Source organism: Adiantum capillus-veneris, chromosome 18, assembly GCF_014529385.1.
Source record: "Adiantum capillus-veneris isolate H3 chromosome 18, ASM1452938v2, whole genome shotgun sequence".
Lineage (NCBI taxonomy): Eukaryota > Viridiplantae > Streptophyta > Polypodiopsida > Polypodiales > Pteridaceae > Adiantum > Adiantum capillus-veneris.
Genome location: NC_140948.1, coordinates 156,330,937 through 156,403,025, shown reverse-complemented (window position 1 = coordinate 156,403,025; position 72,089 = coordinate 156,330,937). Strand labels below are relative to the sequence as shown.

Here is a 72,089-nt window from a genome sequence, read left to right as displayed (position 1 = left end):
ACAAGCTCATGCATCGATTGTGTTATCTATGATGCACACAATTACTCCTCACATTCGTTCAGCAAAATTTGCAAAATAGGCTTGGGATATTCTGGCTGGTCTTTATGCAAGTCGAAATGAGACTAAAATTGCATTGTTGCATAAAGAGTTGGAATCAAATATTATGCATGAGGAAGATGACATGGACACTTTCCTTGCTGGTGTCAAGGATATCAATGACCAACTTATTTTTGCTGGTGAAGTCATTTCAGATAGTTCCCTTGTGCAGACTATTCTTGATGCCTTGCCAGATTCTTACCAGACTTTTGCTAGTACTTGGAGACTTATGACCCAAGGAAATCCTGAACTTGTCAAGTTTGATGCATTATGCACATTGATGTTTCAAGAGTCACTTTCTAGAAAAAACAGGACAAGACAGCGTGCAATTGAACAAAATCTTATTGGCTAATCAAAGAAAAGGTGGTAACAATAATGCAACCACTTCTCATGGTTCTTTTGCGAGTGGAAAATCACTTGTTCCTAATGCTTCTGCTAGCAGAAATTCATCTGGAGATTCTAGTGATAAGGGAAAAAAGAAGATGTGTTGCCATTATTGTAAAGCTAATGATCACTTGATCAAGTAGTTTCCTAGAGGGTAGCTCCACTATAAATGCTGGTTCCACTACAAATGCAGCTATTGTTGAGTCTTCTGCGAAAGGAGACTGTGATGTTGATGTTGATGCAAAATGGGCTTTTAGTGTAGACTGTACCTATAATCCTAATGTCCATGATGCATGCATGTCATTTGCAACAGATTCACATGTCTGTTATTTTGACAGTGGTGCTACAAAGCGTATTACCTCACATCGTGAATTTTCACCTCTCTCGAGTCTGTCCCTCATGGGAATTCAGTCACTTGTGCCAAGTCTTATCCAGTTCAAGGAGTTGAAAAGATTGTGCTTACTACTGCAAATGTCAGTTCTTTTACACTTGTTGATGCACTTTATGTACCTGGATCAAGAAGAATCTTTTTTCTTTATCTGCACTTTCTAGACTTGGACTTGTAGTCAAGTTTGTGCATGACAAATGTACAATATATGATCTCAATTTTGGTGATGAAATTGTTGCATTTGACATATTATGCAGTTGTGGATTTAAAGGCTATTTCAGATGCAAAACTTTGGCATGCACATTTTGGACATTGTATGAATTTTGCCAGTTTGCAGCATTTGCACAAATCTGATATGGTTGCTTCTTTTCCGCCTCTTGAAGCACCTGTCAAACACGTTTGCAAAGACTGTATTTTGGGTAAGATGCAGCGTTCTAAGTTCCCAAAGGATGGTTCAATTAGGGCCACATGCAGGTTGCAGCTTGTGCATAGTGATGTTTGTGGGCCCATGCAAACTCCGTCCTTGGGAAATTACCTTTACTTCGTGACTTTCATTGGTGATTACTCTAGGCATGCATGGGTATTTCTGCTTAAAGCAAAGTCCTAAGTATTTATGTGCTTGAAACATTTTTTTGCTATGTCTGAAAATGTCTCGAAATGTACTTTGGACACCCTCCATTCCGATTGAGGGGAGGAGTATATGCATCATGAATTTAATGCATTTATGGCTGGTCGTGGGATAAAACACCAAAGTACAATGCCTTATACACCTCAACAAAATGGTCTTGATGAGAGGAAAAACATGTCACTTACAAAAATGGCACGATGTAGGGTCAAAAGTCAAGCTTTGCGGCATTCTTTTTGGCTTGAGGCCATCATGTGTGCCACTTATGTACTAAACAGGTGTCCTATGAAAGCATTGCAGTCTATTACTCCATATGAAGCATGGAATGATAGAAAGCCTTCTATTGAGCACATGCGTGTTTTTGGTTGTTTGGCATATGCTTTGGTGCCACAAACACAATGCAAAAAATTGGATGATAAGGCTGTCAAATGTATTTTTGTTGGTTATAATGTTGAAACAAAAGGTTACAAGTCATATCATCCGCAAACAAAACGTATCTTGGTATCATGGGATGTTGTGTTTATGAAAGATTATATTGAGCCCTTGATGTCATGTACTAGAGACAGTAATGTCAGCTCACAAGACATTTATGACACTTTGTTGCGTCTTTTCAGTGTTGGAATCTCAAATGTAAATTCCAATGAGGCAAATGTACACTCTTTGGGGGTTTCTGAAAATGTTACATACGAGCCTATTACTGATGCAGATGTACATGATGTACTTGATGAGGAAAGGGTTGAGAATGAGCAGGCTAGAGGTATGCCTAAATAGCCGTTGCATACTTTACATGACAGTAAATTGGATGCACCTTTGTCTAGTCGTACTCATTGAGGTTCTCGCCATGCATCTTATGCAACAGATTTTTATGCTTTGGCTGTGTTTTTTTTAGCTACGTGTGAAGCTAAAATTCGTAATTTTAAAAGGCGATAGATGCCTAAGCCTGAGCGTGATCTTGACCAACGGAGCTTCAGGTGACCAAATATTGTGCTGTAAAGCACACCGCGACCCTCTGAGTGATACGCTCATTTTGAGCTATCACACACTTTAATCAAAAAAATCAATCATTAAAAAACATTAAAAACATAAAAAACACGAGTGAAAACGGACGCTTAAAAAAGTAAGCGGTTAACCTTCGAGGTTATTCGCCGACGCTTGTAGGGTGTCAAAAGCACATGCATCTATGCTCTGGTCGTGTGCTAGAGACGAAGCAACTAGAGAGAATTTTGACTTGCGTGAGTTCTCAATATCCACCTACTTTAGGTTCCGGGCCCTCGGCGGGGACCCAAGGTAGTACAAACCAAGACCCGAACATAGCGGCTAGTGACTCTTCCTCTGAATACGAAGTCATGGAGGGTTTCCCAATGCCTAATCTTGATAGCTCAAGCCAAGACATGCATGCCATGGGCCCCCGGTCCGGGCTGAGCGTGCTTAGCCGCTTGAAGGAAACCTTTAGTAGAGCCACTCGCTCCGAACATGGAGCTAATGATGTAAATGAGGGGGGTGGGGAAGTAAATTCTCCATTCGTGACCTTTGTAGATCCTATGCCCTTAGAGAATGTGCATGTGAATACTTCATTCACTGCACCTCCTGACTCTTCAAAGTTATTTCCCTCCGAGGTCATATTACCCGATGGTAGAAGCCTTGCCGAAGTGCAAGAGGTTGAGCGATATATCCTTGTAGCAAGGGAAAAGGAAATTGAGAGCTTACGCAAGGCGGAGCAATGAAGAGAGTTAAAAGCGAAAGCCCCTATGTAAATATCCTTGCTAAGAGAGCAATCGAGTGCTCCTGACTTAGCAACCGCTAAGGGCCAACCCCTACAAAGCAACATTGCATCTAGCTCAAAGGACACCCCTAGCACTTCAATCCTAGATGGAGTGTTCTTAAATGAGAACTGGGAGTACTAACTACAAAAGGAAACTCTGACCGACCTATACACAGGTCACACCTACCACGTGGGTTGGTTAGATGTCCTACAATCCACAATGGGTGCTACTAGTGTGGAGGATCAACAACAAAGAGTTTTTGAGGTCATCCATAGGGTCATTGAGTTAGAGAGATAGAACAAGGGGATCAACATTCCTTCAACGGGTCTCATGAGATTCTTAGATACAGGAAAGGCTAAACAACCGACCTTATCGCAAATGGAGTCTCCCTCGGTAAGTCCGATGGATCCTCCATATGTTGTTTCTCCAGGGGTCTCAGTGAAATCTGAGCCCACAAGTGATAGCTTCACCTTTCCAAGTCTAGCTCATCTTTCCCTTGATGACACCACAGTTACCATGCCTACCCCAATGATGGGCATTGTGAGAAACACGCCATGGACCTCATTTGTTAGTAAAGCACCACTACATGGTAGCTCAATGCCTGCAACAGTACCTACAAGTGTGTACCAATCGTATGCACCTATGGGTCATCGCACTCATGTAGTCCCTACCCCTCCCATTGTCTCAACTACCTATGCTCCACAACCACAACACCCAAGCTCTTATTTCCATGGGACTATACCGGCTAGCATTAGCATGTCACATCCGACGTTTGCTATGCCTAGGGCCACCCATATGAACTATGGACCACCACATGGCACAACATCGTACCCAATGTGGAACCCAAGGGCTTCCTATGCGCCAAACCCAATGCCAATACCTACTCCACATGTAGCCTCTGGAGCGCCTTCACCCACGGTGCCTGCTCACTTAGGTGACTTGACAACATTTGCTCAAGATATTGGTCGATCTATTGCTGAGAATATGCGTAACACACCTGATAGATAGCCTAAAAGTAAGGCAGTACAAATAGCCAAGCTCACACAAAAATTTAGTGGAGACGGGGATGTGATAAAGCATATCGAAGTGTTTGAACAAATATACGATTCTCTAGGAGAACACAATGACCTGCATAAGAGTAATGCTTTAAGCCTAACCTTAAGTGGAAAGGCAGGGGATTGGTATAGAACCCTAAGGGTGGAAGAAAAAACGATTTACCCTACTCTTAGGAGACTGTTCTTGAAAGAATACATATGAGAGGGAGTACTTTGGGGTGTAGCCTCTCAGCTCCAGAAAGCCCAATGAGAGGAAGGAGAGTCGGTGAGAGACTTTATTAGTCGCTTGAAGCATTTGAATTCTCATTGTAATCCAAATGAGCGCTTCAACAATAACCAATTGCTTGATAGATTCATTAGGGGATTACGACATGAGGATATCTACAATGGCCTAGTCATTAGAGGTATCACCACTTGGGAAGCAGTCACCACCAATGCGATCCAATTGGAGGATAATTTAATGATTCAAGGAGAAAGAGTGTTTGTTGAGTCTAAATCTATTAGCTTGCAAGCATCGGGGCATCAACCAATGATCCTAAAACCTATTGCTAAGGAGCCAAAGATATCTGAGATGACTTTATCAGATCTCACCAAGGCTATTCAAGAGAGTCTTAGAGACAATCGTTCTCCGCAAAACAATCATATGTATCCAAGAAGGGAGCAAAAATGGTGCTCAGTATGCTATGGACCGCATAGTACCAGTGAATGCCCTACTTTTAGAGTAAAACTCAATGGGAACTGCAATGCCTATGGGATGTATGGTCATCAAGCTAAGGATTGCATAGTATTTAAGCCCGGGATGGCCAATAGACCAACCTTAGCATGGACAGACACACCTTGAGTGCCTGCATTGATGCCGGCCCCACCCCTTGAACAAACAGCACAACACATGGTCCCTAGGGCTGAAAATGTTGTTCAAACAACACCCTTACCACCTCCAGTTCTAGGACCACAACCACCACATCCGAGAATCACTTCTGTGAATCAAGTGGGTTGTGAGTCATCTATTTCTTGTTTAGAAGGCTGTGAGGAAGATATGGATCCTAATATTGCCTATGGGATGGATGTGCTTGAAGAAAGTCCACAATACTACATGGAGGACTATTGGGGACAAGTCAAACCTGTATATCAAGTAGCTGCTCTTGCTGCAAGAGGCCAAAATATCAATTACACTGCTAAGAGACCACCTCTTCAATGCTATGAGTGTGGAGGTCCACATCATGTAGCCGAGTGTCCTATTAGGCTACAAAAGAACTCCACACTAATGCAAACCAATCAAGCGAGCATGTCTACAATGCCGATACTCATGTGTAATCGATGTGGCAAATAATCCAAATGCACCGAAGATCATGCCATTAAACTTGATTGAAGTTATTGAGGAGCCATCACAAAGTACACCTGTGCTACCAATAAACGTACTCACACAATCGATGCCCCAAAAACAAAATTATATTCTTGAGGAAAAAGACATAGCATCAATTTCCCAATCTCAAAAAAAGAAGAAAACATGAATGAAGAGATCACAAAAAGCAGCGAAGTCAGACCCCAGTTCAAAGACCAACATAGGGACTGGTGACGACCCCGTATATATGAACGACACTGAAGAGGATTTTGATTTAGGTGAAACCATGGAGACCAAAACGACCACTAAGATAGAAATCAACAAGGAAGATCTTCATGAGCCACAATGGCCAGGATCCCAGAAGAAGATAGGAACTTATCCAAACCCTATAGAGGAGATTGAGCAAGTCAAGCAATTAAGGAGTTTGGTAGAAGGTACCCAAAGGAATCTAGAACCACCACCTGGGCAGATCCAGATTACAGACCCCCTGTTCCCTATGCAACAACAACCTCACCAAGTACATAGACCCTTAGCCATACCTAGTGTCATACAAGAAGAAAGCGACTTAAAGTCATGGGAAAGTGGGCGTACTCACTTCTTGATGGAAAGAATGTTTACAGAGGGACTACTTGATCCTATCAAAGAAATGGAGATTCCATCTTCCCCACGTCAAGGGACTGAAGTCCAAAAGGTGCCGTTAAACATTGCCAAATTGATGGATTTCATGTCTTCAGAAGTTAGAACCGCCATTATGTCCAAACTATATAAAGACCCTGAGCTAGTCTCAGCTCTTCGAGCCTTCCTCAATGGAGAACTAAAGTTTGGGCTACCACAATTTGCACAGATAGATGGAGCTGGGGAGATGCCAATAGAGGAGGAACATTTAGATCCAGAACCCAACCTAGATGAGAACCTTGTTATACAAATACCTGTTAACAAGTTGGGACAATACTTTGAGGGTGATGAATCCAATGCGACCATACCAATCACTACTAAGGGATTAATTGTGAAGGGAATCCTTGATGGTGGCACTGGGGTTAGCATTGTGACTAAAAATTGCTGGGAAACTATGGAAAGACCTCACCTTGCGACCACAACCATAGTAGTGAAGATGGCCAATGGGTCTATCGTTAAACCTATTGGGATGCTAAAGGATCTCAAGATCAGGGTCTTTGGACATAAAATAAGGATTACCTTCATTGTTATGGATTTCTCCAAACACACTATGGCATCGGAGATGATCTTAGGACGTCCTTTCATGAGGGAGGCAAAAATGGTGCATGACTGGTCTGAAAACCATGTCTACTTGCAGTTCCAAGATTCTGTCATTCGAGTGGATCTTGTGATGGGTCGAGCACATACTTTTGGAGACAGGTTTATAATTGATCATAGATGTGACACCATAGTTCACTCGGCCCCATTCCAGTATTGTTACACGTGTAAAGCTGACACTGATGTTGGGGAAGATTCTCCTTATATGGACGTACTACCTGGGATTGTTGGAACGAGGCTATGGGGGATGCAGCCTAAGGGAAGCCATGGCGTGGAGGAAGCACAACAGAAGGCGAGAGAGAGAGAGAGAGAGAGAGAGAGAGAGAGAGAGAGAGAGAGAGAGAGAGAGAGAGAGAGAGAGAGTCGACACGCTGAGACAAGAAAAATACACACCATTCTCTTTTGTGAATCCTTACATATATAGGAGTCTAGATTGATTTTGACCATCCCTTATACATGCAATGTCCAGTAGCCTTTGCATGCTTTAAGAGTATGTTCCCATTTGGGCTTGACACCCAACAATCCCCCCCTCAAGCCCAAACTAGACAGACCGTCTCATGATACCTTGAGTTTTTGGTGTACTCGTCAACCGTGAGTTTTAGGTTTTCTCACAACCAAGGATTTTTGGTTTATCCATAACCTGGTGCTAGGTCAATAACCCCCCCTTGAACAGATAGGGTGTAGGTCAAATATGAAGCTACCAAAAATATTGGAGCTTTTGGTTCACTGCCAAACCTTGGGTTTCAGGTGTACCCAGTAACCTCATGAGAAGCGGTAAAAAAAATAGGCTGACAACTGATAAAATGGGAGGTCTTACCATTTATGGATGGCAGTGTCTATATCCCGTACAAATGTTTTGATATGATGAAAGCTGACAAGCATGACAATAATTGATGATTTATGGGCTAAAGAAAGGCTTTGACTGAAAGTTTATGATGGTTTTGACAATAGACAAAAGCTGACAAAAACTATGACACTAAACTGGCAAAAACAGTTGATGAAAAAACTTGTACTGTAGTCTCGAAGTAGGTCTTGATGTTCAGCATCTGTTGATGTATCTCTTGGTTTTTGAAGCAAATCTTCTTTGAAAGAGTCGGAAGTTACCTTAGTGATAGAGCTTGATGTGCATGCATTATCTTGTCCATGCCGGAAAACATGTTGACAAGTCCTTGGGTAGGTCGCACATGCATACCGCCAATGGTATTTTGAAATGCTTGATGTAGCCAAGCAATTTTTGTGTGTTCTTACATCCATTTTGATATGCTTTTTCAAGTCTAAGACCTTTGAGCATCCCAAGATGATATGGCAGAACTTCCACCAAGCTATTGATTGCGTTTTAAGATGCTGCCTTTTGATATGCTGCGAACACTCCTTGACAATTCAGCACTTCCTGCAAATCGGGTATCGAGCACTGAAAGTGTGAATATGGTGTGACTGTTCACTTTCTTAGAAGGTTAATTTAGCTGGCCACTATTTCTAAATAGTGTGAACACAAAGGGAAAAACGAGCTCTGATCTGCAGAGATGGCGCAAGATGACAGCGAGGAGGGTATTGGGGTCGCAGCAGAATGTATATGCCGAATTTGCAGGCACTCAAGAATCGAGATCTCTCCAGCAAGCTAGGGCGAATCTACTGCTACCAATTATGGGCAAAAGCATGCAGGTCGACTGTGTCTTTTTCCTCCGTGTAAGCGGCTGTACCCGCGAGGGTTTTGTCGAGAGCCGAGGCCCAGTAGGGCTCTGATACCAGTTGTTGGAATGAGGCTATGGGGGATGCAGCCTAAGGGAATCCATGGCGTGGAGGAAGCACAGCAGAAGGCGAGAGAGAGAGAGAGAGAGAGAGAGAGAGAGAGAGAGAGAGAGAGAGAGAGAGAGAGAGAGAGAGAGAGAGAGAGAGAGAGAGAGAGAGAGAGAGAGTCGACACGTCGAGACAAGAAAAATACACACCATTCTCTTTTGTGAATCCTTACATATATAGGAGTCTAGATTGATTTTGACCATCCCTTATACATGCAATGTGCAGTAGCCTTTGCATGCTTTAAGAGTATGTTCCCATTTGGGCTTGACACCCAACAGGGATGACTGAGTCGAACAATGTGGATTGGGTCCACCTAGCAGCAACCATAGATACTTGGGGAAATAGGGGGACGACCTAGGTAACACCTGAGGGGGATGAAATTCCACCACTCGTACCCTTAAATATGCTGGAAGCAATGCATATAGCTTCTGATGACCTACAAGATGAAAGTTTGACTGGCATTGGAACCAGTAGCGCCTCACAAGACTATAGCCCACACGATTTGGGGTCAGAATCATCAGTTGAAATTGACTCTGAGGACGAAGAATCTGAGTTAAATCTTAGTGCAAATGTGGGGACAAACCATTCAGGGCCCAGTGGTAACCTAGATGATAATCTATCCAAGTGAGCAGAAGACACAAGTAGTGATCCATCTAGTGACTCTTCACTAGAGATCGACCGTAATCGATAATTAAACAAGAAGAGTAAGAGATATAAGAGGCGATGATATCGAGCAAATGTGCGTTCTAGAATAAATGAAAAGAAATCTACCGCAGAATGGCTGATAACTGGGGTGAATACCTTCAAAGCGTTATGTGTAGTCCACAACCCATTGACATCGCACAATTAGAGGCTACAGAGAAGCCAAAGTTGAGCCGTACCGTAAGGAGACAACAAAATCGAGAGTTAGCTCAACAACAAAAGGAATTGAAAGTGAAATCACAGTCCACAGAACAACAGGACTCCACAGACTTACACCCTGCACCTGAACATTTCAAATCCTATACCACAGAGGAATGTAAGGTTGTGTATGCAAAGGCTCAAAGAAAACCTATCGATGGGAGCAATGGAGTCTATGATGGTCCAACGATAGTTAAGGAGATAGAGTTAGCAGACCCAAGAGAAGAGTCTAAACCTGTTTTCATTGCCCAATATCTGACCAAGACTGAGGAGTGTGTACTTGAAGAACTTCTCAAGCAATTCAGGGATATATTTTCATGGACATATCATGATATGAAAGGTGTTCCACCTTCCGTGGTGCAACACACAATCCCCATGATTAGCATGGCTAAACCCGTTCAGCAATGACCCTACCCAATGAATCCTAAATATGCAAAAATCATTCAAGAAGAGATTGAAAAGCTTGTGGAATGCGGATTCATATACCCTATTGAGCACTTAGAATGGGTGTCTCCAATAGTGATTGTGCCAAAGAAGAATGGGAAACTCAAAGTGTGCGTGGCAATGCCGCCACTAGGAGGGACCATTACCCCTTGCCATATTTAGAACATGTGCTTGAAAGAGTTGCAGGGAAGGAAGCTTATAGCTTTTTAGATGGGTACTTTGGCTACAATCAAATCACAATTGCGTTGGAGGACCAAGCTAAAACAGCCTTTATAACCGAATTTGGAGTGTTCGCATTTCGTGTTATGGCTTTTGTCTTAACCAATGCCCCTGTTACCTTTCAAAGATTAATAAACACTGCTTTAGAATATTTGAGGGAGTTTTGTGAAGCTTTCTTAGATGAACTTTGTGTTTATTCCTCTTGGAAAGAACATCTATCATGCTTACGAAAAGTGTTTGAGAAGTATAGATTGTATCGCATCTCCTTAAACCCTTTCAAATGCCAATTCTGGATTAAACATGGAGTCATTTTAGGGCATATAGTGTCAAAAAATGGGATTTCCACAGATGAGGGCAAAATTAAAGCCATTGATGAATTGCCACCACCTACAAACTATAAAGGAGTTCAAAGGTTCATGGGCTATGTTCGTTATTACCGACGGTTTATTTTAAACTTTGCCGAGATAGGTCGTCCTTTGTACAAGCTTCTTATTGAGTTCCAATGGACTGCGGAGTGTGACCATGCTTATGAGTCATTGAAAAAGACCTTGACTAGTGCTCCTATTCTACGACTGCCCGATTGGAATGTAATTTTTCATGTGCATATTGATGCATCTAACTTTGCTATTGGGTGTGTTCTAGCTCAACCAGGAGAACATAAACTGGACTACCCCATTAGCTTTGCAAGTCGTCAATTGAATGATGCTGAAAGAAACTCCACCACTACAGAGCGAGAAGGTTTAGGTATGATTTATGCAGTGAAGAAATTTTTCTACTACCTTCTGGCCGACAAGTTTGTGTTCTATGTTGATCATCAAGACTTGTTGTATCTAGTAAATAAACCTTGTTCCACGGGAAGAATTACACGATGGTTGTTAGTTCTCCTTGAGTTTGACTTTACCATTGTGGTGAGACCTAGTAAAAGACATGTCATGGCAGATCATTTGTCTCGCATACCCAATGGTGAAGCCCCTACTGGAGTCGATGATGAGTTGCCCGATACTTCTCTATTCTTAGTCGAAACCATACCTGAATGGAGTGAGAATATTGTAAACTTTCTAGTTAATGGTTTTCCCCCCAAAGAGCTTCGTAAAGACATAGCTCGAAAACTGTTAAAAGAATGTGAACCTTACTCTCTCATTGCAGGAACTCTCTATAGACTAGGGAAGGATGATATTCTTAGACGTTGTGCCCGTGAGGATGAGTATTTATACATACTACAAGAAGCCCACATGGGTATAGCCGCGGCGGACATTTCTCAGGGGAACTAACAACTAGAAAGGTGTTGCAATCAGGCTATTGGTGGCCAACCTTATTTAAGGATGCATCACTTTTTACACAAGGATGTGATGAATGCCAACATTACAAGATCACACAACGAAAGGATAGGATGCCCTTACACCCTGTTAAAGTGACTCAACCATTTGAAAAATGGGGTTTGGACTTTGTAGGTCCAATTAGTCCAGCAGCTCGTAGCATTCAATCCGATATATTATCGTTGCCACTGACTATGTGACAAAGTGGGTGGAAGCCAGGGCAACATGTAAGGCTGATGCGAGGTCAACTGCCAAGTTTATCTTTGAGAACATTATTACAATATTTGGTTGTCCCTTTGAGATTGTGAGTGACAATGGTACTCATTTTATAAATGGAATAATAAAAGAACTCACTACCAACTTTATGATAGCTCACCATAAGTCCACACCTTATTATCCACAAGCAAATGGCTAAGCTGAGAGCACCAACAAGACCTTAATCTCTATCTTGACCAAAACGGTGTAAACTCATCGCACAGATTGGGATTTAAAGCTTACATCAGCTCTATGGGCTTATCGTACTGCATACAAAGTTGCCATTAACTGCACACCATTCAAGATGGTATATGGCCAAGAAGCAGTTATGCCATGGGAGTTTGTCGTTCCTAGTCTTCGAGTAGCTTCTCAAGAAGGTTGGGATGGTAACCCCTTAGTTGAGCAATTATATATCCTTGAAAGGCTAGATGAAGAGAGGCAATTAGCTGTGCAAAATGCACTTGTGGAGAAAGATAGGAGGAAGAAATGTTTTGACCGTCATCTAAAGAACAAAGATATCAATGTTGGTGATAAAGTCCTTATGTATGGAGTGCGTATGGAAAAGAAAAAGTTGAAATATGAGGGAAAAGGACCATATAGAGTATGTGAGATCACCCCACAAGGAACCATTCATGTGGAGACTCTTGATGGAGTTGAAACCGTTGGATTCCTCAATGGGAGAAAATTTAAAAGATACTATGATCCTTTAAGCCAAGAGGAGCTACGTGCCATCCATACAAAAAAGGCAGCCAAGGCACAAATAGAATTGAAGAAGATACAAGCTCAAGCTGAGGCAAAGGAGCGACAACAACGCATAAGACAAAAACAAGAGGCTAACCTTGGAGTCACACATGCATTCCATGTTGACACTAATGAGGATTGGTTGGACTCTGACACACCTCTACGATACCCTATTGAGCTAAACAGCACCTATGGAAAAGTGCTATATAACGCCTTATTGGACACGGGTGCTAAATATAATCTGTTATCATATGGGGTGTGTTGTCAGTTAGGGAAGCCACCTCTATCTGAGAGTATTATCCAAGTCAAGGGTGTCAACAAGAAAAAAACTTTGGTTTTTGGAATCTGGCACACTTCTGCCAGTTATGACAATGGGGTTGTAGCTCAAGACTTTTTGGTCATTCCTGTTGGAACTATGGAGGGTAATATAAACCTAGGACGCACGTGGATGATAGCCACCAAATGCACTATTGATTGGGGGACACGGGGTGTCACAACACAGAAACCAACTCTTAGCCCTACCACTCAAGCCATAGTCCCTGAGATATTGCCTTTTAAGGAATTAAAACCCAAAACATTGCATGTCCAAGAGGTTGAACCATATGTCCCCATAGCCCAAGTCTCTAGAGCTTCAACTGATGTAGCTGAAATAAAGCTTGAGACACACAAGACCCATCCCAATATAACAAAGAAAACATACAAGTGGGTCCCTAAAGCTTCTTTAGCGACCATAGCCAGTGCTAAAAGACAGGAGCCTGGTAAGAGACGTCCCATTTGCCCCAAGAAATGTAAAGAAACGTTGTGTTGGATTCCTAAAAAACTATTGGAAGCCCAAGGCTACTATAAAGAAAATGATCAAATCTGGGTGCCAAAATGTAAATTGTGCTCTTACTTGTCACCGGGCCCATGTGAGTTCAATCCTGTCGCTCCAAAGCAAATTCAAGATCGTGGAAAGGAAAAAATCACGGAATGCCACACACTTGCTCCAGAGCTAGTTTGAGTACCAAAGAAAGAACGATTTGTTCCACCTAGCTCAGGAACATCGAAATCAAATGAAGCTTCTTGCTCTTCGTGTAGTCCCTATACGGAAATAGAAGCTTCAACACAACCTCCACCTACCATTGTACATATCCATACAAGCAAGAAAGTGTTTGCACCTCCCGTTGTAAGTTCACCACCTACAACAATGTTGCAAATAAAATCATGGGAGAGTACCTTACCACCGTTGCAACTAGATGAAATGAATAGGGCGGTCGAAAACTATTGGTTAAAGCTTTCACCTATAACAACTTGGAACAATTGGTTTCAAAGGGTGAAGATATCATTCCAAAAGGTATGATCTACCCAAGAAAGGGGGGAGTGTTTGCTGACATCCATCATTCACTTGCTTCCCTCTCAACCTTCCTCCCTGAATTTTTAAAACTTCCAATCTTAGGGAATGTATATATAAAGCCTTATACTCACAAAAACAAGATAAAAAAGTAAAAGAGCAAGAGTCATACCACAAAATCATAAAACCACATTATGCACAAGAACACGATCCTTGTAATATTTTCACTCTAACCATCATCTATTTGCGTGTACAAATATGGCTAGTACGCTAGAGTCATCCACTCCTGCCTTAGGTGAGAGGTACCCTCGTTACTTTTCACAAATGTTTCACATGGTCTTTCCGGTGCTTGCATGTGAATGGGATTTGGTAGGTACACTAGCATGTGAGAGGAATTTTGAGGAGTTAGAATGGCTGATACATCTCTTGACCACGACTGATCCATACTTAGTAGAGAGCGTTTCTCCCATTGCACAAGCCTACCCTTTTGACCAAGATGACTATAGGCGTCTAGTGACCTTCTTAGTAAACATGGGTACCTATGATGAAGAAGAATATTTACATGACTACATGGATGGCACATATGGTCTCATGGATGATGACTTTGTTTATCTCAAATGACGAGGATAGGGGTTTAGCCTTAGGGTTTCCCCCCAATCTCTATAATATCCTATTCCCTTGACTCTCTAGAGGGGGAGTGCAAATAATTAGGTTAGGGTTCCTTATGTTTTTTTTTGTTGTGTTCAACAAGTATTGGTACCTTTTCCCACTGATGTGCCTCCTAGAGGTATTCTTTGTGCTTCCTAGTGTGTACAGGAGCGTGTTGCTGTTGTTAGGATCTGGACCTTCATGGAATCTTTATCTCGACTCACTCTTCAAATCAAGTGCAATTATCAACGCAAACAGGTGTTTCTTGTCCATTAGCATGGCCCCTTATCTTTTTTGCATCTATGTTTGTCTGCTTTAATTGTGATTGGTAGCATAATATTCAGCACATTTGCTTAGTATCAAACATTTAATTCAATGTAATTTTTGTCATAATCACTTGCCTGAGCTTAAAAATCAAGCAGTCCGACTAATCTAGTTTGACCAAGCTAGGCGTTAAAGATCTTCTCTTAATACCATGGGGAATGCCTTCCTAATTATCAATGGTTACTTAGGTTCTTAATCCAACTTAGGAGCATTGTGTGAAATGTACTAGGGCTTTCTAGTGGGCTTAGTCCCTATTGACCTTTAGCTTAAGTATTATAAAGGGAGTTTACTAGTGTGATGAGCCTAGGGAGGTGTAACAGTGTTATATGACCCCCCAAAGTTACCAAATTAAAATGTTGAAAAGGAACAAAGAAAAATAAAAAAAAATCAAAGTGCCACAATGTAAAATCTTAAGCTGGAAGAGAAATCTCAGCTTGACTTGGTACTTCACTCACATGTATCGCCTATGGTACTAGAGCCCTAGAGGTTCCCAATGTGGGTGCTTTTCCTTGAAAAGCAAAAAACCCAAGGCATAAAAATGAGCACACACATCAAAATTGAATCACTGTGAAAAGACTTTGGGGGGTCAAAGAAAAGGTAACCAGTCAGGCGATGATTTCATGAGAAATTCCTTTTATTGTAGCTTAACTACAAGGTCTTCTAGGTATAGCCTCTAGTCAGTCCTTGAACATGAAATACTTGGCTCTCGCACTTAGTTGACCAGAGAAAATTGAGAAGCTTACCCATGGTATTAATAGTCGATCTTTAGTGCCTTTCGATCGTTAAATTAGCGACCCCAGACTTGTTTAATTTTTTACCTTTACAATTGTTTATTCATTTGATTATATTGCAATTTAATGTTTATTGCTGACAAATGGTTTAAAATTCTGTTACCAATTAAGTTGTCTGCCTACAACTGCATATGCTTTTTGATTGCTTATGAGAATGCAATTACTATGCCAATGTTGTTTGATTTTGCGGTGACTGAAGGAGGCTAAGGACATTCATCTCAAAAGCTCTTCCACCTCGATGAACGAGCTTCAACTCAATAGCTTCCGAGGACGGAATCTACATCAGGAAGGGGGGCATGTTAAACCTCACGGCTCACGAACACCATATAACCTACAACGGACGTTGTATTATTTACTTGGTAGAGTCAAGTACCGGGCTTGTCGGTCCAATAGGAAAAGAGTAAGAGTGATCACCGATGAGAGGCGCACTCTAACTGGAACATTCAAGTGAATAGTTGGCTAAGCATGGGCGCCCAAGTGTGAATGGAGCAAGCTCATATAAAAGTCAACTAAACCTAAAATTCACTCATTCTCTCATTTGTGCAATTGAAGAGTGCTCTTGCTCTATCTCCATCTTCTTCTTCTTCATCTCCTTGTGTGTGTGTGTATGTGTGAGGGAGAGAGAGAGAGAGAGAGAGTGGGAGAGTGTGTGTGATCGAGCATTGTGGCGGCACGATGGCGGCGAGGCGGTTAAGTGCGTCGTAGCGGCTTCTCCCTCTTCTTCGCGGCGAGGAATCCTCCACAACAGGAAGCGTAGAGCGGTGAGTGACACACCAACACCATCTTTGAGCTTACTAGTTTAGACTTGTTGTGTGCTTGGAGCCATTTGTGGCTTGCACACGGTGTATCGGCAAGTTTCTTGCATTGACACGTGCGACATACGCGCACATCTTGAGTCAGTTTTTGACTTTTTATGGACAGTTACTGGTTGATGCGACTGCCTTATGCTTTGAGAGTATTACTTTTGATGCGTTACTGATCTCTTGTGACAGTTTTGGATTGAGATTCTGTCAAATTTTTTGGGAAAACTCTGTCGAATTTTTCCTAGAATTACCAGTGTCTATCACCATATTATCTTTAGCTTACAACCATGTCATCTGGTGGTGAAAAGGATATTTACAATATCCAAAAATTTGATGGGACAATTTTGCTATTTGGAAATAGCAGATTCAAGATGTTCTCATACAAAAAGTCCAGTTGGATCCTATCATGGAGCACCCAGAGGGCGAGTATACAGATGTCGAGTGGGAGAGACTTGATGCTAAGGCCAAATCTACTCTTCGTTTGCATTTGGCCGAATATGTGTACTTTACTATAGTTGGAGAAAGGACTACTAGAGATGTATGGGATAAGTTGTGTTCCAGTTATGAGAACAAAAGTTCCACTAATAAGGTTTTCTTGATGAAGAATCTGTTTGCCTTTGTATGAAGGAAGAAGGTATTATTTCTACTCACATGAATGAATCAATATCATTTTCACTCAGCTGACCACTCAGGGTTTGGTCTTTGATGAGGAAATCAAATGTATCTTCTTGCTATGCAGTTTACCCTCGTCTTGGGATACGTTCTATACTGCGATTAGCAACTCAGCACCTGATACCAGTCTAGTGAACAATGACTTCCTTGGGAGTCTGTTTACTGAGGAGATTTGTAGGAAATCTCTCAAAGGCAAGAAGGATGGTGATGCGTATGTTGCTAGTCATAGATAGAGGGCCGCACTCAAAGTCGTGCCAAAAGCAAGGAATGTGGGGGCTCAAGCAGTAAGTCTCGGGGTTCTATGCATAATGTCGAGTGCTATCAGTGCCGTAAAAAAGAGCATGTGAAGAAGGACTGTAGGAAATTGCAGTTTGATGATTCAAACAAGGGCAAAGCAAAGTTAGAGGAGATCAATGTGCTAGATTCTTCAAATGATCCTATTGTAGAGACTCTTCCAGCGGTTTTTATGCCACTTACCTCTAACGTATTGGTCATCACAACAAATCTACTTGTCAAGGCTCTTGTTACAGAAGATGCACAGTATGGACAGAATTGGATAATAGATTCTGGTGCGAGTTTCCATGTGACACCACATAGAGAGTGGTTCTCTACTTATTCTCACTCTTGTGGAAAAGTGAGACTTGGTGATTTTTATGAACTAGACATTGAGGTTGTTGAAAACATCAAATTGCATCTAAGGAATGGCACGCACTTTACTTTATGTAATGTCAGACATGTGCCCAAGTTGACTAAGAGCTTGTTTTCTGTTGGCCATCTTCATGATTTGGGCTACAACACCACATTTGGCAATGGTTCATGGATAGTACGCAAAGGTAATCTTGTTGTACTCAGAGGTCAGAAGCGTGGTACCTTGTATTCCATGCATGTGTCAGATGCTGGTCATGATTACATATCTATAGCCGAGTTGACGTCTACTGAGTTGTGGCATTGCCGGCTAGGTCAACAGATCTACTTGTCAAGGCTCTTGTTACAGAAGATGCACAGTATGGACAGAATTGGATAATAGATTCTGGTGCGAGTTTCCATGTGACACCACATAGAGAGTGGTTCTCTACTTATTCTCACTCTTGTGGAAAAGTGAGACTTGGTGATTTTTATGAACTAGACATTGAGGTTGTTGAAAACATCAAATTGCATCTAAGGAATGGCACGCACTTTACTTTATGTAATGTCAGACATGTGCCCAAGTTGACTAAGAGCTTGTTTTCTGTTGGCCATCTTCATGATTTGGGCTACAACACCACATTTGGCAATGGTTCATGGATAGTACACAAAGGTAATCTTGTTGTACTCAGAGGTCAGAAGCATGGTACCTTGTATTCCATGCATGTGTCATATGTTGGTCATGATTACATATCTATAGCTGATTTGACGTCTACTGAGTTGTGGCATTGCCGGCTAGGTCATATTAGCCAAAAAGGAATGAGAACTTTGACTCTTTTTGGCTACTTACCTGTCTTGTCTTATGTTGCCTTTCCTGTTTGTGAGCACTGTATCTATGGCAAACAGACTAGGTCCTCTCATTTACCATTGGGTCAAAAGAGAGTTGAACCTCTAGATTTAGTACATAGTGATGTTTGTGGTCCTATGTCAACCAAATCTCTAGGGGGGGGGGGGGGGGGGGGCTAGCTATTTTGTGACATTCATAGATGACTCTACTCGAAAGGTGTGGGCATATCCCTTGAAACATAAGGATCAAGTTCTTCTGTGTTCCAAATTTTTTTGGCACTTGTTGAGATCAGTCAGGCAAGAAGCTCAAGAGGTTGCGAACTGACAATGATGGAGAGTATGTCTCCAAGGAGTTTGACAATTTTTGTGCTAAAAGGGGGATTAAAAGGCAGTTTACAGCACCATACGCACCAGCTTAGAATGGAGTTGCTGAGCGCATGAATCGTATGATTCAGGAAAGAGTCACAACCATGATTTCTATGGAAAATCTCACACAAGGCTTTTGGGCAGAAGCCGTTTTGACCGCAGTGCACATTATAAATCATTCACCTAGTATGCCATTGAACTATGAGATTCTAGAAGAGTTATGGTCTAAACATAAGCCCCACTATGACCATCTACATGTTTTTGGTTGTGAAGCTTATGCTCACATGACTAAACAACTTCGACAGAAGCTAGAGCCAAAATCACACAAATGTATTTTCATTGAATTTGGTGCAGATGGAGAGATGGGATATCGTCTATGGCACCCGAAATCTCATCGAGTCATCCGTAGTTCAGATGTGATCTTCAATTAGTCAAAGATGCACAAATAACCTATCAAAGAAATAGAGGTTTGGAGAGTCACTTTTGAGGATGTTGCCTCAAAGACAATGAAATCAACTCCGGGCTAGTGATGTACCTTCCACTAGCAATGCTCCAGAGGGAGCGGATAGTAATGGTTAAGGAGTGAGACGGTCTACTAGAGTCTCTTGTCCACCTGCACGTTTTGATCCAGGTCTTGATTACATCATGTTGACCAATTGCGGTGAGCCAAGCTGCTACCAAGAAGCCATGATGACGGATGATGTGGTGAAGTGGGAGCAAGCTATGGAATCTGAGTATAACTTGATTCTGGATAATGACACTTGGAACTTGGTAGAACTGCCAAATGATGCAAAAGCTTCACCTTGCAAATTGGTTTACAAGAAGAAATTTACCACAGGTGATCCAAATCCAAAGTACAAGGCTAGACTTGTAGCCAAAGGGTTCAAATAGCAAAAGGGAGTCGATTTTGATGAAATCTTCTGGCCTGTGTTCAAGATGACAACGCTTAGAACCGTACTTTGTCTTGTTACTTTGTCTTGTAGTGATCAAGGACATGGAACTTGTCCAAATGGATGTGAAGACATCAATTCTTCATGGAGATCTCGATGAGGATATTTACATGCAGCAGCCTGAAGGGTTTGTTCAGGAGAATGCATCTCGTGAGGGGCTAGTATGTAAGCTCAAAAAGGCACTTTATGGCTTAAAGCAGGGTTCAAGGCAGTGATATCATAAATTTGATGCATGTATGAGGTCTCAAGGATATTAAATGAGTGAAGAGGATCACTGCTTGTACACAAGAAAGGTAGATGATGGCACGATGATCATTCTAGTTCTATATGTTGATGGCATGCTTATAGCTGGGAAATCCATTGCGGAGATTTCCAACTTGAAGAAAACACTTAGCAACAATTTTGCAATGAAAGATTCATGGGATGCTACACACTTTCTTGGCATGCGAATCAAAAAAGATTGCAAATGTCATATTCTTGCGTTATCTCAGGAAACATACATTAAGAAAGTTTTGCAGCGTTTCAATATGCAGGGGGGGAAAGCATTGAGTACCCCAATGCAGGCATTCTTGAAACTCGGCAAGGAAGATGCACCCATATCTGATGTTGAGAGAGCATAAATGGCTAAGGTACCATATTCTTTGGTAGTGGGCAGTCTCATGTATGCTACGGTGGCCACAAGACCAGACATTGCTTTTGCAGTGGGAGTGGTGTGCCGATATATGGCAAATCTTGGCAGTAAGCATTCGGAAGCAGTGAAGCACATTTTTAGGTATCTCAAAGGTACGGTCAGCAGGTGTTTACGCTTTGGGAATAGTGATGCATGCATCATGGGTTATGCGGATGCACACTATGCGGGTTGTGTCGACAATAGTAGATTGACATCTGGCCATGTTTTCATATTTGCTGGAGCAACAGTATCTCGGAGGTCATGTCTTCAAGATTGCACGTCGTCTTCCACTATGGAAGCAGAGTACGTTGCATTGTCGGATGCAAGGAAAAGAGGCTGTATGGTTATCTTGATTGGTCAAAAATATTGGCATTGATGAGCCTCTAGTGATATATTGTGATAGTCAAAGTGCTCTTGCATTGGCAAGAAATTCTGTGTTTCACTCCAAATCGAAACACATTGAAGTCAGGTATCATCTTGTGAGAGATTTCTTGGCCAAAAAGCTCATTGATTTGGTCAAGGTACACAACTTAGCTTTGGAGTGGTTTACACATTGTAGTGAGTTTATGGGTATAGGTTGAAGCCACTATATTGCTTCACGGTTGTACATACCAGGTCACTTGGGCTGCGTTGGCCTTCAAGTGGGAGTTTGTTGGGATTCAAGACAACTGGCCGGACATCCCACTTACTACTAACCCATCTACTAACTTAACCCATGTATACACTTATTCTTTAATACAAAATAATAAGGAGCTGCAACAGGAGAACGTAGATGTGCACTCCACCCAACAGTAGATCTCTCTCTCTCTACTCTTGCACTTGCCCTCGCACTTACTACTTACTACTTACTACTTACTACTAACCCATCTACTAACTTAACCCATGTATACACTTATTCTTTAATACACTTACTACTTACTACTAACCCATCTACTAACTTAACCCGTGTATACACTTATTCTTTAATACAAAAGAATAAGGAGATGCAATAGGAGAACGTAGATGTGCACTCCACCCAACAGTAGATCTCTCTCTCTCTCTCTGCTCTTGCACTTGCACTCGCACCTGCTTCCCGTGGCACCTTCAGTAAGAAATTTTTGTATGGGTTGAAGCAATCTCCTCGTGCTTGGTATGAGATAGCTGACACTCAATGGGTCAAACGAGGCTTTCATAATAGTCCAACAAAAAGCACATTGTATAAATTTTGCCAGTTTGCTACGTTTGCAAAAATCTGATATGGTTGCTTCTTTGCTGCCTCTTGAAGCACCTGTCAAAAACGTTTGTGAAGGCTATATTTTGGGTAAGATGCAGCGTTCTAAGTTTTCAAAGGATAGTTCAGTTAGGGCCACATGCAGGTTGCATCTTGGGCATAATGATGTTTGTGGGCCCATGCAAACTCCGTCCTTGGGCAATTACCTTTACTTTGTGAATTTCATTGATGATTACTCTAGGCATGCATGTGTATTTTCACTTAAAGTGAAGTCCAAAGTATTTATGTGCTTCAAAAAATTTCTGGCTATGGCTAAAAATGTCTCAAACTCTACTATAGGCACCCTCCGTTTTGATCAAGAGGAGGAGTATATGTCTACTATAGGCACCCTCCGTTTTGATCGAGAGGAGGAGTATATGTCTCATGAATTTTATGCATTTTTGGCTAGTCGTGGGATAAAACACTAATGTAAAATTCCTTATACACCTCAACAAAATGGTGTTGCTAAGAGGAAAAACAAGTCACTTACAAAAATGGCACAATGCATGGTTAAAAGTCAAGCTTTGCAGCATTCTTTTTGGCTTGAGGCCATCACGTGTGCCACTTATGTACTAAACAAGTGTCCTACAAAAGCGTTGTAGTCTATTACTCCATATATATCATGGCATGATAGAAAGCCTTCTATTGAGCACATGTGTGTTTTTGGTTGTTTGGCATATGCTTTGGTGCCACAAACACAACACAAAAAATTGGATAATAAGACTATCAAATGTATTTTGTTGGTTATAGTACTGAAAGAAAAGATTAGAGGTTGTATCATCCACAAACAAAGTGTATCTTGGTATCATGGGATGTTGTGTTTATGAAAGATTATGTTCAGCCCTTGATGTCATGTACTAGAGACAATAATGTCAGCTCACAAGACATTTATGACACTTTGTTGCCTCTTTTCAGTGGTAGAAGTACAAATGTAAATTCCAATGAGTCAAATGTACAACCTATGGGGGTTTCTAAAAATGCTACAGATCAGCCTATTACTGATGCAGATGTACATGATGTACTTGATGAGGAAAGGGTAGAAAATGAGGAGGCTAGAGGTATGCCAAAATGGTTGGTGCATACATTGCGTGACTGTAAATTGGATGCACCTTTGTCTAATTGTACTTGTTTAGTCTCTTGCCATGCATCTTATGCATCAGATTTTTATGCTTTGGATGTTTCTAGCTTACATTATGTTGAGGAACATCTGTCGTTTGATGAAGCACAGAATTGAAAAAATTGGATGGCTGCCATGCAATCAGAATATGATGCACCTATAGAAAATGACACATGGACTTTATGTGATTTGCCTCCTGGAAAAAAGGCCATTTGTACTAAGTGTTTAAAAGTTGAAATGCAATCCGAATGGTGAGATTGATCGCTATAAGGCTCAACTTGTTGCAAAGGGTTATGCATAGCAAAAAGGCATAGATTATGAAGAGACTTTTGCTCCTACTTGTCGTATGACTATTGTGAATTTTCTATGTGCATTGCTAGCTCATTTTGGTTGGGATGTACATCAATCAAACATTGTTACTGCTTTCTTGAATGGTGACATATTTGAGGAAGTTTATGTAACGTAGCCTCGCGGTTTTGTCAAGAAAGAACAAGAGGATAAGGTGTGCAAATGTAACAAAGCTTTGTATGGGTTGAAGCAATCTCCTCGTGCTTGGTATGAGAAGGCTGACACTCATTTGGTCAAATGAGGCTTTCCTATCAATCCAACTGAAAGCATAATGTATGTAAAGCGTGAGGGTGATGTACTTCTCAGTGTGGTTCTTTATGTAGATGATTTGTCGAGCACTGGATCGAATGAAAGACATATTGCTGAATTTAAGGCTGATTTGAATGCTACTTTCAAAATGAAATATTTGGGGCTGTTGCATCGCTACTTGAGTATACAGTTTAAGCAGTGTGATGGTGGTATTTCCTTGTGTCAGAAAAGTTACATAGAGACATTGCTATGTAAGTTTGGACTTGAGGATTGCAAACCTATTGCCACTCCCATGGAAACATGTTTAAAATTGAGTCTTCATGATGCTGGTGATCCTGTAAATGTCACTCTTTACCAAACTGTTGTTGGATGCCTCATTTATGTATACAACACGAAGCCGGAGATTCAATTTGCAGTCTCATATGTCATCAGATTTATGGATAGCCCAAGGTCGAAGCATTGCAGGCTGTTAAGAGGATGTTTTTGCTATTTGAGTGTCACTTTACATCTTGGCTTGTTTTATCCCAAGGGGGGATCATTGCCGCCACATTTACATGCTTTTTTGGACTAAGATTGGGCTGATTGTTTTGACACATGAGTGTCCACAAGTGGTTTTTGCTTCATGCTTGGTAGCTCATGCATATCATGGTTGAGCAAGAAGCAACCTACTATGTCCACTTTCAATTGTGAGGCTGAGTACAGGGCAATCTTCATAGCTACGGTTGAGTGTGTATGGCTCAAACGCCTTATGGTTGATTTGGGTGTTGGATAGGACACTACCAACACTATCTACACTGACAATCAGAGCGCATTGGCAATTGTTTCAATGAACCCAATTTTTCATGCTCACACAAAGAACATTTAGGTGCATTACCACTATGTCAAGGAGAGGCTCTCAACAAGAGAGATCAGCTTGGCTTATGTGAGAACACAGGACAACCTTGTAGATCTTCTCACAAAGGCATTGTCTCGTGAGAAGTGAGAAGCTTTCCGCAAAGCTTTGGGCTTACTCCCCTTTGTGGACTGATCATGTCCTCACGACATGGAACTTCGCTTTACTCTATGTGCCAGCTCTTGTGCACCGCATCACTCTAGGGGGGATTTGTTACCATATGCATGTGGTAGATGTGTGTGAATACACTTAGGACCATCGGGTCATTTTTTCCCTCTTTAGGAGTTTTTCTCCCCTACATTGTATATACACCATCATTCTAGGGCTATCTATCTTTCCATTGCACACTAAGTAAAACACTCTGTGTTGTGTGCCTTGAGCTTCCTTTGTCTTCTCCAAGCTGTGTGTTTTTTCCTACAATCCTAATTCCAACACCAATCCATACCAAAATTGAACAACACTCCGATGAAACAAAAACTCAACAAAAGAGAAAAATGGATACCAAAACAATAGCTCAAAACAAAGCAGGTTTGGGTTGTAGGAAAGAGCCGGCACACACTCCAGTACCAGCTCACATGCCCATAAAGCCCACCCCTGATCTATAAAAAAAGATGGGTGCCAAAGAATTTGGTTCAAGCTCAAAAAACATAGGAGATTATTTAGATTCCTATGCACATAAAGTTGAATCCATCTATGAGGCCAAACAAAACAACCAAGCATCACCAAGCAAAACAACTCCCAACCAAGTCAACAAAGCAAGTCTGGATAGCCAAAGAGTTATGCCAAGCACAAAAACGTCTAGATTCTAGTTGCAAAAACACTAAGAAACCATCAAATCCATATGCAGTGTAAGCAACTACAAATACACCAAGTATGATGACCAAACCAACCCAAGAAAGTCATCAACATGGTCGGTCTTGTCGAATTTTTTCAAATGCTTGTGAAAGCTCATCTTGCAATACTCCAATAGAGGCTATATGGACCCAGAAAAGTTGCTCCACCCACCTTGAACCCATAATTTCCAATCCATCCTAGAACGACTCAGACACGGGAGGGGGGAGACATGACAGAACTCATGGCAAAAGGCTTTTTACATATTAGCAGGCATTGTCTTACAATGAAATAAACCTTGTTGTGCTTTATTATTACAATTTGATTTTTCTAAACAAAACTAAGTAATGCCTGCAAAGAAAGTAAAAGGGGATCATGTCATGTAAGGGCCAAAAGCAACCCCATAGTCTTGTATATACCGCATACACTTTTCATATTTTAATTTTATGGTCAACATTGGTCAAAAGTTGAGAAAAAGGCACAAAAATAGACCAATGGTGTCTTAAACACTTTGTACATAGCAAAAGGCTTATTTTCCTAAGCCAAGAATTCTTGGGTAATTTTTGGATAATTTTTGGCTTGATTTTGCTAGATTATGGGATATATCGCAATTTTTTTAAGTACCTTTTAAGGATTTATCTTTCTAAAATCTAATAAAAATTTCAAAAAATCAAGCCAAATGACAAAATGCCAAAACAGAAGGAACTCACAAAAAAAATTTGGGCGCAAATAGAAGACGTCAAATTTTGACCTAAGTATGACGGTGGCCCGAAAGGTAGACCTGCCGTATTTGGGACATACAAAGTCCAAACACAAAAATTGAAGATCTGTCAAAAATCTAAGGTATGCATAGGGAATGATGGGATCAAAACGAAAAACGGGTTTTTAGAAGCACTAGCACATATACTAACTTAGGGGGATTTTCTAGTCAATTCCACCTAGCGACCTTACGGGAGAGAGCGAGCCAGCGAGCACACGTGACCTTCAGAGATCCCATACACATAGATCATGCATCCCCATGGAAAGCGGAGCTAGCAGTGAGTTCTATGGTGCTTATAGAACATGCGCATGCATGCCAAAAACTAACCCACTCACCAAAAACATAAAAATAGGGTATAGGCACCTCACATAGAGAACTGAGCAGTGCACAAGGTAGAAAAGTCCAAATGATAGGTGAAGAGCATCAAAATAACCCCCAAGTCATGGGGATTGCAAAAATATGACCCAGGTCAGTAGCATGTTCTAGTGACACCTATCGCGATTGTAGCTACCACCCACACCAATTCATGAACATAGCATACCAGTAGGTAGTCCACCTCTAGAGGGTCTTAATAAGGCTATGATCACCTCAAATGGATACCTAGAACTCAGCAAAAATAGATAAAATGCCCAGGAACTTAGATTTTACCCTCAGACAGAGTACATGCTGCCAAACTATAGATGCAGGGTCCCAATAAGATCCCCTTGGTATGAGAAATCCATCCATGCGAATTTTGTGCAAATTGGCCTCAGCACACCAATTGCGGTTGTTGCCATAGAGCATACCAACAGGTTCTACAAGTGAAGAGGAGTTCATAGACACCTCATTTTCTCAAATTGGACCACTAGGGAATTTCCACTCAAAGATTTATAGATTTGAGAGTCTGGCAGCCGAGAAAGTTGCAAGAGTAGGCAAAACTTGTGCAAAAGCCTCAAATTCTTGGACCATAAGATCCACCTAACCATAAGGAACCAATTTCCATAAGGAATGGGGAAAAAAGTTGGACATAATTTAACTTTATCATAGAATGTGTATTTTCAGTGCATTTTTTTTCTTAAAAACAAGCAGATTGGCTAGCCCATGGGACAAAGTTTACAACCTGGTCCTCCAAAAGCTCATTAGTGACCATAGGAAGCTACTTGGAAGGTTTGAACCCAACTGCAAAACCATAACTAGGAATTGCTTAACAAACAGGACTTTTGGCAAGAGGAAAAAACTAAGTGGTGACCAAACCAATGATCCAAATTGACCATGCAGAGTGGCAGTAGACTCTTCACACCAAGGGTAATCAGATGGTATCACTCTTACAAAAAATGGGCACAATTGACAGGTAATGTGGTTGTTGCCACATGGCCTAAAAAGTGCACTTGAGTGAGAAAAATTGACAGATATAGCATGTTACCAATCCAAAGAATCCAATTGACGATGAAAACACTAAACGCTTCATCCTTGTGCTTGAGAAAGTAAACCCATACTTTCCTCGAGTAATCATCTATAAATATCATAAAGTAAGAAGCTCCCCCTAGAGATAGGTTAGGCATAGGTCCACACAAATCACTATGAACAAGTGCCAACTGTGTATCTCTTCTACTGCTTCTATGCTTATGTGGCTGCTGTGTTTGCTTACCATACAAACAATTTTCACAGAATTCAAAATCATTAAATGAAAAGCCAGGAAAATAACGAAAACGAGACAAGATTTCCATTCCCTTCTTGGACATATGTCCTAACCGGCTATGCCACAAAGAAACGTTCGGCTGCTCGATTACATTGATTACATTTTTAGAGACATTTGATACATAAATCATGTAAAGTCCTCCAGACTTTACTCCATGTGCTATTGTCATAGAACCCTTGGATATCTTCTACATGTTCTTTCCAAAAGTGGTGACGTAGCCAGCATCATCAAGTAAACCTGTGCTGATCAAGCTCTTTGTAATTGCGGGAACATGTCTCACATTCTTCAGTGTGAAGGAAGAGCCATTCTGAAACTTCAATTGAACATCTCCAACACCTAAGATCTCACATTTCTGCCCATTGCCTAGCCGAACATGATCTTTAGTGGTCACATAAGAGGTAAACCACTTCTTGTTTGGAGACACATGAAGTGATGCCCGTGAGTCTATAATCTAGTCACTCAGTGCATTTCCATCAGATGCTATAAGAAGAGCTGAGTCCATTATATTTTTCAAGAAGTAGATATCTCCTGACACTAGACTGTCATCCTCTGCAACAGTGTTTGTCACATTTATTTCTTGAATCTTCATTGAGGACTTGTTCTTCTCACCATGGTCTTCTTCTTTCTCTTTGCCTTTTTCTGATTTCCATTCTCTGCAGTCTCTTTTCATGTGACCCTTCTTGCCACAATGGTAGCATTCTATGTCACTCTTGCCTTTAGCACTACGGGACTTTCTACGAGACTGATCCCTCTTTCCACCTTTGTACTTTTCTTTGGTCTTTCCCTTGACAACTAAGGCTGTTCCTTTGCCTTTGTCCATTGTCTTTCTGTTGGTTTCTTCAGTAAGCAGACTGCCTTCTACACCTGCTATGGTCAAACCATCTGGAGGTGCAAAATTACTCAAAGTTGTGCGAAAAGTGTCCCAACTTTCCGGCAATGTGATCAACAGGAACATAGCTCTAACAGGTTCATCAAACTTGACACCTTGAGCTGACAATTGACTGTAGATGGTGTTGAATTCATTCAGATGATTAGACATAGGTGTCCCTTCTTTCATCTTCAAGTCAACAAGCTTCTTAAGCCAGTATACCTGTGAAGCTGCACTCTGCTTCTCATAAAGATCACTCAGCTTTGTCCATGCTTCATAAGCCGACATCTCGTCTACTACATTGAAGTAAACGCTTTCTACCAAAGTCAGCAAAATGGTAGAAAGTGCCAATTCATCCATTTTGCTCCATTCATCTTCGTCCATATCTTCTGGTTTTATCCCCTTGAGCTTTATAGGTTTTATCTGCTTCTTTTGTACCAACATGTGCCAAATCTACTTCTTCCACAATGGGAAATTGGTTCCATCCAGCTTCTTGATATTGTAAAGAGCAGTGTCCTATGATCCATCCATAGCTACGCTTCACAGTAGTTTACTTTCCTGGGAAAAATTCGATAGAATTTCCCCTATAAACTAACCTCTGAACCAATATCAACCTGTCAAATGAACCAAGAAAGCTTCAGATTCTGCAGAAATTTCGACAGAGTCTCCTTTGTAAAATGGCTCTGGTGTACTCAAAAACAAACCAAAAAACTGCTCAAAAAACCACTATCTCTCTAACACTGTAAGCTGTGGGTAAACCTGTCCTGTACCTGTACTGTCTCTCACTATCCTACACTGTCTTGTCACTGTCCCGTAAGCATAGACTGCGAAAATGCCTCAACGGAAGTAAAGCAAAGATGCAATTTCAACTGTCTAACTCACAATCAATACATTCTAGCTGCCTATCTAAGGGTGCTCGAGGGATCACTCCAAGACCTGTATCACCAAAAGGATCTCCACATTCGAGAATCCCCCAGCTCAATAAAACCTCACTCGACCCTCAACAAAGGCTGCAGTAAATCTGACAGTACATAGACTTCCCACAAAGTCATACATCCACAAATTTCCCACTGTATGTTGTAACCGTTGCTGCGGTTGTTTGCTGCGTGACTCACAGCCAGCAAACCCTCAACAGACATACATCATCTCTGACAATACATCCCATGTAGAAGTACCTGCAATGTCAGGATTAAATCTGGAATATCAAGCAGCAAACACAAGCTACCTGATGAACTAGTGGATGTCGCCTACAATCTGTGTGTAGGTGCGTCTGTGTCGTATGTGACATGCCTCCAAGAACTGTGAGCCGTCCTTTGTTGTGTAGACAGCCACAAATCAGCACTCTGGAAGTGTAGATATCCTTAGCACCTGCAGTCGTAAGCCAAAACCCCAAATTTGCAGAGTCGGATCTGCACCCGCCGAGACCACGTAGTCAAAAATGGCCGTGTCTTCGCCTGTCGAATCTCACTCCAATCTGAGCAGGTGACTTTGGCTACCTGCAAATGCTACCCCGAGCCTCGATCTAAGCTCTGATACCAGTTGAAGGAGTACGAGCGGAAGTGCGACGCGAGAAGAAGAGCACGACGATATGGTGAATTCGCTCTACTCTAATGTGTAGACCATAGTGAGTTCTTATTAGGTTTTTACAAAATATTATGTGTACATACCTGGCGGCCCGCCCACTTACCTGGGCAACCACATTGGGCTTTATAACCCCAACAAAATTCATACCAAGTGCAACTACAAGAGAAAAGCCAGAGCATGTGGAAGATAGAGGGAACATCTTAGTTGCAGCAGTGCTTCAAGGGCAATTTGACCGAGCTTCAAACATTGAAAGACAACATGGAGGAAGGAGCATGTGGTGCATCTAATCATGAGCTGATGGTAATTGATGCAAAGATCATTGCTCTCTCAAGTGCATTGATAGCTCTAGGGGCTGAAGCAAGCTTAGAGACGACGTTGACTGTATAGAGGTATGCAATGTAAAACTAAACCTTGCATTTAGGTTTTTAAGTGCAATGTAAGTACCATGTGAACTTTCTAAGTGGTTCATAGAGTTTTGGGATATTACCTCACAAGTACAACTCTCAAGATTCAACACTTGACTCTGATTATGTTTTGCATGGTACTTTCCACGAGTCCCAATGAAGTGTCTTTTGGTACTTAACAAGGCACAAGTAGATAGAACTACACAAACTCCACCATTTAACAAGGATTAAATATGTCATGGTACTTTATATAAGTACCAATGAATCCGTATGGGCGCTTCATATAGCCTAGGGATGGTAAAAACGAGGCAGAACTCTTAGATTCCACCATGTGATTTGATTTTATACACCATGGTACTTTTTGTAGTTACCAATGAGGCATTTTTGGTGCTTCATAGAGCTTATAAATGGTAGCAAATAGGTAGAATTCTCAAAATCCAACAATAAGGTGGATTGAGTAGATCATGGTACTTTTTGTAAGTACCAATGCAAGTTTATTGACCAGTGGTTCACAAATCTTAGTTATGGTGGTGGAAATCACAAAGTCCTCCATTAGACTAGGATAAAGGTACTTTGTGAGGCTAAGTAAAATGGTAGCTTTTTATATGGTAGTTCAATTCAAGGTACAACCAAGAGTACCCTCATAAGCACTTTGTACATATTGTTGTTTTACTTGGTAGATTTTATAGTACCTATCATAGGTACATTGACAAAATATATGCCTTTATCTTTCAAGGTACCTTTCATAGGTTGATATTTTGAAAGTACCTATGCCATGTTTCCAAAGTACCATGCATATGTTTGTACATTGTGAAAGTACATGTCTTATTTTTCCTTATTACCATGCAAGTGTTTCTCCCATGGGAACGTACATATGCCTTTGTTGCAAAGTGCCTTTCATATGTGCTTGGTAAGTTCTTATGATTGGCACTCTGAGCTTGTCCTTGGTACTCTCATAGGTACTTAGAGTGTATCCTTGGTACTTTTTTGACATGAACTAATATTTACCTGTCAAGTGTGGTGCAGAAAGAACTAATTGAGCTGGCAGCATCAAAAGATACATGTGCTGCTCAAGTCACATTTTGTAAGAGCTTGCTGGATCAAGTGAAGAGAGGTGACTCAATGTTGCTTTATGATCGACAGCTGGCGAGCATGGGATCACCAATAGGCCAAAGTGACTATTCCAAGAGCATGTGCTACATGTGGTTTAGGTTTTGTGGCTTTGTGTAGTGTGTGTGTGTGTGTATACACTAGCGTGTGGCGATGCATACCATGCTTTGTGTTTTGTTGGATGGGCTGGGTCAGAGAAAGAATGTGCCAACCCTTCCTGTAAGCTGAGAATTCCAGAATCAGCAAAGTCGATACGTGTGCATAATGGTTGGTTTTCTATTCTCTATGTCTATCAAGATTAATGGAGTTTGTTAAGAATGTAAGACACATTTTTTATTACACAAGCTACAACTTCTGTGGTGTAGTTGCAAGTTCGAGTCATATGCCATATGTGGCAACATTACCAGCTGAGGTGCAAAACCTAAATGTTGATCCAACTCCGGACGCCCACACCATAGACACAGACATGCAATTTGATGATCAGTCAACTCCACGTGGTAGGGAAGGCTCATCCTTGGCAAACGACAAAACTTTGGCTTGCAAGGAAGGCTCGCATGTGGCAATTGACAAAACCCCAGCTCTAAGGTGGAGCCCTCTCAATAGACAATAGGTGAACGAGAAGCAAAGGAAAATGAACCAATGGAAGATGTTGATGTTAAGATGAGAGATTCTGTTGCGCAAGAGGGGGTGGAAGCAGTGCAATGCATGGTTCATGATGATGCAAATCTAGATTCCCCTGTCTTCCTTAGTGATATGGTGAAGAAGTCAAGGAAGCAAAAGAAACATACTAATGGTAAGTTTTTTTGGCTATCTAGGACTTGGCTCCCTACAGGCATTGAATGAGTTTTATTCATGTGTCTCTTTATGGTGCAGCTGGACAGTCCAAAAATATGTGAGCATCAGAGATGAACCGTTCAAAGCAGCAAAGTAGCAAGGCTGAGGAAGAGAATGATGGTGAGACCTCTTTTACTCATGGCTTGTTCAAGAGAATCATCTCAGCATGTAGAGGACGTTTGTAGGGTCAACCTCATTGATAGTTTTATCTCTATAGCTCATGTTCATGCTCATCAGCGTGTAAGTCGCTTGGGTTTTGGTTTTAGGTGGAGATGGAAAATTGATGAGCGAGGAAGTTCCAAATTCACCACCTCTTGCGAAGAAGTCCCCCCAAAAAATTACTCCCCTTTAGCATCCCAGTATTATTTTCCCACCCCCCAAAGCCTCGTGTTTGCAAAAACCTGTGACACTGAAGACACTTCGTGTCTGCACTCTCTTGTAATGACAGAATCTTTGATTCTTGCTTTTTGAATAGAAATGAGAATTTTATGTTGGCCTCCATTTCTCTATCTCTCAATTTATTGCAATCGTCACTCTTGTTTTGGTTAAAAAGTGCTTAGTCTACTCCTTGAAGTATGTAAAACCCATCCCTTTTACAGAGATACAAAAAGAAAAGGGGACTCTCAAATTTCCTGTCGAAGAAATAATAATTATCAGAGATCCACCTCCCTATATTCCAAAAACCATCACATTGCTGCCATTTGATACTGATCTTAAAACTACTGGGTTCGACCTCATCAACGACAAGGATGACAGGTTTGACTGAGGCTTTGAAGTATTTTTGTTGTACGTATGATTTGTCCATGCCCACAGAGACGGAATTGTTGTTTTTTAGGTACCTCTTTGTTCCCAAGGATGCAAAACAATTCTTAGCTTGGGCTGTGGGTTGGGAAAATATTTACATATGGAGTTCATCAATGCTGAACAGAGTGGACAGAATAATCAAGGTAGCTTTTGGGGGGCTTTGTGACTACTTCAGCGGATGGGCTGGACAACAGTTATGTGATGTAGCCACATTCAAAATGGTAGGTGGAAAACCAGTCTTTTTCAAGAATCTGCAAAATTTTCTAAAGATGTTTCCATGATACGGTACAAGAAATGTGCTATTGATCGACAACAGTCTTTATAAATGCCATTATAATTTTCCTGGTTCCTACATCATTGTACCTGGCCTAGAGGATCGGAGTATTGAATTCTTGTCCAGGGATTTGCAAGAGGTTTTTGCCAAGTGGCGTGTTACTACGGATCGATCAGCCGAAGCTTTCACCTTCAATGTGAAGCCTACATCACAAGACGACTATGTTAAAGATGCACTCAAGCGAGGTGGAAAGACGACCAGCTATGGAGAATACTTGACGGGGCCAGATTTAATGCCAATGAAATTTTAGCCCTAGTATCTCATCCTTAAAAAGCTCATGTAATTTTAGGAAGCCAAGCTTTGTAGAAAACCCTTGTACTTCCATGTTTTGTCATTACAACTTAACGCTCTCTACTAACCCATGTATATGCCTACTTCCCATGAGGGATGGTTTTTTGGATAACATTTTGAATGCCTCTAAACTGAGTGATTAACATGTAACTTATTGGCAACACGAAAATTGAATTTATAGTTATTCTGTTATGTCAATTTAGCATGCTTTGGACTCTAGTTTTTGTGCTTTGGACTCAATTTATGTTGAGGGTAGTGTGTTTGTTTGGATGTGGCTGTGGATGGTGCCAGACACATAAGTTAAGTGTTTTTGAGGCCATGTTGTGTAGTCATTAGAGGCCTCTTGTCATTACAATCATGTGTTTTAGCATTCTAGCATTAGAAAGTAACAATACAGATACCAACCAAGGTACTTGGTGTACTTGATGTGCAGGCACGTATTTTAAAAGGAAACTTTCAAAACACCCACAATGGTAGTTCAGGGTACCCTATTTGTAGATAGATACATGTGAAGAATGTTGGGAGACTAACAACAATGGTACTTAAAGTAACTAATTTAGAGATATGTTCCATGCATGTTACTTTAAGTACCTAATCTGCACACTTCTACATTGTAGAACATGCACTAAAAACTTGTCATTGGTACTTTGAGACTACCTGGATACCCGCTTTAAGTACCTGAACAAGCAGTCAGATGCTTGAAACTTGAATGTAGTAAGTTTTAAATTAGTTTGAAGTATACATGTTGGTATAGTAAATGGGAGATAGACAATTTAATGTCAGCACTCTGATATCATGTGAGAAGTGGCGGTGGGAGAGAGAAACGCACCACACATGAACTGTAGAAAGAGAAAAGAGAACTAGGAGGCTACATTTGTGATTAGGTGTTTTGGGAGGACTCAGGTACACAAACAAAAACAAAACAACTATTTATTAGGCTCAAAGATAAAAAGATCTACAAAACCGTTGGCATGATGTTGTACACATGTTCGTAAACCTTTGGAGATAATATGAACTTATGTGGCTCTCCATGCAAGGGTTCCAAAGGTATCTTGATGGATCGAACCAAGTGCGAAGCCAATAACACTTTTGGTTGGTCAGGAGGTATGTAATAAAAATCCTTGGTACCACGACTAGCTCATAATAGTAGCCCTCAACCAAATAGGAATTCAGAAAAATGCAGTTGTCCCAAGAATCTCTTAGAGCTCGTGTTGTTTTTTACTTCTCCTTTGAGCACCTCAAGAGGTAGAAGTCTCCTCCTAAAGAGAACTTAGAAGAAAATGCTAAAAGAGAAATAAAAGAGCAAAGAAACACCTATTTATATGGACACACAAGGCTTTTGACTTTCCATCTTCATTTGTCTTTTGACTTTCCACCTTCATCTGTCTTTTCATTTCCTAAACTCACCATTCACTTATGCACTTAATATGTTTTGAAAGAATTTTTATTTTTTTGAGATTGGGGAGACCTAATACCCTTGTCCTTACAAAAAAACTTTGTAAGCAATCAAATGCATGAATATATACGCATGTCGTTACAAATATGTTGTTGCTAATCACATTAGCCCATCTTCGTTTGTACTCGTGGCAAAGTTGTCACCTACACGAAGAGCATCACTAATGGAATCATGATGTCCACCATACATAGGAAAATTTGATTCTTCATCGTCACTTGACTGATCACTTTCTTTGTCACTGTTGTCCAAGGGTTTGATGGCGATATACTACCAGTTTTTGACATGTGTGTTGTTAAGGCATCACCTCCAAAGTTGTGACATACAAAACTGACAAAAGCAAAGTGCACACTTGTTAGTCCTAGAGTGTCCATTTACACAATGCAAAGAGTGTGACCCTTCCACTCACTTGCAATTCCATTTCCTCTCCCTCATCACATCTACCGCTTCGACGTCCCAAAAAATTTGAATCACCTCTGACCGGGTGTTTTCATCATGAAATTTATGTTTCAAGAAACTAACCACATCCTTGGCACACTTCATGTGCCATGCATCAAGTTTCAATTGCTCATGTGTGAGAGCCTTTTTGACAATTGCATCGGCCCCATCATGCTCTCCTTTGCCATGGCCCGATGCAAAGAGACTCCATAGCATCTCAATGCCAGTGAAAGAGTAATACCTAGATCAATGACACGTCTCAAAGGCTAGGAGAAAACAAGAAACTGGATATCATGTTCAAGAGATCAGAGAAGCTAGAATACCTTGACACGAAGAAAAATGTCCTAGATGCCTTGAATTGAGCAGCACACCCGTCTGACCAGACCCAGTGCCGCTTCAAGGAGTTGAATCCTTGCTCTTGTAGCCACACACTATGCAATTGCATGCAATGCTTTACAAACAATGTGTCGTTCTCTTTGTCATCAGAGATGTAAAAATGTATACTTCAACACCCTGTTAGCCTTGTCCCAAACATAGGTGATGTGCACCAAGATTGTGACTTGTGAAGAGTACCAATGCATTGATTGGATTTCATTTTACTCCTTGAAAGTGTAATTCTAAGTAAAGTCTATAACAGAGACTACCACGTCTCTAGTAAACATTTGAATGTAGTCTTTGAATTGTTGAGATTTCCATCTGGAAATAAAATTGTGTCTGATGTAGGTGGTGAAATGCTCTTTAAGGAAGGATGTAAAATCTACACATCCCATTTCCTTGACCAATAGATCCTTGTGCTTCTTGCCTTCTTGATGGACCGATGCAATGTCTTCAAACACCTTTACTAAAATCTAGAATGCATTTTCAGATTCTTCTTTTGGACAAAGCACTAACTGTTGCGATCCACATTGATCACGTTCTCCCTTCAAGCAAGAGAGCTTATGAAACGTAGACTCATCTGGCTTCGAACATAATACCATCTCAGCCAATTTGTTGATGCTATTGTGCATGTACGCAATAGCTCCACACTTTCCTAGATCCTCTTCTATGAAGCATACTTGACACTTGCAGCCACACCCTTCACTGTGCACTCCTGTCTTGCTTTGTCTCATCTGGTTGAATGCATCCTTGAGGTATATCATTTGTATGTGAGCAATGCAACTAGTATACCTATCCTTCAACTTGCGAACAAACCAAGGCTTCAATCCCTCAAAACATCTAAGAGAGATCTTGATGTGTGAATATTGCATTTGGAATCTCCTATAAATTTCCACCTGTCCAATGAAAAGAAAATCTCATCAAAACTTTGAGTCTGTGAAGAGAAGCTTAAATTCATTGCAACTTGAACATGCTACCTAACATGGTACTTTTTAAACCCTTTTCTAGGTACTAAAGTACCTAAGCCAATGTAAATGGTACTTTATGAAGTACTAGTTTTTGCAAAGTACCAAAGTCCTTGAAATTGATAATTTAATAAGTACCACAAAGAGTACATTTAAAGTACCTATATACCTAGAGTTTGTATTCCAAAAGTACATGTTGGTGGTTGCATGCTAGCTTCTACCTAATCTCAAGGTACTTTGGAAGCTTCCAAGTAGCCCAAGAGAGCCTATTGGTATGTACTTTCATAGTTGTAAGGACCTATGAGTTTACAAAGTTGGTTTTAAACTACCATTAAATGTACATTCCTTGTCCAAGAGGACCCTAATAGAACTTATGAGTCTACATTGGTGCTTTTGAGCACCAATCCCTTTGACATGGTAGTATTACTAGCATCTACATGTAGGTACTCTAGGTAATCTTCAATGTAATATATTTCTACAAGGTACATATAGCAAAAATGGTAGTGCTGAAGTACCTAGTCTATGCACTTTGGCCCAATGCACTTTTTTTTGCCTTTATGTATACTTAAGTGCTTGTTTGAACTCATGCTAGCTTCTCCCCAGGATGAAGGTATTTTTCATGGTTCTAAGTATTTTAGGAGATCCATTAGTATATATTGGTGGTTGAAGAGTTTGTATACACTTTACCTATGGTTCTTGCTATGGTGATAGTAAAATATATTTGAGTTTATATTGGTGCTCCAAGAGTACCAAAAGAATGCCTTTGGAGCATACACACCTCTAGGGCTTCACAGACATCATTCTACATTATGTAATACTACCTAAATGCAGTTACTACCTACACGCATGGTACCTATACTAGAGCATGCAAGAGAGAAAAATAATTCAAGCACTTTTAAAGCATACCTAGGACTTGTCAAGCAAATGTACCCAGACGCTTCTGGCACACATCCTTTTTGTTTGGGGACTCTCGCATCTCCGTCTACCAAAAATTAAACACAATGTCTCTTATCTCTTGCGTGATGCAATGACTTTGAGGTGTTGACTTCGGCATAATTGCAATGGAAATGCTCCTGCCTCTGCCTACTGTAATTGTGAATTAGCTGTTGCAAAATTTTATTGATGCAACCCTGTGAACCTCGCCATCTCCGAATTGCTTATAGACCTTGATGGATCCCCTTCTCTATTCACCAACATCATGCAGAAAACTATTTTTAGCTTCAACTCCTCCTCAGACAAGGATGCTTTGACTTTGGTGATTGTGCCTTGTATGTTGGAGAGTATAGACTTCTCTAATCCACAGTGCACCCATCGAAAAGTTGGCTTCTCTAGAAGCAATCAAAAGAAGGTGGCTTTCTTAGCTTCACAATTCATGCCTTTTGTAGCTTCTTGCCAACAAAACACCATCGTTTTGAAAATTGTACTCATATCTTTAGGTGTTGACAAGCACGATGCATCCTGTTCTCTTTTTCTTTGACGACTCTCTCGTTTCATCATGGTCCAATACTGTCGCATCCTATGTGTGGCTTCTTGGAGGATTGTGGTTGAGTAATCAGTGTGGCCATGAGGAGACATCCCATCATTTCTTGGATTGTCCTCGACATGATCCTGAGATGAGTGAGACCACCCCATTGGATTTGAAGCTTGGTGATGGTAACCAAAGCCATTGTCTGCAATTATTGGTTGTCCGATAATGTGGTGATCATTTGGAGGATGTTGTTGGTGTCCACTTGCTCCTTCCACAAACATGGGATGCAATCCAAGCTGAAAGATCTGCCAATGTTGTTGGTGCAGCACAACCCCCTCTTCCAAGGTGCTCTCACCCACACAAAAATGTTGCTGCTGAATTTCCTCTCCCAACCTGCTGATGCTTCCATCCACAGGTAGCCATCCACCTTGAGTGTAGTGAGAAGGCTGCTATTGTTGAATGTCATGTTTCCACATCTGAGGCACACCAACGTGGGGCAGAGTAGACAAGAGCCTTGCCCTTTTGAAGGTTGGAGCACGCTGGTTGCAATTTTTGAGTGCATTCGCATCAAGCCAGAACATAGACATCCATGCTTGCTTGCTTCAAGATAAGGAGAGATGAGGCTAGATTGTTGAACAGCATGCAAGTAGAGAGAGAGAGAGAGAGAGAGAGAGAGAGAGAGAGAGAGAGAGAGAGAGAGAGAGAGAGGCACTCGGCTACAACAACACGCATGAAAGTAGAGGACAGACATTTCAAGAAATCGTTAAAGTGGTTGGAGCGAGCTTTGTAAAAAAATAAACATAAAGCGTAGTCTCCCAAGAACATCTTCAAAAGTGTGCTAAAGCACCATCCATAAATGCCTCACAAAGAAGTGTCAAGGACACTACTTTTTGCACCACCTTTTCATGCTATTACCCATGTTCTATATAGCACAACCCAAAGAAGACTATAAGGAACCTGTTATGTAGAAAATAGCACTGACAAAAATTTTGCACAAAAGGACAAAATTGCATGTGCAATACTATCTGTACTGGAAATAAAGGCCGAAATGAGCCTGAATGGAAATTCTAAGCAGACCTAGCTCTGTGAGCTATCTTGAAGTATTTTTTGACTTGCAACCGCTCACCAAAACTCACTCAAATCTGAGAAAGTGAGCAGGCAAGTGTTGGTGACACTGACAATTATACTCTAGAGGATGCAACCTGCTCTAATACCAATTGTTGGAAATAGGTTTGCAGGGAAACATACATAGCTTGGAGAAGATGAAGAAGCTCAAGGCACACAATAGAGAGTATGTATTTCTTAGTGCACAATGGAAAGATAAATTGGGTGTATATACAATGCTTGGGGGAGACAACCTCCTAGAGAGTTAAAAATAACCCCGGCAATCCTAATTGTGTTCACACACATCACTACCACATATATATTGTAACACACGATCCTCATTTCCTTGAGATACATCCACCATTTATATGATTTTCCTTCCAATTTCAAGATGGTTTGCACTTCCTAGAGTGCATCTAGAATCCAACAAAGCTGGTCAATATTGTTCCATTTACTAAGGAAGATATTTACGATATCTTTATTGTGTCCCCCCTCCCCCAAAAAAAAAAAAAAAGACTTGGAAATTTTGTATTTTGCAATAACTCATCTATCTTTTTCTTGAGTTCAAGTTTGCAACGTGTCTAGATTGGAGCCTTTCTCTAGCATGCCATGAGTAGAATTTGAAGGCTCTAAGCCAAAAAAAATCCTAGGCGTCTTAATTGTATTAACCCTGGCCTACTGAATTATGAGTTGCACAACTAGATTAGACAATTTAGTGACATTATCATTTAAATACACAAAATTTTCTTCTAATACAAACATGCATGATTGGAATTCTCTAAATTCTTGAAGGACAAGAAACTCTATATGGTCGTTTGTGCCAAATGTCGTGGGGTTTCTCCACAAGAGTATCTTTTTGTAAGGCAAAAAAATGCATAACGGCCAATGGATACTCAAAATCAAAATTATGAGGCATGTTGTTTTTTTAATCCATGGTGTAGTGCATTTGTTAATGGAAAAAAACTTTTTCTTTAAAATGTTTGCAAAATACTAAGTTTTTGGTTGATACCTGGTTGAGGATAGCCCATCTATAACTTTAGATATAGTCATGGAATTATTTTTAATTCCCCCTATCTAGTATCATATTGCTTTGTTGCAATATGTCCATGGTCTTCTTGAGATTTTCAGTGCTTGAACAAGAGTACATTGTGGAGTTTAATTTTCTCTACCTTTATCCTTTGGTATGTCAAACATTTGCTAACATAGCATATCTTTTTCCCAATCTAATAGAAGCTTTTGTGCATAGCATTTCATACCTTTAGTGTCCTGACTATCATGGACCTCGACCAAGATAGCCTTCCTTAGGTTCAAATTCTTTGATACATACAACCTTAGAAAGGTCCATAGAGATACCTTCTTGAGAAACAAAAAATCTCATGTATTCAATCTTTGGAGAGAAGAATGTGTACTTGCTCATCTTATCGTATAGGTTGTGTTGTTGAAGAAAGATCTAGCACCTTCCTTAGGTGGATTTTTTGTCTGAGTAGATTGAAATACCATCAAAGAAGAAGAGGAAAAAATCTTTTAAGTAAGGCTTGAAAATATCTAGCATCAATCTATTGAATGTAGCCAATGCATTAGTCAAACCAAATGACATTACTATAAATTTAAAATGGCCATATTAGGTGTCTTTGATTCCTTAATTTTAATTTGGTATTAACTCTAATTCTAATCTATTTTCAAAAGATCTTGGATCTATGTAATCCATTTATTCATGGTATGTTTTTCTTAATGGTTACTTGGTTCAGTACTCTATAGTCAATGCAGAGTCATAGATTTCCATCTTTCTTCTTTTGGAAGAGTATAGATGCTCCCTAACTTGAATATCTTGTTCTAAAAGTTGATGAAGCTACTCAATTTGATGGCCTTTGGTAGGGCCACTTTAGAAGGTCTCTTTCATATAAATCCACTGCTTGGGAGAATCTGTATCTTGTCATCAATTTCTTGAGCAAGACAATGAGTGGTGGACTAAGTTGGTCCTTTCTTTCTTAACATAAATGCGTGAGGAAATATATTAGAAATCCAAAAGGAGTGTTGAGATCTTTGAGAAATACATCAGCATACTCATGAAGCCATGAATATTTTAAATTGCTTGAGTATGAATCCACCTTATTCAATTTGACCACAAATATGTGTTGTCCAACTCTCATACCCTTGAGTAGATGGTTTGCTTTAACTATTTGAATCCTTGGAATTCCATTCTTTCCTTGCACTTTGACTTGTTTCACTTGTTGATTTGTAAATGTCAAACATCCTTGGCCATAGTGGATACTAGTGCAATCCCTAGATAACCAATCTATTCTGAGAATTTGATCATATATACAAAATCGAAGGTTCTAGAAAAATCTTAGGTAGAGTATCTTCCTATTCAAAATCAAGGGTTCTCACATAATGTTAAGATACCGCGGTTTCCCATTAGTTGATTCTACTATCATAGGTCCAACTAGTTCTTGATTCAAGCTCATCTTTTGGAGGAGTTTTGTAGATAGAAAGGAATGAGTACTACCATAATCGATTACGAGATTGAAACCGTTATTGAGCTTGATGTGTGGCTAGGGTTTGAATAACAAAGAACTATATTTGTGCTCCATGATTTTCAATAGCTGCATCACAATTGTTCTCTCTTCTTCTTCACCAAGAGTAGGCTCTCCTATGGCTGCATGTGCATGTGCATTTCTTTCTCTTGGGATGTGTGATACATCCACACCACCAACTAGTGGAAACCCCCTCTAATTAGGAATCCTACACTATGACATCATTGCTTATGCCATTAGATGCCTACTCTATAAAAGAAGCCTAAGCCACACACTTTGTATCCAAGAATTACCCATCACTTTGATCCCACTTCATATCCACCATTTGCATCTAGTTTGTTATCAATCTATTTCATGATTTTCTACCTCTACTAGTTTTGCAAGTTCACTTTGGATAATGAAGCTACGTTCATTTATAGAGAGCTCTGTGTATTCTCCTCTTTCTTTTCAATCTTAGAATTCTCTCGTGGATGGTATGTTTGGAGTGCTATTACTTCCACTGTGTCCTGCAAGTGAAATCTCTAGGCGGCATTCTAAGTTTCTTGCAATGAATGTATGTTTTTGTTGTGTCTACCCTCCTTCCAAATCTGTTCATAACTCACATTTCACATCCCGAAACTGCATTTTATGCATAGGAGGGGTGTTGGGGCATCATTGTTAAGCTAGTAGGTGAATTCAAGACTAAAATAGTTAGGTCAAATCTGGCTTACAGATAACAATCACACTTTTGATAAGTGTGTAAAAGTGGAATTTGAAACCTTAGGCACACTCCATTAGTGTCTGCCTATCCTTTCTATAAGTTTGGTTGTGTTTGGACTTATTTGCTTGGTGAAATTATGAGATTTGCTTGTGGTGTTGTGACTGGATTTTACTGCCTGGCATGCGATTGAGTGATTATTTGAGTAAGGAGGAATTGAATGTGTTTTCCAAGAGACTAAAAACTCTTGTAGCCACCATGCACTCGTCGGATCAGCTCCATCCCATGGTATGATATTTGTGTTCGTGGTTCTCACTATCTCTATAATAAGATAGCTAGGCTTGGTAAGCAGAGGGCACAACATTTTGGCACAATTGCCGGGGATGAGGTAACCTTAACTAGAGGAAACCTTTGAGTTCTAGCAACATTGCCCAAAGACTTCCTCTAGGTTCACCTAGATTCAAAAACCATTGTTTAGAAACCACACGGTTAAGGTGTGTCTACTTTAGCTGTATAGAGGTGTCTTGGGAGTAGTCATGCTCTCAGAGAACCTTTTAGGCCTAGATTAGGTTGTCTTTGGAGTGGTTGACGCATTATACTATGTCAGAGTCTGAAGGTTGATGCTCATTTCATTATGAAAACAAGAAAAAATGCAGTGTTAGTGGACACTATGCACTACCTATTATCGATTTTGACTAGGAGTAGGGTAAGTAGATATCCAGGTGGATTTCTAATCTATCTCACCACATGAGGTGTCACCAATGAGTTATCTTGGGGAATTAAGAGATTTCAAGACCCAACCTTCAAGGTAATCCAAGAAAACCAAAAAGACCAGCATAACAAATCACAAATGGTCTTGGGAAAGCTTTGGTAAGCCAAAAATCAACTTTAGGAGAAGATTTCAAAGTTTGACCAAAAGATAAATTATTCTCTCCTTGGTGGTTTATGCTTGTGAATTTGAATTTGTCTAGCCAAAAGCTTTTGAAATGCTCTATTTCATACTTGATTGATGTTAAAGGATTAGAAAGTTCATCTATAGACCAAATTGCCACGTTTTTTTATTAATTTCAGTCATGGTTTTATTCATACATCCCTTCAAATGTAGCACAAACAACTCTTTCTGAAAGAAATTCTAATGAAGATAGTCCTATCTGCAAACAAAATGAAGTTTCCATTGTAATGAGTTTGATGCTATCCACAAACTCTTTTTGTCTAACCATTGAGCCTTTGCAAAGATTTTCTTATTTTCTAACCATGAAGCCAAAAAATTATTCCCTTTCTCTAACTAATGAGAGTATCTACTCACCCTAAGATATTGTCCTCTTTGGCTCTACAATACACCACCTCTCCTCTATACTCGCTTCTCTCAAACTTTGGTAGAAGAAGGCTAAAATTCTTTTCCTCAGCCTTGACAACGCAGGCAAGATGACTCTTTTGCAAATGTTGAAGGATGCCAGGTTGGGCGACCACCAAATAGCTCATCGCGTTTGGAAAGATTATTATGACAAGGTTGATGGTATTGTTTATCTGGTTGATGTTGCTAACAAAGAGAGATTTGTAAAATCCAAGAAAGAATTTGATGGGCTTCTCTAAGACGAATCTTTAGCTCAATGTTGAGCCAGCAGAGGACCACACCCACATTTTTGCTCACACTCATCATTTTGTAACCATTGATTGTAATAAATGTCTTTCCGACATTGATTTTGATTTGAGCCATTCATTAAGTAACGGGACTCAATTGAGTTTCCAGCTTGTAATCCCGAAGTAATTTCACTTGCTGATGTAATTAGTTAGAGATGTTCTCACCTCCAAGGCTGAGGTATATAAGCCAAAGTTTTTGTAACCTAGGGAGGCAGATTATTAATCAAAGTGAGTTTTTGAGCGCCGTGACTGTGTCTGAGAGAGAGAGAGAGAGAGAGAGAGAGAGAGAGAGAGAGGGAGAGTCTTATCTACTTGCTACGCGAGCTACGGAGCCGCCATTGGAGAAGCCACACCGCCATTGTGTTAGCAACGGCGAGAGCTACGCACAGATACCAAGAGTGCGCGCTATCGGCTTCTATGTGTGGTAAGTTCCTACGAGCTTCGGTGTGAGTTTTCTTCCAACTCGTGTCGGAATTGAGCGTGCAACATATCTATAGAACCACAACGAGTAGAGCTACACATTAGTACCATCGGGGTCAAGTTTTGGTCACCTGTATATTTTGGCTGTCTTCATACGCGTTTACCGCACGGAGTGGTTATAGGTTGAGTTTGCAGTTCAAGTCTTTAGGGTGTTGTTCTTACCTAGTGTATAGACTTCCCCTTGAGTTTGAGATCGATTCAATGATTCTAGATCCTATTTCGTATAGCATTCGTTCGTAGTACAGATTTCAGTCACTTGCGTATTTTAGAACTTAGATTTGATTTCCTTAGTAGTGATTGTCATTAGAAGGTCGAGTAGGTGATTTGACACCCACCTAGTTGTTTCCATGCGCCTGCGGGTCAAGCTCCGTCCTCGTCTGACAAATTATGTTGTTGGTTGAGTTCTCGCTATTTAGCTTCCGCTAGCGGCGTAACCGCCTTAACATTTGGCGCCGCTGTCGGGGACGAGAGCCCTAAGTAGGTGACCTTAGACTAATCCTACGAGGTGAGTCATATAAACTACTTTGTATACTTTAGTTAGAAAAGATCTAGGAGTGGTGGACTCCGAAGATCTCGAGAGATACTAGGAAGTGGGGTATTCCTGGGTCTTCCGTGTTGACTGTATTTTTAGTTTAGCTTAGATTTGTTTGTTGTTTTGTTGGTGTTGAGTAGTTGTTGATAAAAGAAGAATTTGCTAGTCCGTGAGTGGCAGTGGATCTCTTTAAAATCACAATTACCAAACCCATTTTATGATTAGGAATAGCTTAGGTAGGACTTCAATTGATCTTGATCTAGAGCTAGTAATCATTGGAGTATTTGCTTGATATGGTTGATTGCATGTTAGATCACTAAACCGTCGAGTTAGTAGTGAAACTTGCAATAAACAAAAGTCAGAGAAATTTTCTGTGTATCTGGGAGTTGCTAAGCACTTGAGAAAGCTTTAGGAAGGATTCTGTGCCAAAAAAACTGGAAATCTGCAACTTTAGACATCATACGCGTATGATGTCTAAATGACCAAACAGAGACCAAAACAGAAATTTTGACTTTACCAGAGTGTTCAAAAGGGGGATTATACCCTAATTTCAACTTAAAACAAGAGCATTAACACTCAAAGAAACCCAAAAAGACAAGTCGGAGTCCAAGAAACGCAAAGAATAGGAAATTTTGGATTCAGATCTTGTTTTTACATTCAAACCTGACAAAAAAACTTGAAACTCAATTATAAACATTGGAGAAGGCTTAAAACCAAGAATAGTCAAAATCTGGGACAAAAGACATCATACGCGTATAATGTCTTTTAGCACATCCACTACTTATTTTTGATATCTGACCTGACAAGATTGTTACAAACACTATAAAAAGAAAAAATATCAAGTCTTGACCCAAATTGATGAAAAAGACATCATACGCGTATGATGTCTTTTACCTAATTTTGGACATATTTTGATACTTTGCCAACACAGATCCATTGTAATAGCTGTCTAGAGGTTATATTTCAAGTTTCATCCCGTTTGGATCACAATTGACCCAAAACAAGTCAAAAGCGGAAAATTGCCAAGAAAAGCCTAAATTAGCCATAACTTGCTCAAACAGAGTTCAAACTGAATTTTGTGAGTGGACAGAGCATAAGGGGGCTACTGAGAGTGAGCATAACCAAAATAGTCCAAATCTGTGAAAAAAGGCATCATACGCGTATAATGTCTTTTTCAGCATAACTGCAACAAAATTCTCACTTGATGAAACAGAAGTTGTCCAACTGACAAGATTAAACAATTGACCAAGTATCAATCAGTTTGGATCAATTATGACCACAAAAACTTGGGAAAACAAACTGCCGAGACGGAAAAGTTAAAGTCCTTTAGGGGAATTGATGAATTTGAGATCGGGCAAGAATCTCTAGAATAACCAACCAAAACAAGGGGAACAAGCAAGTGTCATATCAACCGAGGGAAGTGTAAACCAAAGTTGGGTGCAACCATTAGAGCCGATCTTTGAAGGAAGTGTTTCTGATACTTCTTCGGAGAGATCTTACGAGATTTTCACCGAACACTTGGAACACTTGAACTTGAACAACAGAGAAAATATGGCAGCAGAACCATCAAACTCTTCCGCCACAATGAAGCTATTGTTCATAAAATACCAGTACGACAATGAGCAAGGTGCCAAGATCTACAAAGATGGAATGGACCGCTATTGTGTAAAGATAGAAGATAGACCTAGTGAGTTCAAGGACTTAGTGCCTGTGAGCTATAGCGGAGATAGATATCTATATGAGGAGGGTACCATGTATTTGGTAGTCCTAAACCCTAACATTGTGGACAAGTGGGGATTGATGGGCACCAAAGCCAAAGTAGATGAAGAACTTGAGGAGAAAGCACCAATAATGAACTTCCTTGATGCGAGGTTAAGAAGAGAGAATGAAACTACAAGGATTAGCACTGATAACATCTATGTGGGGCTATAAAAATATAATAATGGGGAGCAAGATCTCTATTATAGATGTGAAGAACCCTACACTGGAGAGTTGACAGACCAAAAAAGACTTTATGTCTTTACCTACACAGAGGGATCGGAAGTGAAAATTGCCGCTTACGACAAGTATGGGAGGAAATACTCAACAATGGGCAAGAAAGAAGTCGAAGGATATACATACTTTGGGGGACCACTACATCAGTATTATGTTACTTCTAGCTCACAAAGACCAGCACCAACAAATGGAGTGCAAAACCCAATGACAACAGGAGGACAAAGAATTCAGGCTGCTGACTCTTTCAGTCAACCTCAGTACTCGAAGCCCGGACCAATGGGATCATTACATTCCAGAGAGTCAATGTATACGAATCGAGGTAGTGCAGTTCCAATCCCCGCATATACCACTCTAGGTCCAAGGTTCGAAGCGGAACCATCACATTTACCTCCTAGTAGTAGACTCAGGGCAGGGGAACCGACAAGGGTAACCCATGAAGTCCATGATGCTAGAGAAAGCTTTAGCCGGGACACAGGAGCAATGAGATTGGTAGCAGACCATAGACGTATGAGACCATCTCAAGTAGCCAAGTGTATGCCAAAGAAGTATGGTGGTTCAGGAGATCCGTATGCACATGTGTCACTCTTTAAGCAAGTCTTAAGAGCTGAGCAGATAACAGATTTCCATACACAATACGAGGGATTTGGTCTTACTCTAGAAGGTACGGCATTGACATGGTTTCAACCACTAAACAGAAGGGGATTCCATGACATTGACCATTTGCTAAGAGAGTTTGCTGAGGAATTCTCAAAACGAGGGATTAAGCACAATACGGTCTCACAAATATATGCTTTTAAACAGAGAGAACACGAAAAAGTGAAGGAAGCTTCACTTCGCTTCAAACAATACATTGAGAGATGTCCAGTACGTGAACGACCACAAGATGACAGACTATCTATTCTCTTTATTGAAGGATTGAGAAACGACACTCTCAAGAAGGACTTGCACTTGAAAGCTTGTACAAGTTTCGAGCAAGTAACGAGAGAAGCATTGTACTTAGTGGATAACTGTACGGTTTATGGAGAGGTGTCAACGGATACAGATTTTGCATCCAGTAGCTCTTCCTCCGTAGCGAGCGAGACTACCACTAAAAAGAATGTTCAAACAACAACCATGCCAAATGTAGAGCAAATGATAGAAGATGCTCTAAAAAGGATGGCACCATACCAAAAACCATTGCCAAAACCATTGAAATGGTGTGCTATTGAACAAAAATGGACAAACCACCCAACAGAGGAGTGCTATTACAACAAAGGGTATGTAAGGGAGCGTCAGTATGCACCTATTGCTCAATTAGCACCACCTCAGGTACATCCAGTACCTCGATACCCAACAGGAAATGTACCAGGATCTATAGGGATAGAAAGACCGCAACCGGTATTGGGACAACAACCAACTTTACCAGGAGCAAGACCAGTGGGCATTAGATATGCACCAACCTTAGAGAATCAGGAAGAACAAGCCTTAGTGCCTGTTCAAGCCTATTATGAAGAATCTGGTGCACACATGTCTCCAACTGTGTATTACCCACCAGAAGAACCCAAACAACCAGAACCATGGGGCATGATTGGGAATGTTGGAACACCAACAGTTACAAGTGCTTCTGATGAAAAGAGATACAATTTGGACGCAAGAACATTGATGTTCATAGCTCATGGAGGGTTAACAGGACAAAGACCATCCTATCCACAAAGGACGAATCAAGTGGGACCAAGACCAGCACTAGGACCCTGTTACAAGTGTGGAGGTGACCATCTGATGAATGTTTGTCCACATACGGAAATCATTAGAATTAACGCTTATTGCACTGAGTGTGGGGTTACTCACTTCATTGAGGATTGTTCAAAGAATCCAAACAAAGTGCAAAAGACGACATTGAATATGCTAGAAACTATTCCTACCAGCAGTGGGTCCGAAAATGAAACTCTGATACCAACGCAAGTTGTTACTAGAGCTCAAGCTAAGAAAACCACTAGAGAACCATTATGAAAAATATGAACCCTCTAGGGGCCCTTTGGGATTAAGGTTAATTAGAGGTCAGCCAATGAGAAGAGGGTGGTGGATACACTCTATGCCCTCAAAAATGTAGGGGGACAAAGTAGTCTTACACTTTTTAAATGGGCTCTTACCTAGTGAGAAGGTGGGGTCGGGGGGGGGGGGGTGGGTGGGTGGGCCATATGGAACCTCCAACTTCCCTCCTTTTTGATCCGGTTTTGAAAAAATCCCAAAAATTTGAAATTTTTCAAAAATTTCAAAACTCAAATTTCATCTTTTGAAAACCCCCCTAAAACTATTTTATGGTCAAAAAAGCATTTTTTTAATCTCAAAAAGTCAAAACATGCATCCAAAAACCCTAAAATTCAAAAATGTTAAAAAACTTTTAAAAAATCTGTTTTTGCTATCCAAAGCTCCCCCAAAATTAGTTATTAGGCAAAAAGGGATTTTCTCTCTCTAGAACCCCTTTTCCAACCCCTCCTTGGTTGCAACCATCACACTCATCCTCTACTCCAACACTCTCTCTCTTTACACCATCTCCATTGCTACAGCAAGGAAGCTCCTCTCTCCTCCCCTACCACCTTCCATTGCCACACCAAGCAAGGCTTATCCGCCTTCTCCTCCCAGTGCCACACCAAGCAAGGGTTGTCCACCTTCTCCTCCCATTGCCACAAGGGTTGACCATTTTCTCATATCACTTTATCACACCTACATTGTAGCAACAAGCAAGGTTCTTCTCCTCCTCCTAGTTTGCTTTGCTCAACCATGGCCAACTCTACTTCGCAAAGGCGACCAAAGGATGAGGTCACAGCACTTTGCATGCCACAACACTAGAGGTGTAGATGACGAGTGGGTGCCACAAGAGTTCACCAAAGGTGCTTGGGTATACATGCAACCATCTGCTGTTGGCCCTCATCGTGTGCGGAATCGTGCAAACTTGGATCTTCATTGGAAAGGAAAGCTCCTTGGCTTCAAGAACCGCAAAGACAAGGGGACCATAGCCATTGTGCAACATGTTTTCTCAATGTCAACCATGCACTTGCAACAACCACCTCGATTTCCAACACATTGTAAGTACATGTTTTGAGAATACAAAGCTAGGTGTGAAATCACAGTGTAATGTTATTATGGATTCATACTTAACATTTGTCATGCATTTATAGTCATATTTCCATCCACGTTGGTGGAGGAGCAGCCACTACATAGTCTCTCCGGCACATTCAATGCTATACATGCGGATATTGGAGCAATAATGTTCCCGCATCTTTGCCCAACCAAACTGGTTCAAAGAAGGATTTTCTTCTATTCTCACTCCTATATTGTCCCTACTTCTACACAAGCATTTGGAACGCTTGAACCCATCAAAGTAACTTCCTTATTAAGTATGGAGTGGCCGGTCCCAGATTTGTGGTCGGTAGCATCTTTCAAGCAAAAGATGATAATGGATGTCCAAAACTCTTTGAAATACTCTAAAGCTTCTAGGTCTGTGGGCTTGAGCTGGTGTTTGCCTATTCATTGTTTTGTGCACATTTTTAAAGAGTTTGGATTTGTGGAGACTACCACAAAGCTTGTATGTAAAGATGCGCATTACGAGGAATTAGGAAGGCTTTTAGAAGAGGACTAGGGTTTTATGGAGGGCATGCACAACGGGGACCGGTACCATTGTAAGGTTGGAGCTTCAGGTATTGGAATGCGCTATTTGAAATCCCGCACCTCCTTGTACATACGATTTCACTATGATCGTTGGATGTGCAAGCTTGGAGTGTGGACTCCCTTACAAAGTGTAGACGGCACAATTGCAAGCTTTGACATTGCAGTGAAGATGCCCAACGATGCTTTGGAGGCAGTCCAAGTGAACAAGCATTGGACTCTCAGTAATGTTCGAGAACATTTGGTTATTATGGGTTTTGAGGCCCTTCAACAAGCACAATTTCGTTTACAAGGTCACAAGGTGAGAATCCTTCCACCACATTTTCAATACATCATGGTTTGTCGATCATTAGATGCTTATTGTAATGAATGTCCGTAGATTGGGAAGAGAATGGAAGACAAATTGAAGGTCGAGGAGGACTGGGGGATAGATGGAACTATGCTATCGATCTTATAACTTTGTAACTCTTGCAATTTTCATATTGATCCCCGCTGTAATCAGCATGATTTGCTTCGGCAAATCATGCCTTTGAATATAATTTTTTGCATTGGGATGAGAAATCATTTTTTGGTGAAAGTGCCTTTTTTTTTAATGTCTTAAAAAAAGGGTACATTATAAAAGGGGGGCCACCTAACTCATTCACTATTTTCACTTTTGCAACTCTTGAGCTCCTCCACTCTCTATCCACACCCCAGTCTAAACATGGATGCTGCCACAGCCTCTGCATCTGTACCCACATCCACCCCTTTGTCACGCTTCATCCTCTTCCTCGAGGACACCAAATACAAAGGGAAGTTGGACCTCCACACCTTTTTTACTCGTCTCCCTGACCTTCACGCCACAGTTGCCCTTCACATGGATGCATTTGAGGAGATTTCTGCGTTCATGGAGGAGCACATCATAAAATATTCTGTATCTATCCCCCCACATGCAGGGATCTGGGTGCCTTGCGATCTTTTGCGCTATATACACAAAGGTGATCGCCCATTCTCCAAGCGGTTGCAACGATTCCAAGAAATTGCAACCAATGCAGGCCATTACTTGGACCAGCAAGCCCCTGGGGTGTCAGCGCTCAAGAAGCGCAAGTTGGGGGTGGAGTACCTTTCTCGGCTCGCAACATTTATCTTCTTGGTGAGCGAGGAACCTGATTTGGAGGAGCTCCGCTTACCACACCTTCAAGTTGGGTCCTTTATCAAGGACACCAAGGAGCATCAGGTTATCCCCATGAACCCTGTAGCGGAAGGAAAAGCACACCAGCTCGAGTACCCTAGGGGTCTTGAGGAAGTGGTTGAGAAATCCATAGTTGCGGTTGGCCGTAGTGACACTCCAGTGCCACTACCACTGACGGATGTGGCTATCCCAGAGGTAGAAATTAGCCCCTTCTCCTCAGTGTTAGTGGATGGGGAGGAGTTTGTGTTCCTGCATGATTTGGAAAAATCATTTGGCCTGCGCATGGATGAATGCTTGAGCGTGCTATGCAACAGCAGCAAATGTCCCTTAGACAATATGCCACATGCCCTAGAAAGCAAGCTCTTGCCAGATGGGGACTCTGTTGCTGACACTATTGCAGTTGTATGTGCGGAGGTCCTAGCAACAGAGCAGTTGCACGTGGCTGATGAAGATTTCCAAGCCACGCAAGCCAAGGTTGAGGCTGATAGGATGCCTATGCCATTATGCAACCTCCCATCTGATGATCCAAAGCTTGTATCTGTGGTGCATGGGAGCATTGACTTGGATGCAAAGGGCAACAGGGAGGAGGAAGACAAGGAGCAGGAGGTAAACTGTATCCTAATTTTCATGTTACTATTTTATCGTTCGTTGTCTTTTTTCTCAACCTTCATCGGTTTATGACAGGATGTTGTGGAGGTTGATGATTTTGCTGCAAGGACGGGTGGCAAGCGGACGGGCTTTGGACCTCAAGCTTCCCTTGCGCATTACCTCGGACAACTCCCCCCTGGTGATGTGGCCATTATCCATAATGAATTTACTCCCCAAGCCCATTTTATGACTTGGTCGTTAAAAGCTTTGAGCAAGTTTTTGTGTTTGAGTACCATTGCTCAAACTGCGCATCAAGTGTTCCTAGTGCGTAGATCCCTTGTATGCACAGCGTTTGGCATTGGCTTTTGTGGTAAAGTGCTTGCCCAGATAGGGATACATGCTTCCATTGGCTCAACCGACCCAAATGCCATAGCGCAGTCCCTCTTGACTGGGGAGTTGCCTTACACGCAAAATAGGCGCCAGGAAATGGTCAAAAAAATTCTGAACTCCTCAGATACATGATGTAAAATCACCGTGCTAGAAGGAATAAAAAATATTTGAAATTGTCTCTCTATATTGCAAATTCTTTTCAATCTGATTTGTCAATCTTGAAAATTGTTTCAATTGGTGATATGAATTGTTTTTTGACTTTGTTATTTCAAGGTATGTAATTGCAGTCAATTTGAGTATAATTGTGATTTTTAAGTACCCTAGGGGGTTAGATTAGCCTATAAGGGGCAAAAAATGCCTGGCCACAAGGGCGCGCAAATGGCCCATCCATCAGTTTTGGATGGGCCATTTGCGCGCCCTTGTGGCCAGGCATTTTTTTGCCCCTTATAGGCCAATCTACCCCCTAGGGTACTTAAAAAGCACAAATTTATTGCAATGGATTGGTTTTGCATCATTCATTTAAATGCAACCTTTTTATGGCAATTCCAGTATATGTTCACACTCAAGGACACTAGAAAAGCTCAAATCAATTATGAAATGAAGTTTCCAGCAAACTATCACTTGCTTTAGCTCTACCTACTACACCCTTGCACCAAAAAGTCAAATTACATTAGACACTTGGTTTCACAATATGTTATTTGTTTTGATATCCTATAAGGAATTCAAAGCTTGAAATGACCAAAAAATGGTGTCCATAAGGATCCATATAAAATATTGATGCAAAACCAATAGGTTTTAGTAAATTTGGTTATTTTAAGTACCCTTGGGGGTAGATAAGCCTACAAGGGGCAGAAAAAGGCCTGGCCACAAGGGCGCGCAAATGGCCCATCCATCATTTTTGGATGGGCCATTTGCGTGCCCTTGTGGCCAGGCCTTTTTCTGCCCCTTGTAGGCTTATCTATCCCTAAGGGTACTTAAAATGCATAAATTTACTGAAATTGACTGCAATTACATACATAACTTGAAATTACAAAGATAATAGACAGAGTAGACACAACTGTTGATCATATTGTCATTGGAAAGTCAAATCATTACAAAGATAAGGGTGTGCAATACAAAAAGAGGGGTAACTTCGGCTAATGCTCGAAGTCTCGTCGCAATCGTCGTGCAAGCTGCATATCTTTTGGCTGTATTGTCACTCGCTTTGCATGAATGGCACATAGGTTGGTATCTTCCAACACTGAAATGATGTGGGCCTCTACAGCTTCTTGAATAGCCTCTAGCGCTATTGCTTGCATTCTATACTGATTTCCATAGCTTTGAAGCACTTCCTTCACAGTGCGAGCAAAGGGGGCGCATCGAATCAAGAGCTCCGTCGTCTTCTGGTAGTGGCGGATTTTTGCAAATGCCCTTGCTATTTTTCGGCGCCGTTGCGGTTGTCTTGGGGGCACTTGCACATTTGCTGGCGAGCGGCGTGAAGGCTTCTTGAAAAACTTAGACTTGCGTCTGTTTACATGCTTAGGGGCTGGTTCTGCACTGTTCTGATTCTTCCTCTTCCCTTGGTTGCCGATCTTGTCGTGTGGGGAGAGCTCCCTTGCCTTGAGGCAATGTCTTCCCCCCAACGGCCACCCGGTGTGTGCGCGGTATTTTTTCTCGCAGCCATGGTGGCTCACTCTCTAATTCGGTGTCTATATTGACCACCCGAGTCCTGGATGGTCCTGCTTGTGATTGGGGGCGCGACGGCTGCTCCCTATCGGACTCTGATGTTTGCTGGCCCTCTGCTTCTCTCCAGCGCTGGGCACGTTGCTTCATTCTCTTTCTAGGTGTTATATCTTGAGGAGGTGGAGATTCAACAGTCCTTGATGACTCTCGTGCCCTACCACCATGCCCACTCCCAGAAGAGTTCCTGGAACGGCCAGGTGTTCGTGGCCGTTTTCTTGTGCCTTTAAGCCATGACGGCTTCTCACATCCTTGGAGGGTGTTTTTGTTGGTAGGCGGATGCTCTTTCGCGGTTTGTTTGGTGCGCGCCATTTTGTTGGTAAGAGCTCACCTGTTCTTAAGAAATGAGTGATTTATGAGAGCATGCAATATTTATAAGGGCCCATTTAAAAAGGGCCCTGTTCACACTAATTTTTTTAAAAGAAGTATTATTTTTTAAATAAACATGTCGCTAAGAGTTGGACTCTGCGTTCACGTTTAGTGACTCGCGTAGTATCCACTTTGATCCTTGTCGCACTCTGCATCGCCGCCATGCAGCATGCTTGGTGGGACCTTGCGACATTTGCCACTTGTTGCTATGCTCTTGATGACTCCATTTGCGCACTTCAATAGCAATCTTGGATTGTCGTGCACGCTCCATTGTGAGCTTACGAGCAAATGTTGTGCGAAAAAACCAGTTGAACATCTCCTCCAAATAATTGGATTGCACCATTCCACCACCATGTCGAGTATTTTTGAAGTACACTCCCCTTGCTCGATAATGGGACTTCTCCATGCCTTGAGTGTTAAAAATTTCAAGCGATCCATACTTGTGCATAAAAAATGCACCATGCGCAAACAAGATATGTTGTTCACATGAGCAAACGATCCACATTAGTAAATAAAAACAATCCCTTGTAATGAATACACCATGAATGACTTACCATGTAATGTGTGATGTTATTTTCACCCCAAGAAAGGGTGAAGACCTTGGTAAAATCCGCCAAAGCTTCTTGAAATGATTGCCGTTGTTCTTCTGTTGCGCTGTTAAGGCTCATAAGCTTGACCATTTTATCAAAATGGGCCCAAACTTGCTTGTGCTTGTTTGCAAGCTCGCCATTTGAATCATTGTCAGTAGTAGCTTTGCATAACTCCTTCCAAAGCTCCCAAAGGTTACCTGCCTGCTGGTTGGAGCTGCTTTGAGCATCATATCGACTTGGCTTTCCTTGGGAAACTTTCTTCAAAAAGTGTCTAGCTTTTTGTCCACTCATTACACTTGTTGAGCAATTTCATGGGCCTCCCCTGTGTTCTTTGCATCAACTATAGACACATTTCCACCGTGACAGCCAATGGAATTCAAGAGTACCTCCACTCTTTCGATCGCTTCCTGGGACTTTTCCAACGGTTTCATTGTGAAAGCATAGTCAATGTGGAGCTTCAATAGCCTATCAAAAATACGCATGAATGCATGTAATGTACAAAAATGTACATTCGATAGAGGAAATCGAAAGATTGGATTCCAAGTGTGGTCCTTTTGATCACGGTCTAGGGCATTGAGCATGGGACATCTCAGAATAGACGCTTCCCATTCTCTACCTTCATCTCCGACATCATGACAATCTAACCCTTTTTCTCCATGCCCTTGCCATGGAAGCATGTAACTGGCCTTTGCAGTGCTCTTATGTGATTTTTGTCCATTAGGTTTGTACCCTCGAGTGCAAAATGGACAAGGCATGAGAGAAGAAGCCCCTTGTTTGCAGCCAAGCAAACACTTTATGGTCTTCAAATCCCCACCTAAGTGCCACTCCACATCATAACTACCAAAGCCCTCAATCTCCAACTTCTGACCTGCAATTTGGGAGTGTATTACTTCTGTGATCCATGGAGTTCTCTCAAAAATCCATGAAAGTACTCCATTGGTCTCTTTGGGCACCTCAATAGCACCCAACCACCAAATGTCTTTCTCTGATTGCACGCTAAAAGATAGGGTGGGATATGGCTCGACTGAATCCCTTCGCTTGGTTTGCAGAAGGGCCTTGTTCATTAGAGTGACACTTAGCCTCTCTAACCTTCGGCCTTTCACTATTTGACACTCATCGAGTTTCAGCACAAAAGCGACTTTTGTGCCAAGCACTACAAAATAAATAGTGCTAAGACTTTAAACTTCAGCTTCTATGAAAAGAATAATACCAAAGAAAAAAGTAGAGTGTGTCACCTTCTTCAGGTAACTCGTAAAATCTAAGCATGGCTTCTTGAAGCCTTCTAAGATCCACGAAAATATTGTTCCACATTGTGTAAGGAAAGCCCGTATTCGAAGGTCTTATGAATTGTTTCTTACCTTCTCCCCTTGTCTTTGTTTCGCACGAAGCATAAAGGGAAGTTGGCATTGTGTCCTCAATGTGTAGGTATGTCCCAATGCGGGAGAACACATCTTCGTTTGTGGCCTTCTTTGCGAGCTTGACCTTGTGAGGAACGGGAAATAGGTTTTCCACAATGCCATGTTCTTTGAGGGCATCCTTTAGGAGTTGAAAAATAGCCTGATAGGATTTGGTGCTGATTCCAGCCTCATCACAAGCTTGTTGAACGTCATCATCATTAACCACATTTCTTAATTTACGCATAAGGTCCTTGGTGACTGCATCCTTAATGTGCTTACCTCCACGTGATTGTAAGATAGAAATAACGTCCTCGGTATTGAGACAACTAGTGAGAAGGTTGACTCGATTATCTTGGCTTGTTCCACTGCATGCCTCCTGGATGAAGTTTCTAGCAACAAATAAACATAAATATTAGAAAATAGTGTGAAGTAAGAATGCAGCATGCAAGTAAAGACCAAATCACCTTGTGGCTGTAACTCGTCGTTTGCGTGCTCCTCCGGAATGTGCAAGAGTTTCAATGGATGAATACGGACGTTTGCGTTCCCTTACACCAAGGGGTGTTTCTTTCAAGTATGTGACGGTGTTGGTAAGCTTCTGGATGTGGGACTCCTTTTCTTGCATTTGTTGTTCAAGACTTTTAACTACCCTCTCCGAAGAGGCAACACTCTCTTGTAATGCCGTCGTCTTGAGGTGAAGAGCTTGACATTCGTGCATCCACATATGCAAAGAAGCACCTGCACCCATACACAGCCGCTTGCAATAGCCTAACAAGCCTGCTTCTCCCCTCCCAAGAAATTGAATAAATGTGGAAAGGCTATTAAACGGTGGATGGAAGCGGCTTATAGGATCGTAAGGGTACAAATGGCCATCCACCCAAATTTCAACATTGGTCTCACAAGCGGTGAGACGTTCCTGTGATGACCTTTGATCACCTTCACTAGTGGTCTTCGGTGCAAATGCCGTGGGTAAGCGAATATGTATGCTTTTGGTGTGCGGAGTACGTGGTGGTGGAAGCAAACCATTTGTGATGTCCGTGAGCACCATGGAAGCTGTTGCGTGAGGAAGCAAATGATGAAAAGATAGAGGGGGAAGGGTAGAGATGCCGAGCAGGATGGGAGGAGAGAAGGAGGGAGGGAGGGGAGGGAGAGATTGGGGAGGAGGAGGAAGGTAGGGGCAGAGAGGGAGAGGAGAGGAAGAGGGAGAGAGGAGGGAGGAGGGAGGAGGAGGAGAGAACAAAATGTTTATTACTTTTTGGGGGAAAAGATTTTTGAAAAAATGGACTTTCTAAGCTTGTGGGTTAAAAAATGGGTCAAAAAATGATTTTTGGATATGTATATATGTTGGGAGGGAGTTTTAAGTAAAAAACAAATAAAAATGAATTTTTTTTTAAAAAGTCAAATTTTGACTCTTTTTGACCCACGGAATTGCTGATGTGGACACACCCCTATGCTTCCTTCACTTTAAAAAAAGCTAGAGAGAGAAAGCAACCCTTTAGGTCCACATCCTACATTTGTCTAAAAAAAAGGTTAGAAAAGCCTACTCAAAACTACCTTCTTCAATGACCTTGCCCCCTAAACCCCACACAACATTAGCCTTAATCCCTAAAAATTAGGATTCCTTACAAGGACCATGCAAGGTTCATATTTCTCCTAATGCCTGAGAATGGAAAGTTAGCGACTGAAGTGGTTAGTCAAGGACCGCGGAGTCAGAGAAACACATGGAAAGCTAGAAAAGCACGCATGAAGTTGAGAAAAGAACGTGAAGACGCTATTCTAGCTAAGGAACTAAAGCGAACTAAAGATAGATTAGAAAAACTTGAGAGTCAAAACGGGAAACAAGAGATGAGCCCGGAAAGAACGAAACAAAAGAGTATCAAAGAAACAACGAGCTTAAGCTCAGGGGGATCAGTGCTAGTCGACAAAGTACACGAACGATTGGACGCACTGATGAGAGCTTACGAAGCTAGGTTAAAGAACAACCAAACACAAGAACAGAGGTGGATGACATACCCAAACGCGGAATTGGAAAAGCAGAGACTTGAAATGTGCCAAAGAATGATTGAGACTGCACAAGCCTTATTAGAACCACCAAGAGAAACAATGAATTGTGGAACGGAAAACCCAATTCAGCAAGAGACTATCATTTCAGGGGTAGCTGAAAAGACTCCAGTGCACAAAAGCCTGAAGATACACACAAGGATGACCGCATAGTATTGAACACAACCGATCAAGAGATAGAGAGTTTTCATCCAGTCATACAGAGGATTTACGGAAGAGATGAGGATTACAATGAATTTTGGAAACAAGTGAGAGAGGCAAACTTTGCAAACGAGCTAAGTTGCCAAGCTAATCAGACAAATTGGGAAAAGGACATCATGAATCCTCCCATAGTGGAATTTGAGGCAGGATCTCAAGTGGACTTGGATCTGCAATCTTACTGGGGAGATGGGGGCTCTGTTAGAACAATGGAGAGCAAACCTCATTCACTGAATACCTTACCTTCATACTTAGGAGAGTATGAAGCAAAATCCGAGATTAGAGCACTTCCCTCACGAAGAATCTCATCAGAAAAAGTCATGGACTCGCAAGGATTGATAGAGATCTTGTCAACACCAGTGACATGCACTATCACTCTAGCTGAGCTTTTGAGGCTAAGACCACATATGTGGACCATTGTAGGAAAATACTTGGAGGAATTTGGGATAAAAGACCCAACATCGAGACTGCAAGAGGGTATACAAGAGCTGAGCAAACCACAAAAGAACGCTAAGCCTGTACCCTTAAACAAGGTCGGAGAGTATTGCGAAGGTGAAGAGGGGAATACAACCTTACCAGTTGAATTCCAAGGAGTGAACACGATGGCAATACTAGACAGCGGAGCTGGGGTAGCCATTGCTACAAAAGAAATCTGGAAAAAATGGGGGAAACCAGCAATAAGGAAGACTAGGTTGAAACTCCAATTAGCAGATGAACACATGGAGAAACCTATGGGGTTATTAGAGAAAGTCGTAGTAACTTCTTGCGGCATTGAATACGAACATACTTTTGCTATTGTTGATTTTGCAAGGAGAATAACTATGATATCATACTGGGAAGACCATTCATGAGACAGTTGAAAATGGTCCAGGATTGGGGCTACGATCACATATACCTGAGAAATATGGAAACCACTACACGTGTGAACCTGAGAGACCATAGCTACAAAGATGTGAACCGAACACCGGTAGAGGAGTTCGATTCAACTACTTTGGCGGGATCCGAATTTCCAGCTTGGTTAGGTAAGCCCAAGGAGTTATGGATGTGTGGAGCCTCGAAATGTGGAAGTCTGAGGCGAGAAGAATATGTTTTAGAAAGGGCTATCGAAGACGAAACTTATATAGGAGAACCCTTTTCAGAGGACACGCTTGAACCATTAGAATGGACGCACATTCTAGCAACCCTAGATGTTTGTGCAATTTCGCATGGTCCCACAATGAAATTTTGCGACAAGGACGGGTACGACGTGGTTCCGTACTTCATGTTGAGAACTATACTCGAAAAAGAAACTGCAAAGAACGATACACTGGAAAAGGAAGATGAAGAAGAGGTGTTTCACGACATTCCCGATCATCCAGAGTGGGGAAATGAAGCAGACAACGAGTCAACGGACAATTCAAGCGGAAACGAAGAAACTATAACGGATGTCGGATTTTATGATTTTCCGAACCAAACTAAACAACGCCAGAAACGCTATAGAGCAAAGAGAAAAACAAAGGGGGTTAGAACCAATCCGATGCCTAGAATAAGAGGAAAAAATCAATTCCTAATGCTAGTAAAGGCGGAAGATTGTGTTAAGGACAAGATTTCTGGAAGAATGAGAGGCAATGAGCAAAAGAGCTTACGAAAAGACAAAAGAGGCTCAAGAAATCAAGTTCAAAGGAATGAAACGAAAACTGAAACAGAAAAATCAGAAAAGAACAAGCGCAACAGAGAACACACGGAGTCCAAGTTAGAACGTAGAAACAAGTACAGAGAGCTCAAGAGAACTCTGAAAGAAGTTTGGACAACAGAAATTGAGAGTGGAGAGGACGAAAAAGCCAAAATCAAGGAAAACATGGATGTTCCCTCTCACTACAGGAAATTCACAATAGAGGATAGGAAGGTGGTATTAACCCAACCTATTCGAGAGAGAAGGGAGAACGAATCTTATGACGGACCGGAGGATGCAAAAAAAGTTGATTTAGCAGCTCCAGGTAAAACACCTAAACCGGTGTACATAGCCACAGATTTGTCTCCAGGCGAGGAAGAGAGACTTTTGAGTCTTCTCAGAGAGTACAGGGATGTGTTTGCATGGTCTTATAAGGACTTAAAGGGAGTTGATCCATCAATATGCCAACACACAATCCCACTAAAACAAGACGCAAAGCCTAGCAGACAGAGACCATACACATATAATGATACATTTGCTAAGCAAATCAAAGAAGAGATAGATAAGCTAATGGAAGCTGAATTCATATACGAGATTGAACACACCGATTGGGTATCTCCGATTGTGGTGGTACCCAAGAAGAACGGAAAACTCCGAGTGTGTGTCAACTTAAAGAAAGTGAATGTTGCAACAATCAGGGACAATTATCCCCTGCCGATAACTGATCATGTTCTAGAGCGTGTATCAGGGAAAACAGCATACTCCTTTCTTGATGGTTTTTCAGGATATAACCAGCTAGCCATAGCACCGGAAGATCAACATAAAATAGCTTTTGCAACGGAGTGGGGAATTTATGCTTATCGGGTTATGCCTTTTGGTCTAACCAATGCTCCCGCAACCTTCCAGAGGCTGATGACGCATGCTTTCAAAGAATACTTAAGGTTGTTTCTAGAAATATACATGGATGACTTATGTGTACATTCTCTTCAGAGAGATGAGCATCTAGAACACCTAAGAAAAGTATTTGAGAAATGTAGGACATATCGCATTTGTCTCAATCCTGAGAAATGTGTGTTTATGGTCTGACAGGGCAGAATTCTGGGACATATTGTCTCACAAAACGGAATATCCACAGATTTAGAGAAGATAAAAGTTATAGTGGATATGCCTAGACCAACCAATGCGAAACAAGTACATAGCTTTATGGGACATTGCGGATATTATAGACGATTCATTTACATGTACGCTATAATAGGCCAACCACTTTACAAGCTAATAGTGAACTTTGAATGGACAGAGGAGTGTGAGGAATCATTCAAGAAATTGAAAGAGGCACTCATTACTACTCCAGTCTTGAAATCAACAGATTGGGAGAAGATATTTCATGTGCATATAGATGCTTCGGCATATGCAATAGGATGCATTCTGGCTCAGCCAGAAGAAGGAAACATGGATTTTCCTATCTGTTACGCCAGTCGACAGCTCAATAATGCAGAGAAGAATTACACCACAACAGAGAGAGAGGGATTAGGAATGATATACACTGTGAAGAAATTTCGGCATTATCTTCTAGCCAACAAGTTTGTGTTTTTTACGGATCACTAAGCCTTGCTCTACCTAGTGAATAAACCATGCAATACCGGGAGAATAGTGAGATGGTTCATTATCTTACTGGAATTCGACTTCACAGTAGTAGTAAAGAAAGGAAAAACACATCTTAGAGCTGATCATCTTTCGCGATTGACGAATGGAGAATACCCTTTAGGAGTGGATGACGACATGCCAGACGCGTACTTGTTCAACATAGAAATGATACCGAAGTGGTCTCAAAATGTCGTTTGCCTATTAACCTATGGAGAAGAGTTTGAGAAGAGAATACAACCAAAAACATATTGCTATTCAGCAATCCAAGAATCTTCAATTGGTTGCAGGAAGGTTGTATCAATTGGGAAATGATCATGTTTTACGACTATGCATCAATCCTGAGGAATATATATATATCTGCGCGAAGCACATGTTCAAGAATGTGCATTTCATTGTTCAAGAAGGAACACATATAGGAATTTGTTACAATTGGGAGTCTATTGGCCAGGAATGAAAGAAAGCGTACATGAATATGTCACTGTATGTATTGTATGTTCATCAAAACCGCCAGTAGAGTATTCGACATTATATCAGATAATGATCGCTCCAGAATGGAGTCAGTATATTGTTGAATATCTCACAAATAGAACTTTCCCAGAAGGAACGTCAAAAGCTCGTCAGAAATCTGTAGAGACAGAAGCTAGAGATTACGCTTTAATAGGAGATCAACTCTATAAGAGAGGTAAAGACAACCAGCTTAGGATTTGCGCATCAGAGTCTGAGTATGTGATAATCCTGGAGCAAGCTCATGGAGGAGTAGGTGGAGGCCATTTCTCAGGTGATAAGACAACAAAACTTGTCTTAGCCGCAGGAATATGGTGGCCAACATTACATATGGACGCTGAAGAATACGTTAAACGGTGTGATGACTGTCAGCGGACCAAAGTACCACTTAAAAGAGATGATATGCCGCTTAGACCAATGATGGGGGCAAGAGCTTTTGCAAAATGGGGGATTGATTATGTCGGACCCATTTCACCTCCTGCATATAAGACTCATGCACAATACATCATTGTGGCTACAGACTATCTAACAAAGTGGGTCGAAGCAAAGGCAACTCAAAAAGCAGATGCCAGGACCACAACACAATTTCTATATGAATACGTCTTTGTACGATATGGATTGCCAATAGAAATTGTGAGTGATCGAAGCACACATTTTATAAATGAAGTGATAGAGATCCTTCTAGATGAATTCATGGTAATCCATAGGAAATCAGCCCCGTATCATCCACAAGCAAACGGACAAGCTGAAGCAACAAACAAAACCATATGCACGGTCCTTACGAAGATTGTATCTGAGTCGAGAACTGACTGGGACTAGAAGTTGCATTCAACAGTATGGGCATATAGGGTAGCATATAAAACATCAATAGGAACGACCCCATATAACATGGTTTTTGGGCTAAATGCTATCTTACCAATAGAATTCTTGATTTCAACCTTAAGGGTGGCTAAGGATCTAGAGTGGACAGGGCACGAGCTTTCTGATAGAATAGATGACCTGGAAAAGCTAGACGAGCTTCGCCTAAAAGCAGTAGCTTCTATCTATGCTCAAAAAAGGCGACAAAAGGAATTTTTTGATAAGCATGTGCGGACTAAAGAGTTTAAGGTTGGGGACTATGTCCTAGTTTACACTCTGAAACAGCATGCTAAGAAGCTTAAAAAGCGAGGGATGGGACCTCTGGTGATTAAAGATCTATCACCAAGTGGAGCCATCAAGCTTGCTACATTAGACGGAGAAGAAATGCCCAATTGGATTAGTGGATGCAGAGTGAAAAAGTATCTTTTGCCGCTAACCCAAGACATGCTTCTGAAAATACATCAAGAAAAGCTGCGTGTCCAGAAAAAGAAAAAGATTGTGGAGAAAGCGCAAGCCGAGGCGAAGGAAAGAATGGAGAAAAGAAGACTACTGCGTCAGAAACAGCGCAATGAAGGAGCAATACGAATAAACGCAGTTAGTATAACAAAAATGGATAATGACAAAGAAGAACCCATCATTGAATGCAAAGTAGGAACCAACCAAATCAAAGCCAGAGCACTATTGGATTCAGGAGCTCAAACTAACCTACTTTCACTCAGTTTGTATAGACAATTGACAAATGATACTAAATTACAAACTGCCAAGCAAGAGTTAAAGAGCTACTCTAAGAATTCAATCAAAACTGTCGGATGCACAGTTTTACATATACAGATTAACCAGTATGTGTATCCTCATATGTTTTACGTGGTTGAAGACCAAGCTACACAACATCCATTATTGCTAGGACAACCATGGCAGAAGCAATACAATGCAATGATTGACTGGAGTTCTAAATCAGTGCTTATCAAATACGAAGGTGAAAGTCAATCAGTTAAGTTCACCAAAGGAGCAGAGCCAACTCCAAAGGAAGAATCCAAGACAAGCAATAATATAACAGCTCAACCTTGGGAAAAAACGGAGTCAAAGTTGGTATGGAGACCAAAAAAGATTGTGCCAGAGAACACAAAGGTGGAAAACAGAGTCTTCAATACCAGACAACAGAGTGATTCCAGACAATCAAGGACAGTGAAATAGATCTGGATTCCAAAAAAGTTCATGAGGGCACAAAGCTATAGCAAGCAAATTTGGATCCCAAGGATTTGTAAACAGGAACTCCTTTCAGTACAATCCACGGAAACTCCTAGGTATTTCAAGGCGAGGAAATCAACACAAAGAACAAAGCAGGTTTGGGTCGCAAAGAGTTTGTGGCAAGCACAAGCGAAGCGGAAGCAGATTTGGATTGTGAAAAAGAACAACAAGGTAAAGAAGAATCCATCTACTGATTCTACTACCGAAGTGCCAAAACCAACCCAAAACCCGACCACCAATCCTTCAATCAAACAAAGAGCAGCTTTATTGGAAAGACTGTTGTATCATCGCTCTACAATTGCATTGGGAACTTATGACCAAAACAACTACAATGCTTCGCCCACAGACACTTCATAGTCGTCCGGGAGGACTCAAACTAGGAGGGGGGGAGGTATACAGGTATACAGGAGCTACAAAGCAGCTACAAGCGACAAAAACAAAGAAAAACAAAAATTATATTACAAGGGCAGTGTCTTACATGATTTTGTAATTTTTATGTTTGATTGCGGATATTGATAATATTTATGCCCTTATATACCTTGTTTTGCAACAAGAAGAGATCAAATGATGAATTTGGGTCTCTAGACGTGTAAATATCACTAAATAAGAGTGTTTTTGGAGCTAAAAAGTGTTTTTGGACAATGCAACCATAGAATATCTCCAAGTTTGAATCACAAAAAGTAGGTCGGAACAACCGATTTGGCTGCGGATACACAAAGAGTCATTTTGGCATAACGGCTGAAATTGACGACCGAATGAAATGAAACTTCACAAGCAGCTTCAAGTAACTATCGATGACTTATGTTTGCAAGCAAAACCCAAAAGAAAGCTGATTCACTTACCGATGGTGAAAAAGACGCTTTCGGGCAACCAAAGGGAGAAAGATGGAGAACGGGGAGCCAAAGTCAAGTTCAACCAAATAGATGGCTTCACAACATATCCAATGAGCTGGAAATGCAACTCTCGAGAAGAAAAGTTGAAGAAATTCAACTCCAAGGCAAAAAGACGACTTCGGAGACTGAAATGCCTATAAGGGGGCTTTTTAGCTAAACTCATGACTTTTTAAGTTGAAAACTAGTTAGCAGGGCTTAGGGCACTAGCACAAAGCATTCTTTGCACAAAAAGACCAACATTTCAAGAAAAGACATCATACGCGTATGATGTCTCACAGCATGAATTTCACATCCATTTCAACATTTGAGTGCATAGCCTCATTCCACATGTTAATCACATCCTATGAACCAAGTATCATGAGAATTGGAGTTAGAAAACCCAAGGAGAACCAAAAAAAACGCAAAGTAGGCCATAAAATTGATTTTTGGTCCTAATTTTGTCAAAATAACTCCAAACTCATTGAAACTTTGTAGGATTGTTGTTAAACACATCTACAAGCTATCTGGAACCAAAAAGCACCATTTTGACACAAAAGACATCATACGCGTATGATGTCTATTTGCACTTTCAGAGCCAAAACTGCTCATTTGTCATCATACATCCATTATATATATCTAATACATGCTACATATGAAATTTGGAACCATTTGGTCAAGAGGATCACCCCATTAGCCCAATTGAGGGAAAATCCTTCACCTAAAGCCTATTTTTGGCCCAAATCCAACATACTCAAGTCCAAACCAAGATTTGAGTAGGAACAGTCCTTCACTAGTACATGGAGAGTCCACAAAACCAATCCCATGTAAAATTGATGAAAAAGACATCATACGCGTATGATGTCTCTAGAGCCATTTTTAGCCCAAAATCTATCCAAACTTCATAAATCCACTGAATAAGCCTATCTAAAGCCAAATCCAAGCTTATAGAGAAATTTGGTCCAAAAATACACTAAAAGACATCATACACGTATGATGTATCACTATGTGATTTTGGCACCTCAGGGCTTCAACCACCAAACAGAAGTGATCTACATGCCATTTGAAAGTGAACCACCAAGTTTTATCCAATTTGGATCATAAAATCCAATTCCCTTTCAAAATTTTACCAAGAGCCGGAACTGGACTAAATTGGCCAACACTTGACCAAATGGGATCCAAACTCAAATCCAAGCATATGATAATCATGTATACACTATCAGCTACAAGCACAACCAATATGAAGTCATTTTAACACAAAAGACATCATACACGTATGATGTCTCCAGCATGATTTTGAGCTCACTTTGCATATTTTTTCACCTACCTTGCATCCTTAGGCCCTGAATAGCTCATGTTTCAATTTTCAAGTCATTTGGATAGTTAAAAGCTTCATTTCGGCTTTCAATACTAAAAAGACGCTAACTTCTGAAATTGGAGTTACAAGATCTATGGATACCACCAAGTCATCGGCAACGAAGAGAAAAAGACCGACAATCAAAGATGCTATTGCAGAAGCGGAACCATTTGACATTCCAGCAGAAACCCTCAAGCCAACCAAAACTTGGGTGGAGGAAGCAGTATTGGAGAAAGAGGGAATAAAGATCTACCAGGGGACTTTCAGAGATCCTCAAGGGCAAGAGGTGGATGTACCGATGATCCCACAGGAATTGGTAGATTATAGCAGGTCAGAAGACATCAGCAGGTACCTGGAAAGGGCAGACTTGCACAGTTTCTTCACCTCGAGACCATCAGGTGTGGATACAAGAAGAGTGTACGAGTTGGCAACATCCATTCAGAAGGATGGAAAAGCCACATTGACAGCCATGGATGGAGAGAAGGTAGAAGTACAGATCACTCCACAGCTAATTGCAGACGCATTGAAGCTGCACAACAAAGGGAGCTCGGTCAGGGAAAGAAGGGAGTCCATAGAGGTCTATGGGCCCAAGAAACAGAATGCGACCTATGGAGATATGAAGGACCCAAGAGCGGCAACCCTTTGCCGACTGTACAACCAATTTCTTCATGTTTGCAATAAAATCCGCAAAAGTATACGACACCACCCCATGCCATTGCGACCACCATCACATGGGCATTAAAGAGCAATATGCCAAAAGAGGTGAATTACACTCAACACATCCACGAGCAAGTAATTGCCATGCACAACGAGAAGCCAAAATACATAGGAGGAGCGGAAGTTCTGACAAGAATAGCTTATGAAGCTATTGGAGCTAGATATTAGTGGCCAAAGGCTCCCTCCCAGAATGAGTGGCTTAGAGAAGCCGACGAGGAGGAAGAACAGCCCGAAGTATCCAAGAGGGCATCCACAAGAGCACGCCGGAAACTAGAAGTAGTTTCAGAACCTGAAGAGGATGTGGACGAGCCACTTAAGAAGAAAGTAAAGAAGAAGGTTGATCCCAAGCAAACCAAAAGTCAGAAAGCAGCAAGAATGGAAAGATTAGTGGAGCAGTTTAGAGCGGAAAGAGCTCTAAAGGGTGACTTTGAAGAAAAGTGGGTGCCAGACCCCACTAAAGTCGGAACTAGCTCGGCCAGGCCACATATTGATCAATACGATCAATATATTAAAGCTTATGAGGAGTCAGAGGCTATTTTGGAGCAGCAACCTGTCGAGCCATACACTGAAGAGGAGGTACAACAATTAAAAGCTGAGCTGGAAAAATACGACAAGGGGAAAAGGAAAGTAGATGGTTCTACTAAGCCTCAAGAGAAAGATGGGCAAGCCGACAAAGGGAAAGCCAAGGAAGCTGAGGACAAACATCCCTCTATGACTGATGTACCAAGCCCAAAGAAGACGGAAAAAATTGTGGAAGAGACCACAGTAGAGGTGGACACAGATGTTTTGGAAAAGCCAGAAGCCGAGACCAAAGAAAAGAAGATAGTAGATTCACAACCTAGATGGAGAAAAGGTTGGCTGAACAAATACCCATCCTACCTCATCTACTTGGTGGAGGCACCAAAGGAGCTCCGGGAGGATGCAACCTTCTACCCGGTGCCAAGAGTCAGAAACTGGAAAGAGCATGGCAGGATTGCAGAAAAGAAGCCAAATTGGCTTAATTATCCCAGGATGCCAGGACCAAAGGCAGGAGAGAGAATAGGTAAAGCCTACATGGTGAAAACCCTAACGGGCACCATCAAGCTCTTTACTGGCTCTCCTGACCTTTCATGTCAGATGCTCAAGAAAATCTGCAGGACTCTCTTAGCTGACATTGAAGTGTTCGCGCCAGATAAAGCCACGACCTCGAGTCTACTATCGACGGCCGACACGGTGTCTGATATGATGTACGATCTTTCATTGCAGCCTTCTCCAAAAGTGTTACACCTCCTATACCAAAGGATTATGTTTTTGCCTAGCTTCCACATGAAAATATTTGAAGAAGCTTTCTACACCTGCTTTTTCACCCACGAAAGCAAAATATTCGGCCCAACCTTGACCATCAGCAACCTATGATACGAATCACATTTGCAGATGCTCAAGACAACAGGACTTTATTGACCAAGCATAAAAGTCATGTCAGGGACGACATGAATGCGGAGGGGGGGGAGTGTTGAGCCAGCAGAGGACCACACCCACATTTTTGCTCACACTCATCATTTTGTAACCATTGATTGTAATAAATGTCTTTCCGACATTAATTTTGATTTGAGCCATTCATTAAGTAACGGGACTCAATTGAGTTTCCAGCTTGTAATCCCGAAGTAATTTCACTTGCTGATGTAATAAGTTAGAGATGTTCTCACCTCCAAGGCTGAGGTATATAAGCCAAAGTTTTTGTAACCTAGGGAGGCAGATTATTAATCAAAGTGAGTTTTTGAGCGCCGTGACTGTGTCTGAGAGAGAGAGAGAGAGTCTTATCTACTTGCTACGCGAGCTACGGAGCCGCCATTGGAGAAGCGACACCGCCATTGTGTTAGCAACGGCGAGAGCTACGCACAGATACCAAGAGTGCGCGCTATTGGCTTCTATGTGTGGTAAGTTCCTACGAGCTTCAGTGTGAGTTTTCTTCCAACTCGTGTGTCGGAATTGAGCGTGCAGCATATCTATAGAGCCACAACAAGTAGAGCTACACATTAGTACCATCGGGGTCAAGTTTCGGTCACCTGTATATTTCGGCCTGTCTTCATACGCGTTTACCGCACGGAGTGGTTATAGGTTGAGTTTGCAGTTCAAGTCTTTAGGGTGTTGTTCTTACCTAGTGTATAGACTTCCCCTTGAGTTTGAGATCGATTCAATGATTCTAGATCCTGTTTCGTATAGCATTCGTTCGTAGTACGGATTTCAGTCACTTGCGTATTTTAGAACTTAGATTTGATTTCCTTAGTAGTGATTGTCATTAGAAGGTCGAGTAGGTGATTTGACACCCACCTAGTTGTTTCCATGCGCCTGCGGGTCAAGCTCTGTCCTCGTCTGACAAATTCTGTTGTTGGTTGAGTTCTCGCTATTTAGCTTCCGCTAGCGGCGTAACCGCCTTAACACTCAAGTACCCTTTTCTATTTTGGGAAACAAGATAGACCTACCCATTGCAGCTTCGGAGGATGAATTGAGATAGTATTTGGGGCTTTCTAGTTATACGACAAGAAAAGGGAAGTGAATCTTATAGGTTCAAACATCTAGACAATTGAAGTTTTCATGTGCAGCATTGTTCTCAAGATGGGCTATGGTGATGGTTTTAAGTGGTTATCTCAATACATCAAGTGATGTTGTTGTTGCTGCTACTGTAACATTTTGTAAAGAGTTGGAAAGTTTCCATGCCTATTTTTCAAGATTATTGCGGGGTTATTGATTAGGGATTCCCCAAGTACCTAGATTTGTTGTTGAAGTACGCAGATTTGTTTGGGGGTGGGAAGGTGAGGGATACCAAACAAACTCCTAATGTATGTGCAAGATAGATGTGTTTTTTCAATTTAAGAAAATTTAGGGGAAAATATTTTAAGAAGGGGATCCTTGTAGTACACTATCATGGATTCTATATAATGGCATTTGAGAATGTTTGTTAGTCGCTTGCTATCTTGTTTGTTAGTCGCTTGCTATCATGTTTGAGGTGTTGTTACTGTAATGTGTGTTAGGAAGAGATTCTTAGCAAGAGAGATCAACTTGGATTATATTTTTGCATAGGAAAACCTTGTAGATCTGTTCACAAAGGCATTGCCTCATGAGAAGTTTGAAGATTTTTGCAAAGCGTTGGGCTTGCTTTTCTTGTGGATTGATGATGTCCTTAGGTAATGGCTCTTTCCTAAACACTATGTCCTTAGGGCATGGCTCTTTCTTAAACACGATGTATCCTTCATTTTCTCAAGCACATTGCTTAGAGGCGGAGTTTTATGTATCCTTCATTTTGGTCGAGGTGTAGATTTTGGAAACTACTTTATAGGTGGAGTTTATTTTCCAAGGATAGATACTTTTTATACACAAGTATATTGTGCTCTCTATACGTGTTTAGAGTTGTTTATATTTCCATATACGTTTGTTGGCACTCATGTATACAGTTGTGGGTTCTGATTGAGAGATCATAGTT

General features: G+C 41.2%; 1 pseudogene; it reads left to right on the top strand.

Annotated features, from left to right (window-relative positions):
• The first annotated feature begins 44,364 nt into the window (after positions 1 to 44,364).
• LOC147436690 (small COPII coat GTPase SAR1A-like) lies at positions 44,365 to 71,272 on the top strand (annotated as a pseudogene).
• Positions 71,273 to 72,089: the final 817 nt, after the last annotated feature.